Genomic DNA, 72,089 nt, shown 5'->3' with positions numbered 1-72,089 from the left:
AGGTACTTTGAGAACTAGATGTAGCAATGGAATGACACAGAGGGATAAATGCTCAGTGGCAAGACCTTACATGCACTGGGAAACACATGAGGTAGAGATTTTGAATATGGGTAGAAGTTCATGGGCTCCATCTTCTAGATGTTAAAGGGGAGGATATAATAATGAATTCCTTTTTCTTTCAGACTTTACTTTGATGTAATTTACATGCCATCAAATTTACTATTTAGAATGTATAATTCAGTAGGTTTTAGGATATTCAGAGTTTGTGTAACCATCACCATAGTGAATTTTATAACATTTATGGTCAATTTTTATGAAGGATGAGAAAGTGAATACCTTTATTTCACATGACATTTGAAATCAGTTTCCACTTGTTACTAGTTTGACAGTTATTTATTTGAAATGATGTAGGGTGCCTGGGTGGCTCAGTCATTTGAGTGTCAGACTCTTTTTCTACTCAGATCAGGATTCGTGGTTCATGGGACTGAGTTGTAGCATCGAGCCCCACATTGGGCTCAGCACTGCTGGTATGGAGCCTGCTTTGAGTTCTGTTTTCTTCCCTCTCTCTCTGCTCATTCCCCATTGGCCCTCTCTCTCTCTCAAAATAAATAAACATTTTAAAAATGTTAAAAAATAAATAAAATACATTGAAGTTTTTTTTTAAACCAAGACTGTGGGTTAGTAGTACCGTGAAAGTCTAGCTCTTCTACGTCTGGACAGGTAGGAGGGTTAACAGGTTCCACTGTGCTGGCACACACAACTCCCCTTTGGCCAGTGTGGGAGAGCAGATAGCAAATAGTCTTTGCCCTAGGGCCAGGCCTACTTCTGGGCTGCCATTGCTGGTATTGTGTTTTGATCTACCTTCAATACTACCAGGAGTCAGGAGAACTGATGACTTTTTCTATTTGGGTCTCTGTTGGCTGACTCCAGTTGGATCCAGTTTACTCCTGACTCAAGGTAACCCACTGACACTCAGGTGTCTGCTTATTGCCTTAGATTCCCAGTCAGGGCTCTTGGACTTGCTCTTGACCTCTAGCTGCACTGGAGTCCTCCCCCTCCAGGTGCAGATCCCAGCCTCTGACACCTCTTGGCCTGCTGCCCAGTGCCACAGGCCCAGCTGATCAGTCTCATCTGTTGCCACCCACACCTGATTTTGAAATCATGAGTAATTATCTGTACTTCAGCAGGGCTCTCTCTTCAACTGAAGATAAAGAAGTCCATATTTCAAAGGTCATGCTTCTAAATTCAAGACTTGTAAGATATACTAAGAAACTAGATTGAAAAACAAGTCTTAGTGATTTTTTTATTTTTTGATACAGAGATGTTTAGCGTGTGTTATTTATAAAATTGAAATATCCAGCAATGGTGGGTAGCTGAATAAATTAAGCTATATCTCCATGATGAAATATTACTCAGCTATTGATATTGATATTTATTAAATAGCCTTTAATGATGAGGTTAACATTTATAATATTCGGTTGAAAATCAGGATTTAAAATTACATATAAAGAATAATCTCAATTATGTAAAATACACATAAGAAAATAAACAAATGTTATATCTTGATAGATACTGATAATTTTGTATGCTTTTCTGTACTTTGTAAAATGAGCATGCCTTCCTTTTATAATCATAAAAAGGGTACATTAACTTTTTTAAACATTTTACTTAAGTGTATTTTACATATCATAAAATTTACTCATTGCAAGTGTATGATTCAATGATTTTTAGTGATTTTACCAATGATGCATTCATCACCACAAATCAGTTGTAGATCCAATAAGATCCTTCATGCCCATTACAGTTAATATTCATTTCCACCCTCTGCCCTAAGCAACCACTAATCTACTTTTTGTCTCTATAAATTTGCCTTTCCTGGACTTTTCATGTAAACAGAATCATACAATATGTGGTTTCTCACATCTGGCTTCTTTCATTTAGCAGAATGTTTCAGAGGCTCATTGATGTAGCATGTATCAGTTTGTTCCCTTTTATTATTCAGTATTTTATTATTAAATATACTATATTTTGTCTATTTATTCATCAACTGATGGACATTTAGTTTGTTTCCAGTTTGAGGCTGTTATGAATAATGCTGCTATGAGTATTCATGTGCAAGTCTTTATGTGGGCATATGTTTTCATTTCTCCAAGATACCTAGAAGTGAAGTGTTGTATCCCATGGTAGCTTTATGCTTAATCTTTTTTAGAAACAGCCAAAGCATTTAGTGGCTACATTAACTTTTATAAACTCTACCCCAGGATTTAAAGTCCACCTTTCAGCATTGAGATATATATCTGGATTTGGTTCTTCCATCCTCTCCTCAGCAGATCTAGCTGGTGACTTGAGGGAATAGTATTATAAAAGTTATAACCATACTTGTATTGCCCCATGACATCATTTTAGAAATTACTGAGGATTCCCATGCAGCCGCCATATTTCCTTAAGCTTGCAATAAACAATGGACTCTCTACTTGGCTTTTTTCTGAGCTGTGGAAATTTCTAGCATAAACAATTTGTGTATTCAAGATGGAAATATACCTTTTTCCCGGTTGCAAGGCAAATTTGTAAATTTTTTATGGTTATCCAATAGGCAGCCTCACGTTGGAAGACTCTGGCTCACTCTAGATAGAGTCTAATCACCAAGAATGTAGCAAATGTTGATACATGCCCGATACTCTGATAGGTACTGTGGATTATTAAAAAAAAAAAAATCCTAGGTTGTCATTCCCTTCAAAAACCTTACAATGTGGCTGTGAGAAAAAACTAAACACATATTGGAGAAATGGGGAATCCTCTTGCAGTTTTGAGGAATGCAAACTGGTGCAGCCTTTCTGGAAAACAATACAGACGTTCCTGAAAAAGTTAAAGATAGAACTACCATATGATCCAGCAATCGAACTATTAGGCATTTACCGAAAGAAACAAAAATACTAATTTAAAGGGATATATGCACTGCAATGTTTACAGCAGTGCTATCAACAATAGCCAAGTTATGGAAACAGACCAAGTGTCCATTGAGTGATGAATGGATAAAGATGGATATTCATCTGAATATTACTAATTATTACTCAGCCGTAAAAACGAATGAAACTTGCCATTTGCAATGATATGGATGGAGCTACAGAGTATTATGCTAAGTGAAATAAGTCAGAGAAAGACAAATACCATATGATTTCACTCATATGTGGAATTTAAGAAACAAAACAAATGAGCAAATGGATAGAGAGAGAGAGAGTGAAAGAAAGAGAAACCAAGAAACAGACTCTTACCTATAGAGAACAATCTGATGGTTACCAGATGGAAGGGAGGATGGGTAAAATAAGTGATGAGGATTAAAGAATGCACTAGTCATGATGAGCACCGGGAGATGTATGGAAGTGTTGAATCACTGTATTATACACCTGAAACTAGTATTACACTGTATGTTAACTAACTGAAATTTAAATAAAAACTGAAAAAAAAAAACCCACTAAACACATGTTAGAGAATAATTGAGGACTCAACAGATTGGGAATGAGAGTGGTGTGGGTTGGGATAATGAACCAGAAAAAGTAAATCATACAAGAAAAGGAAGGCGGAAGCTTTGGAATTTATTTTTTTGTTGAGGACTCACTATGTGTCAGGCAGTTTTATAGTTCCTGGATATATAGCAATGAAGAAAGTAGACAAAATTCCTACACTCTAGAGAGCTTACATTCTGGAAGGACATGACAATAAATGGGATAGGGAGTTGAGTATATGTGTACAAATTTTGTCAGGGACCAAATGTCTTAGAAGGTGGTATATACAAGTACTTCTGCTTTCTAAAAGTTTGCATCACACCACTTTGCTTTTACAAAAGTCTTATGTTAGTACCCATTTTCACTAACCAAAAGAAACCCGAAGAAAATTTTCACTTTTACAAAAAAAAAAAAAAAAAAAGAAGCCATTACTGTACTAATGGTCTTTCACGAAAGCAAAGTGGCATAACACAAAGTTTTGGAAAGTGGAGATGCTCTTCACATTATGCCATTTCATGCTTGTGGGCAGTTACATAGGAATACTCCACTTTCCGATAGCAGGAGAAATCTATGTGAGAAAACAGCTGAGGAAATGAAGACATCAAGTCATGTGACTATCCAGGCACCAGAAACAGCAAGCATAGTGGTCTGAGGAGGAAAGTGCCTGGTAAGTTTGAGAAACTGCAAAGCGACGAGTGTTGGTCAAGTGAGCAAGGACGTGAATAGCAGGTGATCAGGTCAGAAAGGCAATGGAGACAGGGCCTGATGGACCATTTTATGAACATGTCTTCTGCCCTGAGTGAGCTGGGAACTCAACAGATGGTCTTGAGCAGAGGAATGATAATGGACATGCTTTAACAGAATCACCGCAGCAGTGTGCTAGGAGTCATCTGAGGATAAACTGAAGGGTGAAAGCGTGGAGACCAATTAGGAGGCTGGTGAATAGTCTCTTAGGAGACACTGGGGGGTTGACCTAGGATGGTTGCAGAGGAGGTGGTGAGCTACAGCTGACATGGCGGTTCTTTTTTTAAAAATATACATTTTTGGACCATAAATGGATATTCTCTGGTTTTATTTTATTTTTTAAAAAGTTCGTGTTTAAAGTAAGATCTGTGCCCAACGTGGGGTTTAAACTCATGGCTCTAAGATCAAGAGTCACATGCTCTGCCGACTGAGTCAGCCAGATGCCCCTGGTATGGTGGTATTTTGAAGCAGGGAGTTACCATGAAAAAAAGACAGGGTGTTCAGGGAACATTACAGAACCTTATTTGACTTTGTTCAGAGAATGCTAAACGGGGAGAGGTTGGAGATAAGGCTGAGTAATTATGGTAGGATTGAATTCGGTAGGGTGTGTAAGGAAGACTGGAGTCAGAAAAGTGGCGAGTGAGTGACCCTAGTGAGTTCATCATCTCAGTCTGCCATAACTAAATACCATACACCAGGCAGATTAACCAACAGAAACTTACATTCTCATAGTTCTGGAGGATAGAAGTGCAGTGTCAAGGTGTTGGCCAGTTGGGTTCCTGGTGAGAAAACCCTCTCTGGCTTGTATGCAGCCTTCCCACTAAGGCCTCACATGGCCTTTGCTCTGTGCTGGCTGGAGGGAAAAAGCTCAGGTTTCTCTTTTTCTTTTTATTAGAGCACCAATACTGCTGGATTGGAGCCCCACCCTTATAATTGCATTTTCTTTTAATTACCTCCTTAAAGACCCTATCTCCAATTCAGTCACATTAGGGAGTAGGACTTCAACATGTGAATTTGCAAGGGACACCATTCAGTCTATAGCAATGTGGTTCTCAAGTAGAGAGTTTTAGGGAGATGAAAGTCCAGGGGACTAATCTAGAAGCTGTATTATGAGGATCAAGACAAGGAATGTTGCAAGACCTGACTAAGGAGTAGAGCGGTTAGCTAGCCAGCAGGAGAGAGCCTGAATGAAATTGCCTATCTCTACCACCACATCTCTATAAGAAAAGGAATTTTACATCTTTATTCCCATTTATTATATTATTGAACATATATACTGGAGCATGTATCAGAAAATATAGTAGACATACAGATAGTCCATTTACCCATCCATACACATACACCCAGACACTCAACGGAATGTACTTTCACTCACTCACACCCACTTGTACATATCTATACTCATCTATGAAACAGTAATTCAAGGATACAAATTAAGAAAAGAAAGAATGGGTTCATAATATGAGTTTGTGAGAGAAAAGACAGAGTGGGTAGAAAGGAGAATCAAGAGTGTGACAGTTAAGAGAAAGGTTAACAGTGAGATTTCTGAAGCCCAAAGAGGATTCACGACTATATGTGATGAACTTCTCTTCAACCTTGTGGGAACCAAGTTACATGCAATTTCCACTACTCTGTGGACATAGGTCATCCTAAAAACCAGTGTTTCATAAAGAGGTGTATGTGGCATACAGATTTGAGGTATCATTTATGTTCAGGTTTACATGAAGAAGCCACTTGGCCAAGGGGAATTCCTTGCTTTTACTTTGGTGGACAATGTCTGCTGACCCCTGCTCTATCAGAATAGTCTGGGTTGAACGGGGACAGGACTCTCTAGCAGGGAGATTCAAAAGAAACAAATAAAAGGTAAAACAGGCAATACACTGTTTCACAGATATGCTGACTGGGGTGCACCAGAAGTTCAAAGGCAATGTGTGGGAAGAGAAATGACAGGTTTTATACAGGAGTAGAAGTTAGGTAGGTATAAAGGTTAGCTTAAGGCCTCTGGAGTCAGATTGACATAAGTTCTGATCTCCACTTGGCAGTGACTTTGCACACGTTATTTAGCCTTCATGTGCCTATGTTTTGTTAAGTGAAATTAACCTGGAAAAGAATAGTACTAATCTTCCAGGTTGCTGTGAAGATTAAATGTAATAATGTATATAAAGCATTCAGTATGGCTTGGCACACAATAGGCATGAAAATAAGTGGTGGAAGGTTTTCCTTAATATCCAAGAGAGAAAACCACCACAGTGCTAAAAATAATAAGTCTTAAGCTTTCCATGGAGCATATTTTTTAAAAATCTAACCAGCTTATAGGTCTTTAGAATGCTGGGAGTATTTTGATCAAAAAAATTTTCATCAAACATCCCACTGGTAAAATGAATTTTCTCACAATTCCATTCTTTGTGAGACTTGAATATGGAATGCAGTAAAACTAGACAGGAATCCCGTTCCAACTTTGCTGACCACCAGATGCATGATGACATTTTCCCAAGATATTTATTTGCTGGGGTTTTTTTTTCCTGCAAATAATGAGTTATTATTGTGAGATATTGTTTATTGTGAAACTCCTGTGCTCCTGCCACACATACCAAAACAAAAGGTCACTTTACAGGCACTTTATGTTACAGTCAAGAACAAAAGAAAATAATATAATGCTGTGAAATGTCATACTGTAGCATGTTGGACACTGTCTTGCTGTAGCTTTTTTTTTTCTAAGATTTTTAAGTAATTTCTACACCCATCGTAGGGCTCAAACTCACAGCCCTGAGATCAAGAGCCAACTGACCAGCCGGGGGCTGCTTGTTGCGTCTGTTTGTTTGTTTGTTTTTTTCTTTTTTTTTAATGTGTATTTACTTGTGAGAGAGAGATCAGGGGAGGGGCAGAGAAAGAAAGGGACAGAGGATCCAAAGCAGGCTCTGTGCTGACAGCAGAGAGCCTGATGTGGGGCTCAAACTCACAAACTGTGAGATCATGATCTGAGCCAAAAACAAGAGTTGGGCACTTAACCAACTGAGCCACCCAGGCTCCCAACTGTGCCTTTTGGATATTGGCTTAAAATATACATTTTAGCAACAAAGCAAGTGAAAACATTATTTGGGCCCCACATATGCAAAAATTGTTTGCCTTTATATGCACAGTAATCTCTGGAAGGACAGAACATAATGTGTTCATAGCAATTATATCTAAGATAGGATTCTCTTACTTTTCATCATATACCCCGTACACTTCTGAGTTTAATTTTAATTTTAATTAATTTTTAAGTAGGCTCCACACTGGGTGGAGAACTCATAACTCACAACTCTGAGATCAAGGCCTGAGCTGAGATCGAGAGTCGGTTGTTCAACCAACTGAGCCACCCAAGCGTCCCTTGAGTTTAATTTTTAAATGAACATAATAACATTTGCAGAGTAATTTTCTAAGCCATGGGAAAAATGCATACAGAAAAAAACCTTTACACTGCCAGATTAAGAGTAGGTTTCAATGCTCTACATATAGTTTACAAAGAGATAAAATATTGTCATCTGAAATTATCTTTCAAGATAAAAGACAAACATAAGGATAAATAAATGTGTGTGTGTGCGTGCACGCGTGTGTGTGTGCACGCACATAACTATTATATTACGGCAATTGCTTACAGCCTGAGTCCTGCTGAGAACAAGAAGTTCCCATTAAGAATGACCTCAGGCACTCCCATGATTACTCTGTAAACGTGGGAGGTTGGCCAGCAGCATTTTCACTAAAATGAGGCAACCCAATGGAGTTCAATCCAGAAAAGACTCTCCGGACACAGGTTCCAGCCATACTTCTTGGTGACAGGGATCACCAACTGGTTGTGTCAACCTTGTTGTCCATCTGGATATATCTTTACTGCCTCACTCAGTTCTGCTCAGCACTTTTCCTTCATTGAATCAGAATAATGATTCTAAGAGCTGTAGCTGTATCATAAGGAGAATGGATTCCTATTGCCACAGTGCCTAGATATTTTGCTTTTTATCCTGCACCCACACCCAACCTCTTTGACATCATGATAGAAAAGCCAAACAACCTATAACCAAATTTCCCTGCATTCTTATACAAAGATGGACATTTAATTAACTAATAAGAAATTTAAATTTCTTCATATGGGGGTGGGGGGGGGGAATAGCAACATGTAACCTAAACCAGAGAATGAAGTCATAAGCAGCCTCCTGAAAGTTCCCAAACTGTATGGCAAACAAAGTCCAAATTAAAATCAGAAGAAGCGTTCTAAACCTTAATTCCATTAAAAGTGGAATTCTTGGGGAAGACATGACAAAATGCCAGTTTTTGATAGAGTTCTTCTAAGGTAGGCAGATATATTTGATTTTCTCTGCAAACATCTTTAGTAAATATACAAAATAAAATGATGCAGAAACTTGTAGCTCCTCTACCCACACAGTAATCATTTTTAACTGCTCTATGGATAGGGAGCCTATATATGGGTAGCATGAGAAGAGTTTATGGAGCAGAAACTCACTTTGTTCAGAAGAACAGAAAAATACCACATGGCCAATCCCTGCTTTCACTTTACAGGACAGAGCCTGTTAAACCCTCTCCTATAAGGATGGTTTGGGATGAATGAGGACAAGGCTTTCTGTAAAAGAGATTCAAAAGAAAACAGCAAAAAAAAAAAAACCACACCACCCTCTCTTCTGTCATTGTGAACCTATAGGTATTCATCTGACCCTCTCTGTATTTTACGGGACCATATTCTAGTCTATTCCTCTATGCCTGATTTCCCAGAGAGCACTATAAAAACCAAACCCTTAAATACATTAATTCAAAGTCAACAAAACAGAGGAAACCGGCTAGATTTTGTCCATGGTGCAAGTACGAAGTATACATTATCAGTAAGTACCTAGAGAAAAAAACAAGAGACAAGACTCACAGTAAAGTGATTGAACTGTTTGGGTTAGTTTCCATTTTTGACTATTCTGATAACAGGTGTTCCAGCTTTAGGCTAAGCCAGGTTATCCACTCAGCTTTTTTCTTTTTTCCCCATATTAAAAGCAGACAAGCAAAACTGGTAGTGGGCATGGCAGGCCCCAAGTCTATGCCAACCGGAGAGTCACTGCTACAGAAAAAGGAGTCAGGTGAGGGAATAACCTACTGGGGAAGGGGAGAAACAAAGAGAGGAAAAATGACCTGTCCTTTTACTGGAGTATGGACAGCATGATGTGGAAGGTGCATCACCGTGGGAGCTGTAGGCGTCTGGGACCAGCTGTCTATGAGGAGGCTCAGGTTTTGTCAGTTTGATGAGAATGTTAGACCATTATCTGCAATGACGAGTATTAGAACCCTGTATAGTACTGTCGCTTCAAGTTTGAAGTTATATAAAATCCCTCCTCACACCTGAGTTCCCTAGTAGAAGTTTAAAGCATACATGGATTTAGTTCTAAAGTTGATTCTCACGGTTTGCAGAACCCATATTTGAGAATTCACTTACTCGCTAAAGTTATCTATAGCTTGAAAATTAAGTGCTTTCCTGGTCATTTGTGGACATGCATGTGCACAGAGAGGTGAAAAATTTGAGTCATGAGACACACATTGCCAGCTGAGGTTAAACAAAGTGATATTCTGCCTTCTTGTTTCAGCTTTCATCCTGATCACAAGTGGCTTTTTGAGGTCTATCAGGTGCCATGTTTTTCATATTTTTGTGTTTTTGAATGGTGACTCCCCTATTTAAAATGGTCCCCAAGCACTGTGAAGTACTTTCTTGTGTTCCAAAGAGCAAGAAGGCAGTGATGTGTATTGCAAGGAGATATGTCTTTTAGACAAGCTTTGTTCAGGCATGAATTAGTGTTGTTGGCCATGAGTACAAGGCTAATGAACCAATAATATGAATTAAATAAGGTGTCTTTAAGCAAAACATATATAAAACAAGATTATGTATTGATTAGTTGATTAATTGACTCACAGGAACCTAGCCATATATTTCTTCCAAGTTCTTCTTAGAAAATAACTTGATGGGTTTATTAGTTTCCTAGGACTGATATAAAAAAAATTATCACAAACTTGGTGGTTTACAACAACAATTCTGGAGCCAGAAGTCCAAAATCAAAGTATCAGCAGGGCTAGTTTTTCCAAAGGTTTTATGAGAAAATTCTTACTTGCCTTTCTCCTAGCTTTTGGTGGCTTTTGGCATTCCTTCGTATGTGGCAGCATAATTCCAATGTCTGCCTCGGTCTTCATATTACCTTCTTCTTTGTGTGTCTATGTCCAAATGCTCCTTCCTTTCTCTTATAAACACCCCAGTTATAGGGATGACTGGGTGGCTCAGCTGGCTGAGCATCCGACTTTGGCTCAGGTCATGATCTCATGATTTGTGAGTTTGAGCCCTGGATCAGGCTCTTTGCTGACAGCTCCAAGCCTGAAGCCTCCTTCAGATTCTGTGTCTCCTTGTCTCTCTGCTCTTCCCTGGCTCTCTCTCTCTCTTTCTCTCAAAAATAAATAAAAACATTAAAAAAAAGAAAGTAAAAGAATATATAAACCATATACTCTGCAAACACTTTACGTGTTCCTTTAAGTTCGTTAAGACTTTTTAAGGAACTACCAGAGGTAAAGAAGGATACTTTTTTTTCTGATGATGATAATCAAGTTATTTTATTTCTCTCTAGTTAATATGAAAAACACAAAGTATAGTCTTGATTGCTGTTGGGAGTGACCAGCCTTAAGATAAAGCTAACAATACAGACAGCAACGTGGAAAGAATGTGATTTCATCACAAAGCTACTGGACAAACCAAGCCTCATTCACTCATTATTTTTGGACATCCATTATAAGGAAGCCAAACACTTTTTTGTTTGTTTGTTTGTTTTACATTAATTTATTTTATTATTTTTTTCTTAGTTTATTGTCAAGTTGGTTTCTATATAACACTCAGGGCTCATTCCAACAACTGCCCTCCTCCATGCCCATCACCCCTCTTCCCCTCTCCCCCACTCCCATCAGCCCTCAGTTTGTTCTCAGCATTCAAGAGGCTCTCATGGTTTCCTTTCCTCCCTCTCCCCAGTTTTCCCTTCTTCTTCCCCATGGTCCTCTGTTAAGTTCCTCCTAATCCACCTATACGTGCAAATATATGGTATCTGTCTTTCTCTGTCTAACTTATTTTGCTCAGCATAACACATACAAGTTCCATCCACGTTGCTACAAATGGCCAGATTTCATTCTTTCTCGTTGTCATGTAGTATTCCATTGTATAAAAAAACCACATCTTCTTGATCCCTTCATCAGTTGATGGACACATAGTCTCTTTCCATGTTTTGGCTATTGTTGAGAGTGCTGCTATGCACATTGGGGTACATGTGCCCCTATGCATCAGCACTCCTGTATCCCTTGGGTAAATTCCTAGCAGTGCTATTGCTGGGTCATAGGGGAGTTCTAATGTGAATTTTCTGAGGAACCTCCACACTGTTTTCCAGAGGGGCTACACCAGTTTACATTCCCACCAACAGTGTAGGAGGGTGCCCGTTTCTCCACATCCTCGCCAGCATCTAGAGTTCTCTGGTTGGTTCATTTTAGCCACTCTGACTGGTGTGAGGTGGTATCTCAGTGTGGTTTTGATTTGTATTTCCCTGATGAGGAGGGATGCTGAGCATCATTTCATGTGTCTGTTGGCCATCTGTATGTCCTTTTTGGAGAATTGTCTGTTCATGTCTTCTGCCCATTTCTTCACTGGGTTGTTTTTCAGGTGTGGAGGTTGGTAAGTTCCTTATAGATTTTGGATACTATCCCTTTATCTGATATGTCATTTGCAACTATCTTTTCCTATTCCTTAAGTTGCCTATTAGTTTTATTGATTGTTTCCTTTGCCATGCAGAAGCTTTTTATCTTGATGAGATCCCAATAGTTCATTTTTGCTTTTGATTCTCTTGCCTTTGGGGATGTGTCAAGTAAGAAATTGCTTGGTGGAGGTCGAGGTTGTTTCCTGCTTTCTCCTAGATCTAGGGTTTTGATGGCTTCCGGTCTCACATTCAGGTCCTTGATCCATTTTGAGTTTATTTTTGTGTATGGTGTGAGAAAATGATCTTGTTTCATTCTTCTGCATGTTGCTCTTCAGTTCTCTCAGCACCACCTGTTAAACAGGCTGTCTTTTTTCCATTGGATACTCTTTTCTGCTTTGTCAAAGATTAGTTGGCCATACATTTGTGGGTCCAATTCTGAGTTCTCTATTCTATTCCATTGGTCTCTGTGTCTGTTTTTGTGCCAGGGAAGGATACTTTATTATGATAAAAGATTTAATTCATCAGGAAGATCAATATTCTAAGTTTATACATATCAAAAGCATAGCCTCAAAATAAGTAAGGCAAAAATAGAAACAAAAAGTTAAAAACCTACACCAGGATAAGAAAAATCAATGGTTTAGACAAACATAAGATTGTTTTTTGAAAGAGAGTGTGTGTGAGCACATGCAAGTGGAGGAGGGGCAGAAGGAGAGGGAGGGAGAGAACCTTAATCTATGCTAGGCTTGGAGCCTGATCTTAATCCATGCTAGGCATGGAGCCTGATGAGGGGCTTGATCTCACAACCGTGAGATTATGACCTGAGCAGAAATCAAGAGTTGTACGCTAACTAACTGAGCCACCCAGGTGCTCCGCTGGACCAACATAAGACTTTCAAAGGAGCATGATAAATATTCTCATATTTCAAGTCAAATATCCTAAATCTGGAAGAAGCAGTTATAAGGAAGAAAAAGCATAGATAATGAATATAAAAACATTAACTGAATGGGTTGTATAATAGAATAAAAGTGTCTGAAGAACAGGTGAGTGAAGAAGGACCGTGGGGGAGAAGAAGGGGAAAAATAGTAGGGGAGAGCGAGGGAGGCAAACCATGAGAGATTCTTTCTTTTTTCTTTAATATATTTTTATTTATTTCTAGGAGAGAGAGAGACAGCATGAGCAGGGAAGGGTCAGAGAGATAGGGAGATACAGACTCTGAAATAGGCTCCAGGCTCTGAGCTGGCAGTCAGCACAGAGCCCGACGCGGGGCTCGAACCCATGAACCGCGAGATCATGACCTAAGCGAAAGTCGGATGCTTAACTGACTAAGCCACCCAGGCGCCCAAACCATGAGAGATTCTTGAATGCTGAGAACAAACTGAGGGCAGATGGGGGTGGGGGAGAGGGGGAGGGGGAGTGATGGGCATGGGGGAGGGCACTTGTGGGGATGAGCACTGGGTGTTATATGGAAACCAACTTGACAATAAACTATTTAAAAGAAAGAAAGAAAGAAAGAAAGAAAGAAAGAAAGAAAGAAAGAAAGAACGAACGAACAAGTTAGTGAACTAAAATATTAGGTCATGAAGGCAAATGGATCAGAAAGGGAAAAATAGTTGGAAAAAATGAGAAAAAATGTTTAATACATGAAAGACAAGAGTATAGTGTCAACATGCATTTAATAGGATTCCAAGAATGAAAGAAAAGAGTAAATGTAAGAGAAGAAATCTTTCAAGAAGTAATAACATAATTTATAGAATAAAATACAGATATGTCTTCATATTGAAAGAATTCCAAACAAAATGGATAATAAAAACACCAGGGAAAACCATCTCACCTAAAAATATTAAAATGAAATCATCATGTATATATAAAAATGAGTCAAGTTATCAAGGATGCAGAATAATTACCACACAAGATCTTCTCTGAATGCACTTAGCAAGAAGAGAAATGAATAAAAGACTTGTTGTTGTTGTTATTGTTGTCTAAATAACCAATGATCAACATGTTGAAATGTATTCTGAAATTAAAATTCTAAAGGATTCCAACATCATGGTTGGGAGTAAGGGGATAAACCCAAGAAAGGTGGGGAAAAATGTGAGGGTACTTTGTTTTGTTGACGAAAAGACAATAAAGAAACAGACAGATAATTTTTAAAAAATGATAAATGTACCATGATAATTTAAGGTGTTAATATTAGAAGAAGTTAGGTAAAGAGTACATAGGAACTTCTATATTTGCAACTCTTCTATAAATCTAAAATCATTTCAAAATAAGACTGCTGAAGAAAAAATACAAAAAAATAGATAAGAGAAACAAATCTAAAATAACTATAATTTTAAAACTTTTAAATAAACATCAAAAGATGGAGACTCTGAAATTGAATTTTAAAATATTAAAATCTAGTCATATGTTAATATGTTGTCTACAAACACATCTATCCAAAGGGGGGAGAAAAATATGAAAAGGTTGAAGATAAAAGAGAAAAATACACCAGGCAAATATAAGCAACAACAGCAAAAGCTAAAGGAGTGACTTTTTTAATGTTTATTTTTTGAGACAGAGAGAGACAGACAGAGTGCAAGCTGAGGAGGGGCAGAGAGAGAGGGAGACGCAGAGTCTGAAGCAAGCTCCAGACTCTGAGCTGTCAGCACAGAGTCCAAAGTGGGGCTTAAAGTAACAAACTGTGAAATCATGACCTGAGCTAAAGTCAGACGCTTAACAAATTGGTCTACCCAGGTGCCCCTACACAGGATGTATCAAAATGAAAAATCAATAAAAGGGTAGTTGGAAACATTCCATATTTGGAAACTAAAAACAAATCCCACACTGATGAATGAGGCGTGGCTTAAAATTTCTTGATTTAAAAAGGAATTGAATATCGACTAAAACTTGTATGTTAAATTAATAGCTTTGAGCAAATTTTAACAAATTCTGAAAATGATTCAACTCCATAAGCTAGAAAGACAGTTATAATGGATATTCAAAAAAATGAAAAAAAGGAAATAACATATACCTGGGGCAGAAATCAAAGAACAATAAAAACAATAATAAAGATGAACTAAGAGCTAGAAAGGCTAATAAGAGAGACAACATAAACACATATAGAATTAAAAAGGAGGGAAAAAGCTAAATGAATATTTAGAAAGAAAATTACAAATTATAGTTGACACTTGAACATGCCTGTCCCAATGCAGTAAAAAATTTGAATGTTATCTTTTGACTCCCTAAAAACTTAACTACTCACAGCCTACTCTTGACTAGAAGCCTTATTAATAATATAAACAGTTAATTAACACATATCTTATAGATTATATATATTTGTATTCTTGCAATAAAGTAAGCTAGAGAAAAGAATGTTATTTATTAGGAAAATCATAAGGAAGAAAAGATATATTTACAGTACTATGCTGGATTTATAAATAAAAAATCTGCACATAGGTGGACCCATGCAGTTCACACCCACATTGTTCAAATGGTGTTTATCCTAATAAATGTGAAGATGGAAACAAAATAGATATATTTCTGAAAACAAATAAAATGCTAAAATAGCATAAGATGAAGCAGAACACTTGAATAGATGAAAAATCATATTTGAAAGGATGAATAATCATGAAAGGAATTGAAAAATAATTTAAAAATTTTACTAGTTCTAAAAAGTCTAGTCCAAACAGCATAAAAGTGAGTTCTTCCAAAGAACAGACTGTCCTCATTTTATGCACATTGTTATAAAAAAAAAAAAAAAGAACAGAAATAGTGAAAGGTGCCTATTTATTTTATGATACAAAGTAACCTTGATAACTAAACTGCTTAAAGATCATCTAAGAAGAGAAAATTATAGGCTAATTTCACTTAAAAATATAGATAGAAAACCTCTAAATAATATTTTGGCTAATAAATCCAACATTTTATTGAAAAAGAATACACAATCTACAGTTTGCATCCATCCTAGAACGTAGGGACGAGTTAATGTTGGAAAACCTATGAGTGTACATATGAGGACCTTAAGACACAGAACAGATGAACATAAGGAAAGGGAAGCAAAAATAATGTAAAAACAGGGAAGGGAACAAAACAAAAGAGACTCTTAAATATGGAGAACAAACAAAGGGTTACTGGAGGGGTTGTGGGAAGGGGGATGGGGTAAATGGGTGAGGGCATTAAGGAATCTACTCCTGAAATCCTTGTTGCACTATATGCTAACTAACTTGGATGTAAATTTTTAAAAAAAAGAAAGAAAACCTATGAGTGTTAATTCTTCATGTGAATGGACTAAAAGAAAAATCACATCTTCATCTTACTAGGTACAGAAACATTTAATAAAGCTCAAAACTTATCATGATTAACAAAAAACACACATACCTCTTAGGACACTAGAAATAGAAGGAAATTTTAGTTAATGAAACCTGAGTCCCCAAAAGTGATCATAAATCTCATACTTGATGAAGAAACTCAAGACGGCTTTTCTTTGAGATGAGAACGCTACTTGTCATCCCTTCTGTTTTTTTTAAATGTTTTTATTTTAACTTATTTCCGAGAGAGAGAGAGAGAGAGAGAGACAGAGACAGAGACAGAGACAGAGAGCATGAGCAGGGGAGCGTCAGAGAGAGAGGGAGATACAGAATCTGAAGCAGGCTCCAGGCTCTGAGCTAGCTGTAAGCAGAGCCCAACGCAGGACTCAAACTCACGAACCGTGTGATCATGACCTGAGCTGAAGTCGGACGCTTAACGGACTGAGCCACCCAGGCGCCCCTCATCCCTTCTGTTCTATATGTTTTTGGAGATCCTGAGTAATGGAGTAAGGTAAAGACATAAGAGGTCTAGGGATGGAAGGAAATGCATAAAAATATTATTTTCTTGATAATATAATTACATAAAAAACACAGATGAATCAAAAGACCAACTACTGATAGAATAAAGTTCATTAAGGCTGATAGATTAAAGAAAATCTGTAGGCAAATATCAATATCATTCTTCTACCCCAACGATACCAACTAGAAAATATTTTAGGAAATAAAGTAACATAAACTATAAAGATTCAGAAGTTGATACAGTAAAAATATTCAAGATCTTTATAGGGAAAAACTAAAGACACTCTTAAATGACATAAAAAGAGACCTATTAATTCAAGCAATTCCAATTAAAATTCTACAGGACTTCGAGGGACTTGGCAAAGTTATTCCAAAATTGATATAGAAAAATGAAGGTCTACAAAGACTAATTTCAAAATGAGCAGCAAATACGGTGGAGATTCTCCTGTACTTAAGACATTACTCAGCTCAGTGATAAAAACACAAGGTGACACTGGTTAGCAGAACAGCAGATTGGAAAATCCAGAAATATACCCTTGCATATGTAGAAACTGGAAAGCTGAAAAAGGTGGCATCACAAATTAGTTAGGAATAATGATTTACTAGATGGGACGGGGAAAATTCGCTCATTACACAGAAAAAGCAAAGCTTGATGCCTATCTCAAATAAACTCCAAATAAAGGCCTAAATATAAAGGAGGAAACTATATAAAACTTTATAAAAGAACATTTTTGTGATACTAGTATAAGAAAAGGCTTAAGATCCAAAAAAGTATGTTCGGTGGTGGCGGGGGGGGGGGGGTGGCGGGGAATGTATAGATACAGCATCAAAATGAAAGCCAATGAAAGAAACCAGTGACAATGCTTCAGAATATAGCTGCAAGTCTAAAATAAAAGAGATAAGGAGTTAATATCTAAGAACATAGAATGACTTCCACAATTCATTAAAAAACAGGAAGCCAGGGGCGCCTGGGTGGCTTAGTTGGTTAAGTGTCTGACTTTCGCTTGGGTCATGATCTCACAGTTCGTGGGTTCGAGCCCTGCGTCGGGCTCTGTGCTGACTGCCAGCCCAGAGCCTGGAGCCTATTTCAGAGTCTGTATCTCCCTTTCTCTCTGACCCTCCCCTGCTCACGCTGTCTCTCTCTCTCTCCTAGAAATAAACAAAAATATAAAAAAAAACTTTTATAAAAAAAAACAGGAAGCCAATAACGGTCTATGAAGAGTATAGTCCATAGTGTACAAAGAGATGTTCAATCTTATTAGTAATTACAAAACTGTAAGTTAAAATCAAGAGTAAAATGTCATTTTAGAAAGTCAGGTGTTATTAAGGGCTGTCAAGGAAAGAAAACCAGAACTCTCATACATTGTGGGGTGGAAGATAAATGGTGCAGTCATTTTGATGAATAATCCAGCAGTACATGGCAAAATTAAGTGTATTAAGCCCAAAGACCCAATATTTCCAGAAATACACCCTAGAGTAATTTTTGCACAAGTCCATACAAGATGGTATAAAATGTTCATCATAGAATTATTTATGCAGTAAGGAGTTGGAAGGAATACAGATGTCTGTCACTGGAACAATGAATAGGTAAATTATGGCATATGTAAGAGATAGAAGAGACAAAACAGGACTAATGAACTAGATTTAAAAATAACATGGATAAAAGAGAATGAAATATTATTTATGGAAATTAAAAAGACACAAAAATTATTTTTTCAAAATATATGCATACCTAAATAAACACATGGAAAGTAAACTGAAAAGACATGATAGTATACCATATGCCAAGGATTAGGGTTTTCTCAATTCTGAATACTTGAGGTTAAGAGAATCACTGAACTAAATGCATTGGAAGTTCACAGAGGTTATGTGAGAAGGTCTCAATTCAAGGCCAGTTGAAGAATTCATGCCCCTGTTCTTCAGATCTTTCTACTTTACCATCTATACTCCTCTCCCGTAGGAAGCTGCAAAAGTTATCTATCTTTAAGATAGCAACCTGTCCTAGGGTTCAGGTATTTTGTTTCCAGAAGTACAATCCCACTTGCCAATTTTTTCCTGATTTTTTAAAATTTTTGCTAAAAACTATTTTTATCAGAAAAAAGTTTATTTTTACTTTTTTAAGTAGGCTCCATGCCCAACATGGGGCTTGAACTCAGGACCCTGAGATCAAGAGTCACATGTTCTACCAACTGAACCAGTCAGGAGCCCCACTGATTTTTAATTGTAGAAAATGACTACTATAATTCTGAGGTATGATAATCTGTAAATTTAATTATTCTACTTGCTTTATGAGTATTCAAGTATATAAGCAAATGTGTACTTTCAGATAAAATAATAATTTCTGGATAAGGAAGGCATATTTTTGTTCCACTGTCAATTTGAGATTACTCAAAATACCAACCCTTAACTGTAACAGTATTGTTTATATTTGAACAAGTTTTCCTTGGAGACAAATCCAAACATTTCAAGAACTCATGATTTGGGTGACATTAACATGCAGCTATACTGATATCCCAAGATATAATGAAAGTTGATATGCTGAAAGGGCTTTGTTTACGTATATAATGAATCCATTCTTCATAAATACTAGAAAGGTTTGACAGCTTTTGGAGGGACATAAAGATGTTAAATAAAGCCATGGATTTCGTACAATTTCATAGTTGATAGGTGTGAAAGAGAAAATTTAAATTAAATGTTTATACACAGTGTGGGAAAGGGGAAAATGGGTTTTAAATATAAGGAAGAGACATTTTGTAAGAGGTCAGCTTTTTCTCTTCAAAATTTTCTGTTATCCTGCTTAATTTTCAGAAGATGTAAAAAAGGATAGTTTTTTTCTTTTTAATCTTCAATTCATAAGAAAAAGAGGACAGAGACTGTTTAAAGAAATTCCTCACAATTCCAAAGAGCTGGAACATACCCCTCACTCATTAGCATCTCCAAAGACTATTGTGTTAAGTGTTAAATCCTAAAGCCCTCTCAGCCTTTATCTTATTTAATCTCTCAGCAACATTCACAGTGAATCACAGTTTTAAAATACCTAGCTTGTGGTGAACATGGGTAGCTCAGGTGATTGACCAGGTCATGGTCCCAGGGTTGTGGGGTTGAGCCCCGAGTTGGGTTACATGCTGAGCGTGGAGCCTCCATGGGATTCTCTTCTCTCTCTCAAATAAAACTAAAATTAAACAAAAAATCTAGCTTCTGTGAAACTGCTGTTTATTTCCAAATTCCTAGTCCACACTAGTTTCTTTGACTCACCCTGTCATTTTGCCACACTTAGGCTTTCCCAGTCTTCCCATTTTAATGATGCAACTATCTACCAGTTGCTTGGTAAGAAGCCTAGGAACCTTGTTCTCTTTTCTTTACAACCCTCAATTCCAATTCATAAGCAAGTCTTGTTGTTCTATCCTGATTCAGTGTACTTCTCTCCAAATCTTATTCTAAAAGCCTCTATTACCTATCATAGCCTTCTGCAATGGCTCCTCCGGGTCTCCCTGGTTACACTATTGCCTTATACAATCATTTATTTCTCCACACAACAGCCAGAATTACTTTTTTTTAAAGTTTATTTAGAAAGAGAGCTTGCGTGCCCATGCACGCACGCTCTCACACACATACACACACACACACACGCAGGGAGGGACAAAGAGGAAGAGAGAGAATCCCAAGCAGGCCCTGTGCCACCATCAGCACCGAGTCTGATGCAGGGCTTGAACCTACGGACCATGAGATCATGACCGGAGCCAAAAGAATTGAATGTTCAACTGACTGGCCACCCATGTGCCCCACCAGAATAATCATTTAAAATGCTCTGTGCTCACTTGTTGGGATGAGCACTGGGTGTTGTTGGAAACCGACCTGACAATAAACTATTTATAAAAATTAAAAAAAAATGTTCTGTGCTGACAGCCTAAAGCCTGGAGCCTGCTTCAGAATCTGTCTCCCCCTCCCTCTGCCCCTCCAATGTTCATGCTTTCTCTCAATAATTAATAAACGTTTAAAAAATAAAATGTTATATTGGTATTTAAATTTCCAATGGTTTCCCATTGTCTTTAGAATAAAATCTCAACTCATTATTGCAAAACATAAGACTACCCATAAACTGGTCCCTGACCATCTCTCCCATGGGAACATCATACTCTACCTTGCCTGAATTTGAAATTGATACACCCATTTCACCTCCAATGGACTTAACCTCTGCCCAGACTACTCTTTCCCTAGATCTGTCCAGCTCCTTTGCCTCATTCATATGTGAAGTCAACTTTCACATACTCAGAGATACCTCCCCTAACTTTATGTATTGTTTGATAGAATTTTTCTGTTATCTAAAATTTTGTTTCTCTGCCTCTCCCTATAGCACTAAGCTCTTTTAGCACAGTGTCAATTTGTTCCTTACGGTATTTTTCAACTTTAGGACATAGCACATGGTCCCTAGCACTTAAAATGATGGTGACGGAATTAGAGAAAGCATACGTTTTAGTATTCTAGCATTTTCAGATTTCCTTCCTAACTGCCTCTTGGTGGTGAAGACAACAATAATGAGAAGGGGGAAAAAAACAAGTTTTAAATATCAATCCTACTCTCCCAATAAAGTACATCTGTTTGTGTTCTGTTTACAACACAACTCACTTTTGACAGGTCCAAGATAGGTAACCCTTCTTTGGTTGAAGGCCACTAACCTACAGAGGATCATTCATAATACGATAAAACTTAAAATCAGTTTCTAGAAAGAAAACTATAAGCTTTCATTCATTACTCTAAAAATTGAGCTGAGACCATAAAACTATGAAGTAGAACAAAAACACAACTCAAGATATTCAATGCAGATATTGTTTATGTAGTTCCTTCTTGGGCAAATTCTACCAACATACCAACTACCATTGCTGTTTGAAATGTAGCTGAAATAGGAAGTAGTTGATCTGCCTCACTCCTTTCCTTGTACTCCCACAACGTGGAGTACCAAAGGATCTGCACTGTGCAAAGGGACATTGGTTTTGTACCTTTCCTTTGGTACCTTGGCTACAGGCTTAGCCTAGAAGTTCTTTTGACTTTCAAAAACTATCTGACGGCATTTTCGTATTTTGAGATTAGGGTTGGCCCATTCCACTAAATTGAAGCTTACACTGGAGACCATTATTTTTGGATACATAATTCACAAGTGCTTTCTTAAATGTTGCAGCTCTTAAAGGGTTCATTTTAAAGCACTGTAACAAGGATTTGGAAGAGTACATTTCTTCCTCCACTTCCTTTCTTGGCTTAATTCCTGCTTAGAAATGTTTAATTTTATACTGAAGGAGTAATTCCTGAGACATTTGTTTGCAACATGAATTGTTCCAGGACAGATCATTAAACAGGGTTCAAGAGAGGCCAACTCCTCCATGAATGCTTCAAACCAGAACAAGAAGGTAATCTTTAAAGTGGAAAATATTTAAACCCTGAATTTCAAACCAAATGGACAAGATTTCCAACACTATTTTCTGAGAAATATTCTTAAAACATTCGAAAGTTATTCCACAGAATTATAATTATTGAATTACTCAGCCAAATATAAAGTGTACTGTTTGAAACCACTGTGGTCTAGTACCAAGACTAATATTTACACAGTATTTAAGAGGTAGAATATTTAACTTTTTATTACCAAAAAAGAATGTGTACTTCCAGTCAAAACTCCTTGATACCTAAGTCTTAAAGCATCTTGTGACTCATCCTGCACATGATAGTTGACTCTCAGTGTTAACTTGTGGGACTGACTTCTAATTACAGGTAGACATCTTCTGCCACGTTTGTGGTAGCCTGTTTTCTACCATCAGTTAGTACAATCTCAAGGAATTTATGTCATTTCTAATGCTAGTTTTAAGAAAAAGAACACCGAGAAGACTCCTAATACAACCATGTTAGCACATGGCAAAACCAAATGATTTTGCATTTTCCCTATCATTGCTCTATTTCTTGGTCAACATGTAATTGAAAATTTTTAATTATCCTCAAAGTGTTATTAAAATAGATGCATAAAAATTTAGTAGTGTAGTGGACAGGAGATTGGCAAACATTTTAATAACAATTAGATACTCAACAGTATTAATATACCATTAACACTGTAATTAAGCATGCAAAAACTTCTGACAACCTCCTGGGATGATTAAAACTTGTAATTACTTTTATAATCTCTAAATTCACATAAGATGAATAATGTCCAATAAAACTTTTATCAATTTATTTTAAAATATACAGGATTTTAAAATACCCTATTTCATAAATTAAAAAGCAAAACCTAATTCTCCTAGATCGTTTTCTAACTTTGGACACAAAGTTCTCTTCCCTGAGGAACTTCGTCATGACAAAGAAGTTACTGGTACACTGGAAATTCTTTTCATGGCATGAGTCAAAAATCAGTGATAAAATAATGGAAACTGGAAAAAAATTTACTGCAATGGGTTGGGGAGTGAGACATTGTATTTCCACCTGTATGTACTCTCACGTGTATAAGTGTAAACACTAGTACTGGCCAGCCCCACTAAGGTGGAAATCCTGACCAAAGTTTAAATATCCTACCCAAGAGGAAAGTTGGCCCTAGATAGTAAGATAAGTATCTAAGAAATAATTCTTTTGACTATCACAGGGTTTTAAAGTATAGTTGGCATCTACTTCTGATGGCCTATGATTTGATGACATAGGATTTTCAATTATTCTAGCAGGTTTTAAAATAACATGACACTAAAGAAGCAAAACACACATTGGTTTTTTAGAGAACTACACATTGGTTTCTTTTGGAACATTATCGAAGTTAAATCTTTTCAAGATTCAAAAGCAAACTGATACTGAATATTTCAGAAATATTTAGAGACTAAATCTCAGTGATTTAGTCACTGAGAGCGCTTTTGTATGCTTATCATTATAAAACTTAAAATTCTCCAAATGACAGTATTATTCCAGTTCGCCTCGAAATTCTAAAAGTGAAACCTTTTCAAATTTCACTGAATGATGGAGAGAAGTAAACAAAATTTTAAATCATTGACTAATCCATGTTAAGGGCACACATTAGCTAAAAGATACATAGTAAAATTTAATCATCTTGAATTAATAGAATTTGATATACTTGCATTCAAAATTAAGAATCTATGATGTCCACATTAAAGTGATTCTTACATATGAACCATATTTATAATTCTATCAAAATATAGAATGCTTGTGTGGGGGATGGGAAGAACCTAACACAGACACAACTAAAACCTCTATAAAAAGTTGTTTTGATTTCGGTCACACAAATGAAGACCCAAGTCCTTGAGCTTCAAGTTCTGAAACCTAACACCCAGAATCTTATTCTATGTACCTGGACAGTATTCTTTAACACTATGAAACTAAATAGCTAAAAGTCAATTCCTTCTGTATTTTGTTAAAATATCTCAGTTCATAATCATATTTTGTAAATCCCATATAAAGAATGAATGAATCCCATATTAAGAATGAACTAGCTTTACTAGTTTTTTAAGTGCAAGTTTCACTTTAAAGATTGAACCAAATGAAACCTTCTGGTTTATTTAAAATAATATTAACTAAAATAGTTACCAACAAATTGCTATTTGTAAAACGCAGCCTTGGTAAATAAATGGTTTGAGTATCTCTGAGTCCCCTAAAGGTAAGAGGGAATCTACTAGGCAAATAGGTTTTATCCTACGGACTAAACTAACAAGTGGTCCTTACCAACAACATCTGCTTTGTACGCTGATTAGATACCTTCACCCCCATCCCCACTCCAAAAGAGAAGTTTACATACCTGTGTTTACTGAAGAATTATAAAGATTAGTGATTAAAAAAGAAAATTAAATACTTAGTACATACATAGTCCCCTCCTCTTCAAAACAAAAAAAAAAAGTAATGTTAGGGGTGCCTGGCTGGCTCAGTTGGCAGAGCATGCAAATCCTGATCTCAAAGGTCATGATTTCAACCCCCACGTTAGGCAGAGATTCCTTTAAAAAAATAATTTAAGAGCTAGTGCAGTGGAAACCCAGTTCTTATAGCAGTTATCTATTCTCCTCAAACAGCAGTCAAAAGTTTGCTGTGGAGTAGATTTTTCCAGATATAGGGGTAAAAGAAAGGAGACAAACACATCACCATATGATGTAAACTATTTTGTTACAACAATTTTCACAGAAGGGAAGACTTAATCAGCAGTTTAAAATGCTAAAAATATGCCAATTTAATTTTTACTTCCCTTAAACTTGTTTTGATAAGCAATCTCAAAAAAAGATTTCAACTCTTTAAGATGCATAAGAACACAGAACATGTTTTGTTTTTGTTTTTTTTTTTAAGAACACAGAACATGTTTAATGGGAAAAAATAAAAAGCTTTAAGTTAGACTGTTAAATGTATCCAAAACCTGTGTTCTAAAACAAATGGGGCAAATAACTTTAAAAAAAGAACTAGTATTTCAGGAATATTAAAGCCTATGTGACACATACAATTAAAGATTATGGTATAACTTCAGATGCTGTTTTATGCTTAGCCCAGTTTACCATAAAATAGTAAGTGCATGCTTTCTCTCTAGAAACTGGAAGATGCACCATTGCCATGGGGCAAAGATTATCCCAGGTGAACCGGGCATTGTGAAAGGTGGAATACGCGTTAAGTCATATTCAAATCCTGTAAATTCTAATTCCATCCACTCAGGTAAGCAGGGCCTTTTCCCACAGTTATCACATGCATACATATTTGAATACAGGCACAGAAACTTGTCATTTTTATTTGGGTAACAAAGGGTCTCCAAATTATATTGAAAAATAAGTCCTAATTATTATCACTCCTGTAAAAAAAATTTAGCACATTTTCACAAATGATTTATGTAAAAGAGAAGAAAATACACATAATTTTATAATATCTTAAACTTTTTTATTCCCTACCAGAGACATTTGTCTTTCGTTTTCTTTCAATTTGCTACAATTTCCAAGTTGCACCTGTATTTTAATACTGCTTTTATCTGCTAAAGACATTAACTGATTGCTTTCCTAAATCTAAGGATTATATAGTTTTAGTATAAATATATATCACATATTTTCGTAAAATTTTGACAAAACCGAATAAGCATGCCTTGTTTTAAGTCCATGCTCTTGCCACTGTTTATAAAATCTGATTTAATGATCAAAAATTCTTGTTTGTCATTCCTCAGTTACAACAGTCTTCCTTCTGAACTGCCACTCACTTCTTTTTACATAATAACAAGCAATAGAAAAACCAAAGAAATCATCTTAATCTTAGTTCTTCCTTTTGACACTATAAAATAATGTGGTCTTTTTTTTTTTTTTTTAATGAAACAAATACATCCAAAACTCAATACATTCAAATGAACTGTGTCTCCTCTAAGGTGGTCACCTTAGAAGGCCACAGTTCATTATCCTAACTATGCTACCACTGCTCAAAATACCTTAAAAACTCTTTTGGGATCGCCTTCAAAACCAGTTACATACCTTCTCCTATTTCCTCAAAGACAGATTAACTCTTGGAAACTTTCCAAAGTCATTTGGTGCCGAATGATGGTAACTATAAAAAAAAAAAATACTTCTGTTTTCTTAAACACTATGTTTCATAAAGTGAATAGTGTGTTATGACTTAAATTAGCTCTGAATGCAATTCTAAAAGAGCAAAATCCATGAGGTTTTGAGCAATGGTAGACTGCTGGAATTAGGAAATAATTTTCCAGCATGATCACTATACAGGGTAACATTCATTTAGCTGTCTATGTTCTGGCATATTTGTTTAAAGTGAACATTCTGAGAGTTAGAATTTATTTTTAAAAAGGAATATCATTCTTAGGAAAAAAAAGAATTTTATTCCTTTAAAGCATCACTGTCAAAGTAAGTATTATGCAAGTGTTTTGTTAGAAACTAGTTCTCCTTACTTTATCAATAAAGACTACTTTAAAAAGCTTGAAAGCAAATAACCAACTTATTTGCTCCCAGGCTTTTAAAAATCATTAACTGAAGATAAAATAATTTGAAATTTCTAAGGTACTAAAAAACAAAACAAAAACCCCAAACGTAATAAAAACACGTCAAGAACCAAACTACAATTTCTGAGCTGCACTGTTTATTTTGCTGCTTGAAACCTAAGTGACAGTATGCCACCATAATTACGGGGTTTCATCTAAACCTTTACTACACTGCAGGTACAGAAATATACGGACACATTTGTGGAGAATTGACATTTTGCAAAATGCAGCAAACATTTTAATTTATACATGAGAAAAGGAAGTGTTCAAAAGGGTATGCATTTCAAGTTATTGCAGGTTATTTGTGAGAGAATTTCTGCAGGTAAAACATGTTTAAATTTAACCAACAGTAACATGTCAGTGTATTTAAAATCATGACAAAAATCTTCTCTCTGGTCATGTTGCCCATGACAAATTACTATGATGTTGTATGTTTAGGGCAAGATGTCAATACAGCATAAATCCCATGGCATTTTGGTTTTCTTCTGGAGATTAAAGCTGTTTTTCTTGGGATAAATGCAGCAGCAAAACACAAACCAGTTGATCAAAAAAAGCACTTCTGCCATAACTCCAATAATTTTCAGGACACATCAACCGACAGTAGTTTTGCCATTCCCAGTTCTTTTAAGGATTACATCTCTGCACTGTTGCATTAAGTACGTCTGTAAAAGCTTGTTCTCTGTTAAGCCAGTTTACTGACTACAGCCTGGTTGAGAGAATTTAGCTGGTTGGTCCATTTATCTAGTGCAGTATACCGGGCACCACCCCTCTTCTGATGATCCAATTCAAGGAGTTGGTTGACTTGATCAATTCGGCCATGAATAGTGCTGGAAATAAATAGAAGACATGTCTACAAACCATTTTCACTAAGTGTATCTTTTGGGCTAATGTTTCATAACATATTTATAATATCAATAAATGTAAAAGAGAAAACTGCCTACATTAAATGACTGAATTCAGGATTAGTTATATCATTCTTAGTAAAATTCTAGACAGAAAGTAGATTTCAGCTATCTTTCATCAGATCACTAAAAGAATCAAAAGGCAGAGACTTACTGATTAATAGCAAATGTAACTTGTGAAGCTTTAAATACTATACTGCTTTTAAGAAAAATATGACTTCAGAACTATTACATACCACAGCTTCTACTTTAAAAACATAAAAAAAATACTATTCATCAAAAAATGCGCTAGCTGCATACAGATCATGTGTTGAATGAGAAATTCTTCTTTTTTTTTTTTTTTAAGACGTTTATTTACTTTGAGAGCACGCGCACAAGAGAACGCACATGTGCAGGGGAGGGGCAGAGAGAAAGGGAGAAAGAAACCCAAGCAGGCTCAGTGCTGTCAGTGCAGAGACCTATGCAGGGCCTGAACTCACAAACCATGAGTGTGAGTGTGGCCAAAATCAAGAGTCAGATGCTCAAACAAATGAGCCACCCAGGCACACCTGAGAAATCTTTCTGAAAACATTTATAGCTTATTCAGAGATCAAGGGCTTAATATGCTCATTCATTTACAAAAATATCACCATGCATACATATGTATCTCTTTTAAAAGAAAGTAATACCCAGTGGGTGTTTTTTATGAAAAATCCAGAATTCCACTGAACCTTTGTTCCCATTATTCAAATGTCATGGTCCTAAACATTTTGCAGTAAGAAACAGCCAAGTACTTACTTATCCAATATGCACTGCACCAGCAAGCTCTCCACATCAGCTACATCTATGTTTAACTCCTAAGACAAAAGACTCATTATAATTCTACTAATTAACTTCTGTAAAGACTTCATGATAATTATTATTTTGATTTTAAATTCATTCCCACCACTTAAAAAGAGATTTAGTGAAAGAAAATGTAAAACAAAAATTTCCTTATCACTTCAAAACATTTCTGAGAACATAGGTCTGATAAAATTTAACTTTGTAATATTTAAAGTACATTCCTACAATTTTATTGTGGTTGAGTTAACACTACATCAATTATATACTTTAGCCACTACTCTGTCTTCTACAATGTTCTCTGAGGCTGAAGAAATTTTTAAAAAGAACTGTAATGATTCCTTACTTGTCTTGACTGTTAAGTCAGTGTATGGCAAGAAAATACAGAAAAATTTACATTAAAAGGAAAGCCCTTAAGTTATGCTTTATTTTGAAAATATACTATTATAAAATGTTACCAAGAATCATTTTTTAAATGGAAGATAGGTACACTGCATTTATAAACTAAAAATTATAAATATTAAGATTCATGAATATAAGTACCTTAGAAATAAAAGGAATATGTATTCTTGTGTAAGGCTTAATTAATTTTATGAGCACTTGTGTTCTGATGTTTCGCAAAAGCTCTGAAAGATAAAAATGAAAATAATAGACTTTTATTTAATAGTTTGTATGTGTATCTCCATGAATCATTATGCACTTCTAAATCACATTCATTAACTATATCACTTATCTTCTCAAAATACATCTTTCTGCCTGATAAGAACATAAGGTATTTGGGTTTTTTTGTTTTTAAGTAAGTTCTATGCCTGACATGGGGCTCAAACTCATCACTCTGAGACCAAGAGTAACTTACTCTACCAAATGAGCCAGCCAGGCATCCCAGACATAAGGTATTTGGATCTAAAAATATTTAGGCTCAATAAATGCACAGTAAGATTAAAGGCTGCTTTTCCCCTATTTTTTCTCATTCCCACCTCTCTGATTTTGCTTATGTTATGATGCTATCTAAAATATTCTCCTGCCTTCTCAGTAATACGCCACACTGCTCATCACTTCCTCTACAGTTAAGATTTTTCAAGAAGCTCTGATTCACACCAGCCAAGTCCCTTATGTTATGCTGTCTCAAAATCTACAGTACTATATTTTATAAAATGATCTTGCAAATTTCTCCAGTTTCTTCACAGACAAGTGTCTTTAAAAAAACAAACAAACTAGACTGGAGTTCATGCACAAGGCTTCTAAACTTTTCTATATCCACCAAGTGTAGTATCATTCTAGCTTCATACAAGAACTTTTAAAATGTCTGTTGAATGAAAGAGAAAGGAAGGTGGGGAAAAAAGAACATTACTTCCAAAGTATTCTTCGGATTTTCCTGATGCATCTGGAATTTAAGTATTTGAATGAGTTGTTCCAAATGGTCATTTAAAAACCCTCAAATAGCTCCATAACAGGTGGGAACACTGGAGGTACAAAAGAGGCCCCAGAACAAGGAATGATTTTTGTCTTTGTTAATCCAACAGAATAAAAAATCTCATACACTTACTTGTACAACATTAGCCTACCCTTCAATGTAAATGCATCAAGGGCATCATCTATAGCGAACTATGTTTAAAAGCTTTTGTTACTTGTTGAAAACAAATCCTAAGAATTAACTTTGATACTAAGTATCAGTAATAAACATGCAACAATATCTAAATTAGAATAAAAAGATAAAAGGGACAGCCACCTTAAATGAAATGGACATCATATAAGAACTTGATTATGTTCTTCAATAGCATGAAACTGGTGAATGATTTCTTTCAAAGGGCTTTATAATTTTAAATAACATCCTATTCTATACCATTTAGAAGCATTTCTATACTGGCAATACATAGAAGACAACTGGCTTGATTCCATGTATTTCCATTAAGAAGTACTGTTTGACAGTGGCACAGAAGGAAACTGAATTCACTTAGCAGAAAGAATATACCTTCAATATGTTCCCTAATGAAAGGATCATCCATGATGTTGCTGTGATTTGTTTTCAGAATCTTCTCAAATTCAGTGATGTCATTATTCTGATAGGCACTAACAGAAAAAGAAAGGTATAAATGTTGTCAAACATGAAGAAGTCATGTATTAAATCAGATTATCCAAAGAGCCTGCTTCTTGATTTTTATATGCAAAAATCGAAATTACACTACAGTTTCTGCCATAGAAATCAGAGTTAAAAACACACACATTCTTCTGCAAACAAAATGAATTTCTTTTTTAATGCTTTTGGTTTTATATAAAGGAAAGATTAAATAAATCTTTTAGGATCATATACTGTATTTATATATAGTTCATTAAAATCTCAAAATCTTAGAACTGTTAAAAACTGACAAGTTTAATAACCATTTAATGCTTGATACTTTCATATTAAATGGTGGATTTAGCATTTAATCCCTAAGAAACCAGGTCAGCATACTACTGTATGGAGGAGTCTGGTCTTGTCTTTGAAGTAAGACAGTATATCCTTTCTGAAGATTATTCAGAAATGCAGCTTCCTAATTTTTATCTTCTAGAAAGCTACCAGCAACTGCTAATGCTTTACAAAGGGAACATTTGATTCTTAATTTTCTCTAGCCTTAAAGTTCCACTGAGTCATACAGCAGAAACATCAGTGGCACGTAATTAGTGCCAAATGGGACACACGCACTAAGGAAGAGTCATGGACCCTGCTGCAGAAGGCCAAAGGCTGAGTTATGTTCATAATTCTCTCAAGTGTCCAGGATCTAGTCCTAAAATAATTCTGTAGGGCACTACGAGGATTGCTGAGGGTGCTGAGAAGGAAGGAGCCAACCTTCTGGATATGGCACCACTGTCTGCTTTATATGTAAGACACATCATCAGCCATTCTGCACGCCCTCTGCTCTGCTTCCACCTGTTGGGTCACAATGTAACGTCATGTAAGGGGCAGGTGATTCAAGTGCTTCAACAGGAATTATTTTCCTCTAGTCTGCTGACAACTGACTAGGAAGATAAGATTAGGAAGCATTACTTTCTCACCTGCCCAAAAAACATTATCATAATATGCTATAGGAGGATATATTCAAATTGTGAAACACTTGCACACGTGCATAGTTTAACCAAGAGACATTGTGCCACTATTTAAGTGACTTAAAAAAAAATCTTACACAAAGCATGGGACACATCGCAGGCCCCTTGTTTGGGTCAAAATTTTTGATTAAAATAAGTTTCTGAGTTCCAATGTATAGATCAAATTGTATTAATACAGAGGAGTAAATTATATGATATAGTAAACACAAATATAGCTATTACTTTTTAAAGGTCGGATAAGTCAGTCCTTTAATCCACTGTAATGTATTTAACCAATTTAATTTAGATGAAATATTAATATCTAGAGCAAACTCTCCCTCAATATTTCTTTAAGAGTTTTAAAAGCTTAAACTGTTGCTTAGCAATTTAACTTAAAAACATTTTTCTAAAGTATTATGAAGTGAATCTCTAGCCAAATCATGTTGATGGAATAAACCATGTGAAATAAAGATGGAGAAATCTCCTTTCATAACTAAAATAAACTTAACTCAACAAATGTGTATTAAAATAGACTAAATAAACAATAAAAAAGAAATTGATTTTATTTTGCAATTTAGAGTTCTTATCTAACTATTCCTAGTCCCCTTAAAATAAAAATAAAGTCATCCTTATTTTTTAAAGCTAAAAGTAAAGTTTCCTTAAACAAATAAACCTAGTAATTTGTAAAACTCACAGCCAAACAAAGTAAATGAGGACATTTTACATAGGAACTTAAACAATATCATGTAATAAGCTATTTTCTCTAAGTATATGAAATTTATACATGGGTGACTCATAATTTATAGTCTAACAGTACTTTTAAATCAAAAAAGACTACTGAAAGAAAAGAATGTCTGATCACTTAAATTACCTACATACATATGCAAAAAAGCCCACCCTACCCCATGTCCTAGTCATAATCTTCCTGCTTTGGTAAACTCAGTTGCACAATCTAAAACAAAAGACGTGAAGAAACCTAGGCTCTATGTATTCCCAGCAGAGGAAAATTCTTCTTGCTCACTGATTTCTTTTGTAAAAGTAGGTCTTCTTTCCTAGGCTTTTTGCTTTGTTTGATCTTTATAATTTTATTTAATAATAATTGATCACGGCAGGTTTTTCAGTTGCTAACCACCATAGAAGTCATCAATAAATCCTTGGATTTCTTATCATTATGACCCCTCTGGCTCCTCATCTCAGAAAATTATCTGAGGTAAACATTTCAGATGATGTTTTTTTAATCTTGTCAATTGAGAAAATATGTGAGTAAAGACACGGTCTTGCTGAAAATTTCTGACTTACATGGATCAATTATTAATTCATTTTGGATTAAGGCAGAACGAAACAGCAAACACTGTGAAATCATTTTAAAATAGCTATAATCAGTTTTCTACTGAAAATAGCATTCACACAAGACATATAAACAATAAAGGGAAAAACAGCAGCCTATATTATACTTTATAAAATCTTGTGACTAACAGAAACAGAATAAATAACTTTGAGAGAAAAATTTCGCAAACTTTGGAATATTTCAAATCAAAATACAAATGAGCACATTTGGAATATTAACTGAATTCTCAAAATATCTCTCCCTCTTTCCCCTCTATTCACTGATTTAAGGAAATTTACCTTAACTGAGAGATATAATCTTACCTTACTAAATTTGTCATTGCTAGAATTTCTGGATCATTTTTGTACGGTTTGGCCTAAACACAGTTAAAAAAACAAAACAAAAAAACAATTAACACAAGAAAGAGTAACACTTATTTCCACAAAAGATAGCTGACAGAAATGAATATTTAGAGCACACACATACCTCCTGTGAGTCAAATGGATTTATTCCCGATTTCATTAGCATATTTGCTAACACCAAATATTTTAAGCAAGTGGTTCGTCTTGGACTTCCCGATTCATCATAATTCTTAAAGGCTTCAAAAAAATCAGTGTGTGCCTTTTCAAATTCACCTTCTCTCAAGTGCATTTTACCACCACATTCTGCAAATAAAATAGGATAAAAGGGGGCATTTTCAATTCTGTAATAAGGCTGAATACTTGTAAAAATCACATGAAAACTGTGACAGTGGCTTTCCAGTCTTCTAATTCTATAATATGAATAGTACTGGCTGCAGGATGCTCACTTTCTAAAAAACAAGATCTTCATTAAACACCAAACAAGCATTTGCAAATCTTTTTATTCTCAGTTGAGCCAGAAGGTCATTTTATATACAACATTATAATTCAAGAATAGAACTTCTAATGGTAAATTTTCTATTAGTAATATTTCACTGATGTAAAATTTTAAAGGACAAAAACTCATAATGTCTTTCTAAGACTAGCTCATTTCACTGATTTTTACTACTTCGCCATTTATTTTCACCATAACAGGAATAACCTTCCGAGTCATTCAGTCACATACGATGACAACTTGGTATCTTCCTGTGACACTGCCCACCCTTCTCCAAACAAAACTTGCCTCTGATGACTCCCATGATCAGTGGATGAGGGATGGCAGACTTGATGTGAAGTGACTGTTCATAGAGTGCTTTCAGTTTTTTGTTATTCTTCTGTGCTGTGTACATTTGAATTTCCAAAGCGTATATTTCTAATAACTGTGTACCTTTTTTCAGGTCATCTTCTCCATCATCAGTCTAGGAAAGCAAATAATGAACTATAGTCAAAATAGAATTCAAAGTCAATGTAGACATTTTTATTTAAGTTACTCTGGGATCCTTACATTTATAATATGAATTTTGTGTGAAAATGCACTACAAAGTTTGAGATCCAGAACACCAAGAACACTAACTTTAACAGCCAAAAAGGAATGTACACATCCTTTGGATTTTCTAGTCATTCGATAAGGAGTAAGTAACCACAAGAAGTATTTTTTTAACATAAAAAATGTTACAATGTTTGTTTCTATTTAGGAGGTTCTTTACGGTCTTCCCCAAATCTTCACAACTTTATATTCACTGATTTTTATCACAAAGCACTTTTAAGTGCCTTCGTGGTGCCAGGCACTGGGTCTGCCTTGGAGAAATGTGACGTTACATAAGCCAGTGTTCCTAGTCCCCTTGAGTTTACAGGCTAAACGATTAGTCTGTCAACAGATAAATTATAATATAAATGATGATTCTAGTTGAAGCATGAGCGAATTGGCCAGATGAATGGAAGAGAAAGGAACTAACTCTGCTGAGGGATGTCAGAAGAATAACAAGGGTTCAACTTTGAAAAATGACCAAAGGCCCACAAAATGCAGGCCATGAAAAACAGCATATGGACAACAGTCAGATAATCATGAATTCAAGTACTGACATACACAAAGTCAAAATTTATTATTGGGTCTTCCAACTTAATTCTGTTTATTCAGTAATGAATCACAGCAAAAGTAAAATATATGATATGTTAAGACACAATTAATATATCTAGGTTATCATAGGGGCACCTGTGTGGCTCAGTTGGTTAAGTGTACGACTCTTGATTTTGGCTCAGGTCTCACATTTGTGGGATCAAGCCCCACATAGTGCTGTCAGCATACAGCCTGCGTGGGATTCTCCCTGTCTCTGTGCCCCTGCCCTGCTTGTATGCTCTCTCTCTCAAAATAAGTAAACAAAACAAAACAACCCAATAAAACAACCCCCACAGATTATCATACATCTCTGCTACACTATAATGTTATTTACAATCAGACAGAAGACGCTTTTCCATTCAGAAATGGCTTCTCTATCATTTCCACTTCACATAGAATTGAACTCACAGTTGTTTATGCATCAAACCAAACTTTCTTAAGAATGTGTACATAAGAAACCAATCATAAATAATTTGTTTTATGAAGCAAAACTATTATAAAATAAAAATACTTTCTTTTTTCACTTGATCAAGATGAAAAAGAAAACAAATTATAGCTATAGTTAAAAATTAAATTAAGCAAAATAAAAAACTCAGCTACATTTAACTGCCTGACGACATGTAGCTGATGCTATCATATTGGACAGTATAGAAACAGAATGTTTCTAGCATCACATGAAGTTCAAATGGACAGTTGTTACAAAAGATTCATATATTATAAACTTGAATATAAAATATTTATGTCTTTAATACTTTTTTCTAATTTTCACAGGGTCTATCTTATTCTCAGTAAGTACTAGACTATTCATTTATTGATACCTGTGTCTCATTCCACAAAAATAACTTCTGAAATTAGGATTAAATCAGGAAGAAATTCCATACTCAGAAAAAAATGAGCTTTTAAGGGGTATCTGGCTAGCTCAGTCAATTAGCATCCAGTTCTTTAATTTGGCCCAGGTGATGATCTCACAGCTATGAGACTGAGCCCCACGATGGGCTCCTTACTGAGTGTAGAGCCAGCATGGGATTTATGCTCGCTCGGTAGCTCTCGCTTGCTCTCTCTCCCTTACTCCCTCCCTCCCTCTCTCTCTCTCTCTACTTCTGCCCCTCCCCAGCTCATGCACACATGCTCACTCTCTCTCAAAATAAATAAATAAATATATTTTTAATGAGCTTTTTGGTATCTTATTTACCAAATTTTATTTTTGGGATGATGCTTGAACAAAAACATCTCTAAACCAATGTTTCAAATACAATTTTTTAATGCTTTTTTATTACGGAGAAATATTAAGATAAAGTTAAGAGAATGCTACCTGGCAGGACTGATGTAACTGGCGTAAAATTTTTTGAAGCTTTCCATATTCTTCTCGTTCTAAATATAATTTCCCAAGCTGTAAAAGAACATACTTATTGAAATTAAGAGATTTCAATAGGAAAAGGTATGAATCTTTAGGAGAGTTTATTAAGGATACCCTCCCACTCTTCAAAAAAGAAAAAAAAAGTGAAAGTAATTGTAATTGTTACCTTTGTATTTGTCTTAAACCACAGTCTATCATTCTTAGCATCTTTCAAAGCTTCCAGTGTTGTTTCATAGAATTCCTGCAGTAAATCCATCTGACATAAAAAATCAGAATTCTATAATTGTAAACAGCAAATTTGTACCTGTTAATAAAGTTAATTTGAGCAAACTAAAAGTGCATCTTCGAACTTTAATAATACATAAGATACACTATCTGTTTCCTAATGTCTGTGACCGTCTACTATTTAACAAAACCTTAGCAAAACAGAGACCAAATTTATAAAAAGTGCCAAGATCTGCTTTTAATGTGAGTTTTAAAAAATAAAACCCAGAAAATATCTAATGCTCTAATAGTATAGGGTTTGTCCTTTCCAATCTAATAACTCATTTTATATTGAAGTAAATGGCATGCATACTGAACTAGTTGTACTATTGTTAATAGTGTGTATCTTATTCACTAAACTCATTTGGTTACCTACCACATGGCAAACACTAGGCAAGCAGCTAAAGAAACAAAGAAAAATAAGATTCCCTCAAAAATTCTTCTGTAAATGTAACTAATCAACTAACTGAACTACATAGCTCTTAAGTTACTGGTAAACTGCTGAGGTTGGGTAGAGTGAAAAGTCTAGCACAATTTTAGCCATGTCTAAACACCATTAATTCATGAGTCTGAGTGTAATATATTTTCATAGAACTCACTCTTTGTTTTGCATCACGATAAGCTCCCCTACCCACCCTCCGCTCCCCACACTGGGCTCTGCCTTTGAATACCTGATTCTCCAGATCTCTACTTAACAGGATCAAGAGGGAAGAGGGCCATGAGGATGGGAAAAGGCTGCCTATTTATTCATGACTGCTGATGGCATACTGAATAAGCAGAGTATCTCCCACCCAATACTTATTCTTACTTTTGAAAGACATAAAGCTTACATATAATAGCATCAAGCAACAGGCAATCTTGAAGTTTTCAAATTAATCCCCCCCAACATGTGGCATAACATTTATAAACTGTACCAAAAATGTTTTGAGGAGACTTGTTTTTAAAACCCAGAAAATATTTGCTCACTTAAGAAAATCCTTTGATATGTAACTACTCTAGAATTAGTGCCATTAAGTGCTAATGTTTTAATAAAACATACACAGTTGACCCCTGAACAACAATAGTTTGAACGGGTCCACTTATATGTGGATTTCTTTTGATATAGTACCCATAAATGTACAGGACCATAAATGTATTTTCTTATAATTTTCTCCATAAAATTTTTTTCCTCTAGTCTATTTCATTGTGAGAATACACTATATAGATAACATACAAAATATGTTAACCAACTGACTATTAGTTAAGTTTTTGAGGAGTACGTTATATACAGATTTAAACTCTAAGGTGAGGGGGACAAGGGGTTGGCACCCTTAACCGCTGTGTTGTTTAAGGGTCAATTTTATTTTTTCTCTATTTCCATTACATATATTTTAGATACAAAGCATAAAGTAATAAACTACGTCAAAAAATAAAAATGACACTGAATAGAAAAGAATGAAATTCTAAGATGAACATTTTTTATTATGAACACAAAAAGTATCAAATGTTTTAAGAAATCCTAAATAATAGAGAATACTTCTTGTGCTAAATACCATGTGCTAAATATCATGGTTTAAGAAAGCTGAAACTTAGGACATGTTGCTTAAAAGAATACGAACAAACAATCCAATTAAAAATTCCCTTAGCAATACAATAAAATCATCACTGCTTTTCTTAATAAGCAAAATCTAGAAAAACAAAAGCACTATCATTTCCAAGGTCCACTGTATTTCTTCATCATTAACTGTTCCTTTCATCATCCATCATCCACCCATTCTTTATAAAAGCATTTACTACTAAACACCTAATGGTAATGCCAAGTACTAATATGAGTACAGGGTCTTCTCTCAAGGATCTGTAGTTAATCAAATCTACACAAATCTAACTGAAGTGGTGATGGATGAAAGAAACTATGATAGTAACTATATGGGAGATTAAGCCTGCAAAAGTTATGTGCAGATTATGTTAGTATCTCAAGATATTATTTAAAGAGATTAAGCTAGTTATTACCTTTTAATATAATATAATTAGTACTATAAGAAAATGGTATAGAGTACCCACTTTAATGACTGGCATAATGCTTAACTAGAACCTCTAGGCCTTATTAAAAAAAAAAAAAAAGAACAAAGACTTTAGTATAAATAACAACACATTGATAATACCAAAAGGAACAACCAGAATCTAACCTGTTTAGAAGTAGATATATAATCAAGAATAGAATTAATGGATTTTTCAGAATAATTTCTTGTGACTGCACTCCGAATATAGGTCAATAGTTGTTTATATCTGTTCATCATTTCTGGAAAGTTTGTCTATGAGGGAAGAAAAATGCATTATTAGATATCTACGTACAAAAATGTCTATGCAATTAAGATTATAGTACATATTACTACATAATTGAAAAATAAGGTTTTATGATAGAGAAAGTATGTCAGAAACACTATAAATATTTTAGCTTAAATTTGAAATTTCTAGATCACTCAGACACATGAACCAAATTTATGAAGTTAGTCTATGAAAGAGTATTATTTACAAATTTTCAAAATTTCAGATATGTTCTCACTGCACATTTATTGAAATATTAAGAACTACTACAATGTTCAGAAACCAAAAAATATAAATAAATCCAACTTTTCAAATGCTTTGGGTCCCAACTATGCAGATATCAGCTATATCCTCTTCTGCAAATTTACCCCTTGATGAGAAAGCTCTCCAACAACAGTGATATGTTTCTTGTCTCAATTCATTATTGCTTTCCTCAATGATAAAATGTGAGGTAAGGAAACTTTTCAGGCCCAGGTACTCACCCCACTATCAAGAAAAGTCCTCCCTCCCACCCAAGGCTCTACTCAACAGTAAATATAGCTAATGTTGCTATTCCTTACACGACTATTTGTACTGTGTGGTTATTCCAGGAAACGTGAGAGGTCAGAGGAAATAAGGAACTACCAGTGAAATTTCAAGCACTTAAATATTTTGGTGGATGGCCTATCATCCCTCAAAGTATACCATGGAAGTCAATTTATGAGTCTAATCTGATACCCTGAATCCACAGTCCCAACAATCTCCAATAGCTGTTAATCCCTCTTTTTTACTGGCTTCTACTCTACTTCTAATCAGGGAGATAGAACACTGGCAGATACAGTGTTTTTCTTGATTAATGACCATATGTGTTTAATAGGATAAAAAATGATAATGTAATTTTCCTGCTTATGACTATGTCCCGCCCTGGGATACAGCATGAGGAACAAGAAAATATGAGAAGACTCCCTGAAACCTAAGCAAGAACTGAATTACAAAAAACAGTAGTTGGGGTGGGGAAAAATGCACAGAATAAGGGAAAAAACCTTACTAATATATATAAATATATATATTTCAAAACTACTTGTATTTCCAAATATGTCAGTACCATGTGAGGGTAAATAGTAGGTAATATCCTAGTAGTGAGCTATTAAAACCCAAGTTACAGAACATATCTTACGGCCAAAGGCGAATCAGAAATAGGATGTTGGCAGAAAGTTAGTTTTTAATTCATTTCTTTATATCCTAATAACTTTAAAGCTCATTTTTCAATAATTGTTACTGTAACTGAAGACTATAGAAGATTAGGTAAATTGCAGAGGTTAACAGAGAGCAGTTGATAACAAACCCTTCTAACTTTTTATTGCTCAAAACCTCCACATGGCAACATGGGTCCTATTCTGAATCCAATTAGAAAATGAAGGGTGGAAGCTCAAACTACTCTTATAAAACACAACTTATTCACAGATGCTGTTTAAGCAAATAAAAGGTAAAGAAGGAAAGTAGGCAAAATAACACAAAATACAAATAATCCTTTCCCTTACTTGCTTCCTGTCTTGGCTAAAGGTAAAATGGTAAGATCAAGTCTTATGGGTAGCATGTATTTAAATGGGCTCAAAAACTAAACCACTGCAGGTATGCTAAGAAAGCCAATTTCTATAGGGTCTTTTGTGTTATTTCAAATCACAGAATCTTTAAAAAAAATTTTTTTAATGTTTATTTATTTTTGATTGAGAGAGAGAGTGCGCAAAAGCAGGGCAGGGGCAGAGAAAGAGGAAGACACAGAATCTGAAGCAGGCTCCAGGATCTGAGCTGTCAGCACAGAGCCCAGTGCAGGGCTCGGCCTCATGAGCCCTGAGATCATGCCCTGAGCCAAAGGAGGACACTTAATTGGATGAGTGAGCCATCCAGGGGCTCCTCATATTGTAGAATCTTAAGAGTTAAACAATTAGGTTCTAAAGTCACTATAATTATTTAATTGAAATCTCTATCCATTGAGACACCTGTTGCTTCTCCCATATCTTTCTAAGGTCTTTAATTTAAATATAGTATGTATTTGTGGTTAATATTTTCATAAATAATAAATAGAAAGCACAAGGACTTTGTGCAACATATTCTTTTTGAGAATATAAGAGAAGAACTTTCTTGAAAGGGTAAATGGCCAAGACAGACATTTTCCTTTTTTAATGATATTTAAAAGCAATTTACAATATACTTAATACTGTTTAAGATGTTTTAAATAGTCTTCATATTTTGGGGGTGAAGAATGAGCTAAAATATTTTGTGCACAGTTTTTGTAAATGTCATGGAGGGCTTCTATGACTGACGGTATGTGAGGATGCCAGAGTGAGAGTATGGGAAGAAAAACAGGAAGCAGGAGTAGCAGAAGTTAACTGGACAAAGGTAATAGTCAATTCAGGGAGTTCAATTTCAAACAGATGGGACAGATAAGTTAATGGTGAGAGGGAGGAGACATATGAGAAATACAGAGATAGGAGGAAAAGAAAGTGGTAGCAGATTACGAGCTATCCTTCTATCTGCCACAGAAGCAAGTGTTTACCTCTGCTCTCTAAGCTCCACTTTATCTTTTTCTCAAAAGTTCCTCTATCCTTAGTGATTTTAAGGTTTACACCTGTCACTAGTACTCTCGTCTATTTATTTTCCCTCCAACTCTACCCTGCATTCCTGAAGACTAGCAATTCTATGAGGGTACAATGTCATATAGTTCCAGTTTATTTACGGCTTCATTCAATAACATATTTGAGTACCTACTGAATGCCAGCCACTACTACAGGTGGTAGGAATATAACAGTGAATGAGAGAAAGTCCTGCTCTCGTGAATCTTACCACGTATGGGGATGAGGACAGCAGAATGGCAATTAAGTGGGGATATATTCAAAGAAGAAAAACAGCAGGGTAAGATGAATATAAGATGAGAAGGATGCTATTTTATATAAGGTGGTCAGAGGAAGGCCATCCTGATATATGGTGACACTGAACAGAGATATGATCAAATGAGGAAAAGAGCCATACAACTATTAGAGAGGAGCATTTGGGGCAGAGGAAATAGCAAATACAAGTGTTTACAAGTAGGCGAATCCTTAGGATGACATGAGGAACAGCAAGGAAGCCAGTAAAGAGAAAATAAGATCAGAAAGGTAGCAAAGGGTAAGATGACATAGGGTATAACAGGTCATGATAAGGATTTGGATTTTATTTTATTATTAGTTTTTTAAAAATTTTTTTAAAGTTTTATTTATTTATTTTGAAAGAGTACATGAGTAGGTGAGGGGCACAGAGAGAGAGAGAAAGGGGGAGGGGAGGGAGAATCTGAAGCAGGCTCCATGTCAGTGCAGTACATGATGTGGAGCCTGAACTCACAAACCGAAGTCACCAACTATGAGATCAGGACATGAGCTAAAATCAGGAGTCTCACACTTAACTGACTGAGCCAGCCAGAGACACCAGGATTTGGATTATACTAAGGAGAGTGGGGACCATTAGAAGATTTAGAGCAAAGGAATGGCATAGTCTCACTGACATTTTAAAACAATCACCCTAAAAACAAACACAAACAAACAAAAAGGAACACTGCTGCCTGTGGAGAGCAAACTATTAATAAGGGAAGGATAGAAGCAAGAAGTAACTGAAATAATCCAGGTGAGAGATGATGTTGGCTTGGAGTCATAGAGGTAAAAATGGTTGAGCAGCAGTCAGATACTAGATATATTTTTAAAAGATAGACACCTAAATTTACCAACTGATTATCTGAGGGACAAAGAGAGGAATCAAGAATAGTGCTATAGTTTTGGTCCTTATCAGTAGAAGAGGAACTCCTTATAAAACAAAGTAGAGTTTTAAAACTCCAAAATAAACAGTAGTTTGTGGAAAAGTCCTTTTAATAAGGAAGCCAAACACTGTCTGTGTATCTGATAAGCTTTCTTAAACAAAAAAGTTTGATTTCTTTCCAGAATTTTCTTACTTAGTGTTGTGGTAGTCACAAATGAAAGCTAGGCTAAATACGGAAATGTATCAACAGAATTATTTTAAAGAGGTATATATAATGGCATTTTGTTGCCACTGTAGGAGGTTTCTACCTACAGAATTAATTTCATTATTAGTTTAATTCCCCTCAAAACAAATCTTACCAACTTGAAGTTAATCTTAATCATTTGCTTCAGTGCTTTAAATCCCCATTCTCCTTTTTCACCTTCAAGTTCCAAAACCTAAAACATAGAAGACATTTTCAGTCTAACAAAAATGCTGTGTTATTTTCTAATGATAAAGTCTGTTTTGAATTAATTTTACATCATATCCATTAAGAACGTTTCCCCAAGAATTCTCCCATTTCTCAATGCCATTTTTAAAAGGCTTTAAAAAGGAAACAAGTTTTAAAATGCTTAAGTGAGCTTATTTTGAAATTTCTTTATCAAAAGTTTAAATAAGAACTACTGCTTATTATATAGTCCCAGAAATCCTTTTTTCCCCTCTGAATAATCCATTGATAAGAATAACCCAAAAGTGTATCAGTAGTCAAGAAATCACCTTACTTAATATTGAAACCTTGTCTGTGTGATCCGTCCCCCAGGAAGGAACAAACTTGCAGGGATAATACCTATTGATCATCATGCTGATTTCCTTAGTCCAAACCACACTAGCTTTTCAGGACAATGGCCCTGCTCTATAGACAGCTTGATTAGGAAAAAACAGGAGATCCCTTTTGAAATACTTGCTTGTGCTGCATAATGCAAACTTATTTATAGAATTATCACTCAGTATCCAAAACACATTTCTGAGATAAAATCACTTAGAACTTACTTGATCTAAGACATCATTTAAAAAAATAAACTCTAAGACAGAATCAATCAGGAAAAATATGAACCTTTTGAAAACTGCTTAATGCTGCTTTTGGATCATCTTCTTTTAATGCTTTGGAATTATAGTACTGATTTTCCAAATCCACATTTGGCTCGGAGTTACTATCTTCAGAGTATTCCTGTTTGTTAGAAAGAGATACTACAATGAAAAAGAAACCCACACACTGCCCTGTAAAAAGTAAATACTGTTAAGCCGGAAAACCATACGTCTGTACAAAACAAACTTGCATACATAGGTAAAATGTAACTGATACTTAATCATTATTTTAAAAAAGTAAAAAAGCCAAAATCAAGTGGAGAGAATAGAATCATTTACTTTCAGATCAAAACTACAATTTCCACAGAAATAACAGAAAAGTGAAATGCAAAGAAATAATGGGTTAATAAGCCCCAATTCTGTAGTGGTTAACCTTTTGTTGGTCATGAAACCCAAGAAAAATCACTGTAAATGCCAATTATTATATAAATGTTAATTATTCATCTTAAATTCAGTAATCTTAATTTTCTCTACTTCTTAAGTCTAAATTTCATTATTCTAATGTGGCCTGACTACCTGGGATGATAATCTGTATATGGCAGAGTAGTTTATTGTTAAATATTAAATGTATGTTAAAATGAATATTTGCTTTATGTACATTCCACTACTCAATAGCTATTTAGTTATATTAATGTATTTTAACTGGCCTTATAACAAATCAAAAGAAAATGAATTTATATAATTTTATGGGAGTTTTAGCACATAAATTCACTTCTTAGTACTGAAACAATAATTGGAATAAAACAGCTGTTTTGTGGAGCTGTGTAAACAGAGTTTAAAATAGTTGCAAGATATTCAATTTAATGATGAGGATTATAAAATAAACAAAGATTAGTATAATGAAAATCATTGTTTTAAGAAGACACAAAAGTTTTTTCATCAGTTGCAAGTTATTACAAAAGGCAAGTTTATTGTTAAATTAAGAATAGCACCTGGAAGTAAACACAAAAAGACAAACAGCATTATTTCTAAATCCAAATACTGAGTAAATTTTGGGGGGATACTCACAAAAAATCTGTAATATTTCATAAAGGCCAAAGAAGGAAAAAATTATAGTGAGTGTAGTGCCAGAAAGGTCAAAGATATATGAACACAAGAGGAAATTTTTCTGCGACCAGCAGATGGAGGGGGATGTCTGAAGTTGTACAAAACCAGGTTCATCTGACCACAGAGGCTTTGTAATGTGCACCCTCTAGAGGACAATTACTTCCTTGTGTAATGACATGAAGCAGGGACGCAGTCTCACAGACTAGACTGAGAATTCAGATATGTTTAACATGAAAATCCTTTGCAACTTTTCAATTTCATAATCAATCATTCACTTTGTAAAACTGTAATCTAGGTTTAATTACAACTGATCAAACTAGAAAAGCAATTGATAAAGACTTAACAAATAAATAAGCCCAAATAATGCTATGATAGCGAAGGCTTCTGAGATCGGTTTTTAAAGATAAATGGGAGTTTGCCTGCTAGACGAAACAGGAGAGGGGAAAGAAAACAGTAAACACAAAAGGGCTTTGTGGGAGGTAACTAAAGAACCAAAGGCAGTCACATTGTTGGAACATAAAAAAAGTCTTTATTAATTCTACCTTCAACATGAGTCTCAAATTCAAATTCATCCACTTTCCTCTATCTCCCTTGCCACCAGCCTAGCCTAGTAAGTCACTTTCATCTCCCCACAGCCCCTCCTATTTTGTTATACATTCAAATTCCAACCTTTTCATGGTAAGCAGAATAACCTTCATAAAAGGTAAATCAGCGCATTCCTCTTCTCAAAATGGTTTCATATTGCTCTTAAAATTAATTTCAAAAGTCATCAAAATCTTATACCTGACTACACATCCAATCATATCTATTAATTAAGCTCCCCCTGATTCATTTTGCTGCAGCCACCGTGGCCTCACCACACAGTGGCCAACAAGTCTTTCCCCCACTCTTCATCTGGTTACCTACTGCATAGTGTCACCTACTAAAGGAAGACTTGGGAGTAAAAATCATAGCTATAAAACTTACTCTACACTTTTGGAAATCAGTTCTTTTCTAGATAACTGTTCAATAACAAAAAGAAATAGCTAGCTAAACCACCAGAAAATTATTTTTCTGCAACCCAAATCTTCAGAATATATCCCTCAACTTGGAAATAATTTTTTTTATTTGTATCTATGATAAAGTTGAAGAATTTGGAGTCTCAAAGTCCATTTATTTTTGTTTTCTCAGCCTACAATAGATTAGAACTAGGTCAGGATATGAGTGCAAAAAGGGGAGAGAGAGTACGGTTTCAAAATAATAAAAATTTAAAACTTCAATTACTTGGAAATTACTGATTATAACACTGTTGAAGACAAGAACCTTTTTAGAGAGAGAGAGAGAAAGCGTGCATATGGAGGAGGGGCGGGGGGGGGGGAGACAGAGGATCTGAAGTAGGCTTTGTACTGACAGCAGAGAGCCCAATGTGGGGCTTGACCTCACAAACTGAACTGTGACATCATGACACGAGCCAAAGCTGGACACTCAACTGACTGAGCCACCTAGGTGTACCTGACTGGCATTCTTATAATCAGGCAGTCCCTTGTTATGATCTGCAACAGCATGTTCAAATGCGTTTGAACCAGTCTCTGTGATATTACTAACTTGTCAGAGGCAGCTTAATGAATCCGTACAACCTATGTACTACATAAACTATTCTTTAGTTATTACATTGATATTTTGATGTCTTTAGAATAATTCTGTTTTTGGATATCTTTTGTTAAATATCTATTTAGATAATTGATAATGATCTTTAGCATAGACCAGTAGTTAAGTGTTGCTTACACAAATGCAAACCAAGTCTTTTCCCTCAAGCGATTCATGGTCAGAGACAGATATTCAAACAGCAACCCTAAAACATGATAAAAGCAATTAACAGAGACATATACTAGGTACAGTAACAGTTCAAAAAAAAAAAAAAAAGAGTTAGAGGAAGGAAAAGTAACTTGAACCACGTCTAAAAGTATGAATAGGAGTTGCCTGGGGATAAGGAAGGGCATCTGAAACAAAGCAGTTAACATATGCAAAAGTAAGGAAGCTTGAGACGTTTCTTTTCACACATTTGAAAGAAGCATGAATAGTCAAGATTGGGCTGAAGCACAGGATGTGTATAAAGAACTGATGAGACATAAACCCCTATCAGACAGAGGAACAGGACAACAGAAGTCTAGCAAGGAGTTTATATCACGTGGAACCAGTCACTAAAAGATTTTACAGGGAATAATCCACTTGTGTTTTAGGAAGAGTACTCTGGTACTAATGAAGTACCCAATAGATACTCTTAACAACAGTCTGGTTAAAAGATGATGGAGGTCTGATTCCAAGTAGGAGGAAAAGGAGGAAATAGCGTAAGTATAGAAAACGTCAAGTGATACTAAGAACGTAAGATAAAAAGGACCCACCACAGGAGTACAGGATAAAGGGAAATAAAGTTATCTTTAATGACTATTAATGGCTTGGTTACACACAGTGTTATTAATCAGAATAGAGACTATATGAAAAGTATTAAACAAATATTGCTAAACAGGATTCTCTTGTTAGATGAGAAAGGTATAACTATAATTTGTAAAAATTTAAAGAATATCCTTTTTAAAAGAGAAACTGATTTTTCAAACAATGTATTAAGAATGCTTTAAAAACAAAAAATTAAAAAAAAAAATTTAAGCAATATATAAAAACACTTGAATATTGTTAAAGGGATTGAAAAACTCACGAAATTTCTTAAGTACCACCTACTTATATAATACCTCATATCCTGACATCTCCCCAAAGCAATCTGTGATCCATGCACACCACCCAATCTATTATTCCTTCTCCAAATGTGCCACACAATTAAAAACCTCTGCTTTGACATAGACTGTTCTCTCTGCTAGGAATTCTAAACTACCTCCCCTATTAATAGACTTCCCACTTTAATCCTGTGATGCTTTCTAGCCCTAACTAACACTGCTGGGAAATGTGTTCATCAAGGTTTACCTTGTGGTTCTTTCTCCAACCCTACTTTGGAAAATAAATTTTCTCCTTAGTCATGCTTCTACATGACCTGAATCTCTCTAACGTGGAGACTTGTGAGTGTGTTTTGTTCTTACCTCACTACCATGAGTTTTTCAAAAAGCAGGAACTTCCTCTTCCTCACCCTGGTATCCCCAGGGTCGGGTATAATACAAAATGCTCAATAAGTTTTGCTTAACTGAAATGAGAAGTGGATGAATGTTTGAAAACATACAAAACTATATACATAGCCAGGGGCAATTTTGACTCCATGCCGGAATGTACCTACTGCTGAACAGGGTCAGTTCTATAGTCCCTACTTATTCCTAAGTGCCTTGTCAATAAAGGTCTTTGAAATGTGCTCTAGGAAAACAAGACTCACTATTAACCATGCTCTCCAAGCTCCAACCACGTCTTGACAGCTATACTAAATGTCAGGCACAGAGAGGCAAAGGGCAAGCAAGGTCTCATTATCTTTAAGGATTAGATATAATACAAGCCCTAAGTAGCCATTTGTGGTTTAAGCCATTCATTAAATTGACCAAAGGTTTCAAAATTTTACTTAATAGGTCCTAATTTATCTACAGTATAAATCAAAAAATTATTTTATTTATCCCAAACTTTTAATCGTCAAATTAAACTTTACAAAGAAAGAAATCATAAATGTCATTAGACTTGGTCTACAGTTTTGACTCTCCCACTATTTGTCCTGTAAATGTAAGTCACTCAAACATGCTGCTTTAGTTTCTCTTATCAAATGTGGGAGTTGAGCCCTAGGAACTTTCTAATTCTCACTGAGTTCCATGTGTTTATTCTGAGATATAATACACAATTACAAATTCATGCTGTTGAATAGTCACAGTTAACAGATTTCAGTTAGGGGTAAAAAGCCTTAAATTCATCTCATTCATAGCATGTAAGAGCTGTCTTCTGTTAACTTATCATTTTAGCTATTCTTGTTTGAATCTCTCCAATTTCATTATACAGAGTATACCGAGGAGGTAATGCAACAGGATTTTTCGGAAATGCATCAAAACTCACACAGCAAACCAATACTTATCCTCGAAGTTACAATTTTTTTAAAGAAGTGTTTTATTTTATTTTTTTATTTTAGAGAAAGTGCGTGAGTGAGGGACAGCACCAGAGGGAGAGAGAGAATCCATGCTGAGCATGGAGTCCAATGGAGGCCTATGAGGCTCAATCCCATGACTTGAGCTGAAATCAAGAGTCAGTTGCTTAAGTGAATGAGCCACCCAGGTGCCCCAAAGTAATAATTTTTAGAGGTAGTAAAATTATTCCAATTGTGATACTAATGCATATTATTAAGTAACGCTTCTGAAATTCTGAAGAAACACTTCACTAAATGTTCCTCACCTAAAACAGTATCATCCGGTTTGATGGCCCAATTATTTATTAAATATGACTCAGAATACAATTTTTGACACCTATGAAAAAGGATAAGCCTATCACTGAAGTTTAAAAAAGAAAAAAAGCTACACATTGTAACAGCAAAGAAAATAGGCCAAATGCTTATTAAGAGAGAACTGGTTATATAAAGTATGGCATATCCATAAAATCAAAGCAGCTGTAAAAAGAATAAACTTTTGCATCCTTCTATGGAATAGTCTCTAAGATAAATTAAAAAACAAAGTGTAGAACAATATATAATATAATAGGCCATACTCCATTTAAAAACAAAGAGGGGGGAAAATGTGTATTTGGTTGCCTATGGGGAAGAATGGGAACTGGACAAACTGAGAACAAAAATGGAAAGGAAAGTTTTTTATAGTTTATATTTTTAATGATATGCATATATTGCTATTTTAAAAAGCTACATGGTTCAGGCTCTGAAGTCAGTTTTTAAGAAGAACTCAAAAATGTTTTGAGTAATGACACAATTGCTGTGTGACCTCTCATGATCCAAGTAAGATTTCTGTTCATAATTCGTACCCTGGAACCTGTCCCCTTCTCACTTCAGCAATAAAAGTAATACATGTTCACTGTGAAAGGTTTGTAAGGAATAAACAAATTTTAGTTTTCCTGACGCTTTTCAGGTCTTGTAGAAATTTTTTCTCTATTTTTCTACTCAATACAGATTATACATTTATAGTAGATATATGTTCATGTGTGTAGAGAATTGGTGATCAACCCTTTCTCTCCCAGGTAAGGGCTCTTAATTACAGCACCTCATCCACAGAGGAGGGCAAGCAACCTGTTTCCCTCTCTCCAGTAAGCTAGTGGTTCAGACAGCTAGAGATCTCAGCTGGTTTACTAGAAGTCCTTCCTAGGACTTGCTGTTAGTTCTAGAGAGGAACACCCTTTTGACTTGGGGGTTATAATACTAGGAAGATGCTGCACTATGTCTTGTGAAGGCAGTTATACCAGTTCAGTGAGAAAAGCAGACCAGGAAGAGAGAGAAACAGAAAAAGACCCACCACCGTCATCTGAGCCATGAATCCAGCCATACTTCTACTTCTTGGTGATGTAAGCCCAATACATGCCCTTTTCAGCTTAAGCTACTTTGACATATATTCCTCTTATGCCCAAGAGTCCTGAAAAATACAACTAATCAAAAGTTTTTCAAGGTACCTGGGTGGCTCAGTCAGTAAGGGTCCGACTTCAGATTCTGTGTCTACCTCTCTCTCCGCCCCTCCCCTCCCCTTGCTCTCAAAAATGAATATTTGTTAAAAAAAAAAAAAGTTTTTCATATGGAATATTGTTTAGTAGCATAGTTTGAAATGTCAACACAGCATTCCATCCCATGGATATAAAATAATTTATCTATAATCTTATTAATATCAATAGTATTAGTACTCTCCTATTGATAACTTAGAGCTGTTTCCAATTATTTACAATTAAACATATTAAGTTTCTTTTAATTTTTTTAATGTTTTTTTATTTATTTCTAGGAGAGAGAGAGAGACAGCGTGAGCAGGGGAGGGTCAGAGAGAGAGGGAGTCACAGGCTGAAACAGGCTCCAGGCTCTGAGCTGGCAGTCAGCACAGAGCCCGACGCGGGGCTCGAACCCACGAACCTCGAGATCATGACCCAAGCGAAAGTCGGACGCTTAACCGACTAAGCCACCCAGGCGCCTCTAAACATATTAAGTTTCTTTTAAAAGCCTCAGCTGTACAATCAGATTTCATCTTCATGAAGTCCACATGCAGAATTCCAAATGTGTGTGCAGCACAGAAAACACTGGCCCAGACCATAAACAGTATATTGTCTGAAAATCTGTACAACATTTTGGCAAATATTACGTTACTGGGACAAGAGTCTCGGAGTGAAATAACCTTTAACATCCATGCTCCTTATATTGCACAATGACAAGTGATAGTCCTTATACCAAATACACAAATTCCTAGAGCTGTTCTTTTGCCCTTGTTCCTATATTACCACTTCTTTTTCAAAGGAGATTATATATTCTTTTTGTAGTAGTTCAAAAATATTTTAAAAAATAGAAGTTATTGTTATTTTTTGATTTGTTAAACTACGTTCTAGGGCTTTTTATAACGTGAAAATAAAAGTTCACACCATCATTTGCTGATCTTGTTAAGAAGGTAAAAAATAAGAGATTCTATAAAGACATCCTATAGTTAAGACTGATATCTCTCCTTCCCAAAAAGCAAACAAAGAATAAGTAAATACTCAGGGCATTAAAGCTGCTATATATGAAGACCAAAAAACCACAATACTACTAAACATTCATCACTAATCACAACTATGAGTTTGACTAGGGTACTATAAGACTCACAGCTTGGTAATTTCTTAAACCAAGTGGAATTACTCTACCTTTTGACAATTTTTTTTCTTGCAATACATTAAACTCAAATATACACTGTTCTATCACAGGATCTACTCAAGAATAATTTTTGGTATGAAGTCAGTTTGTTCTAACTCCTTTCTAAAATGATTACTAAAAGTACAAAGCAACTTCATGCAAGAATGGTTGGACTGTGGAATTACAATACAGTTAACTTACCAATAGCCTTATTAACTTAATGAATGGCAGTAGAGTTATTATTTAGTATATTAGACCAGCAAATAATCAAGACATTTACTAGTACCATCTCCTACTTCTCCATTTAATGCTACATAAATTCCTATGCTTAGAAAATGCCTGCTTCTGCCTCTAATAAAAAAATAAAATAGGTCTTAGAAGTAAAAGCACAAGGAAATTAATTTATTTCACGCTTGCTTCTTTTTTTTAAATAAGTTGGTTTTCTTTTCTTCTGGATCTTGAGCATAAACCACTATTCACTTTCTTAGATAAAAACAGTATAGTTTTAGAAACAGATATTTACTTTTCCTGGTGGTATCCTAACTACCTACTGCCACTAGATTGGACAAGTAAAAAAGTGATTTAGGGTATTAAAATTTATCAACAGACAACCTATAAAAGATATGCTGTATGTATCTGTGGTCATAAATACTCATGGCTTAATTAACATTTTGACTAAAATAAACTGATGGCAAATTTTCCCACAAACCATACATTTCTTTTAATAAAGAAGAAATTTCCCTAAAACAGCAAGTCAATTCTTTGGACTCTTTAAATCCCAAGAAATAACAAGACCCAGGCAAATAACTATGGAAAAAAAAACCACCCAACAACTTCTCGTTTGACAACATGAAAGCATGAAATGGCAACCAGCTCCCTTTAATCTTTTTTTAAAAGATTTTATTTTTAAGTAATCTCTATAACCAAAGTAGGGCTTGAATTTACAACCCGAGATCGAGAGTCCCATGCCCTACTGAGCCAGCCAGGCACCCCCCACCTTAATCTTTCTTTTATTAAGTAGGTACCATGCCCAGCACTTGAACTGACAACCCTGAGATCAAAACCTGAGTTGAGATCAAGAGTACATGTTTAACTGACTGAGCCACCCAAGCACCCCTAATTTTTTTAACATATTGTGGTTTAAGAAAATTAAGAAAGCATAAAATAAATTACTAAATAAATTTTATGCCATCAAAAGACTTTAATTCATAGTAAACAGAGCATAAAAGTTTTCACTACTTGATAACGGAATGGGAATCCAGAATGGTATCTACCCAAGAGAAATATGGGGCTATTTAACAGAAGGCTGGGGGGAAGAATTCATTCAATTAACAACTATTTATTTGGCTTTATACCGCACTACATTATAGTGTAGGCTCTAAAAGGCTGGAAAAACCTAGCCAAGTTAAACAATGTATGTTTAATTACAATTCTCGTGAAAACTAATTGAGTACTTCCTGGGACAGTAAAATTCTCATTTTATGCCTCAGTGTAGGCCATTCCTACACTGCATTCTCAATGATGACCTTTAAGTTTATCACAGTGCTAATAAGTCATGTACTCAATCAACTATTGTTTAGGAAAGATAACCAGAAACATTTAAAAACAAAAACCATAACCAGACATATTTAAAAGAGATACTTCTACAGTTATGAAAATACCTGTAATAGAAATAAACATGCAATAAATAAAAATGCACGCGTATCACAAATAATACATTCTTAATGGACCTAATGCATTGCCTACAATTGACTTGGTTTGCACAAACTAAAATGTAAGGCATAAATAAAAACTATTAGCAAAACTCTCCATTCAACTTTAAGAATGATTAACACCTCTACTATGATTTTCAGTAACAGCAGGCATTTCCCTCTACCTTTTGCAAATGTGCCTTCATTTAAAATAGAAAAATTAATTGTAAACGGCTATACAAAGAAGTTTTACACGAATTCAAAACAATATATTACTGTTTGCTCAAGAATATCTGTCACTTAAAATGAGTCAGATTTCCCCTAAACATCTACTTCATAACTTTACGATAATGCAGCATCACTACCATATGCAGGAACCATGCACCAAAACAAAAAACAAAGTTGGTGCTAATTCTTGGTCCGGATAATTTTTCTTAGTTCGCACACAGATACTGTTTCTGAATAGCAATCTGTAATGGTAGTGAATTATTTTTGAAAACCTGTAAACCCGTTTAGAAGCTAAACCCTGAATCTTTAAAGATCACCGGTCGGCTACACAAATTCGTTTATTGTTATACTGTTGGTATTTTTAACTTTGAATACTGGGAAACCTCTAGTCAAGAAAAAAACCCATTGGATCAATCCCCTTATCCCCCCCCCCACACACATAACACCAAAACAAACAAACAAACCCCAAAACCTCCTCCCCAGCATTTTTCTTTAAACAAAACAATAAGTTTAACTACTTCTTTTTCAGCTATCCTTGCTCTGAATTCTCCGGTGCACCTTTACCTTAAACCAAAACGGACCCCGGACAAGACTTATTAAGCTCTGTTTCCAAGAGACTCACAAGTGGCGTTTCCCGGTCAGGCCTGGGAGCAGTAAGGCCCCCCAGTTTTCAGACCCTTGTCTCAGCATTTCATACTCTCTCAGTTCTCGGGTTAAGAAGAGGAGCCCAGAAAGCTGGGCCCGAGAGAGCAGAGCCAGGGCCTAGACCGCTGCACGATCCCCAAGGCGGCTCCGGAGGTGGGGAGGAGGTAGGAGGCACCGAAAACCGGACGCCGGAGGCCGGGGGTGTCCATGTAAACGAGGAGGCACTCGGACTTGGAGCGCAAAGCTCGGGACCCCCTTTGCTGCTTCCTTTGCCCTCCCCTCCCCCATGCTGGAGAAGCAGGGCCCGGGCCCGGTGCGGGAAGGGGGAGGAGGTAAACCCGTCCTGTCACTGCACCGGGAGACTGGAAGAAGCACATGTTTTACGACGAGAGGCCCGGTAGCCCCCGCCCCAACCGCTAAAGCCAGACGCCACCCCTAACCCCAGAGTTCCGTCCTCTCCGCCTCACCAGGTCGTAGTCCTCCTCATCATCGCACATGAAATCATCCTCCATGTCAGACATCTTGGCCGGGAGGGGGGGGAGAGGGAGGAGAAATTGGAGACAACCTCCTCCCACAATCCTCCACGGCTCAGAGGCGTCACTCGCAGCTTCTCGCCTTCCCGTCGCTCTTAGAGGAGCTGAATGTTTCCTCCCGGAACAAATGCGCTCGGCATCGGGAGGATTCACTACGACGCCAAAAGGGAGTGCACTGCCCCCTCTTCCTGCGAGACGGTTGGTGCCTTAGCAACTAAACCTAGCAACTAGGGAATCGTTTAGTGCTGAGGATCTCCGCTGAAGGGCCTTGGAAACCTTGAGCTCACAGTGAGCAGTTTCCAGCCTCCTGGGCAAGGGAACAGTCTCTTCCCTTGCCTGGGACTCTGGAACCATTTCATTATGGTGAAAGTAAGAGGCACCATAGGGCCAGAAGTCTTTCGCAGAGAAAAGGCTGACATGCCCGTCCTATTTGACAGGTAGTATTGTTTCTGCCTTATCTATTTGCATTTTGCCCACATATTGTGGTGGGTGTTCCCGTGATGTTTGGAGACCTTTTTAGCAGCACGGTTTACACATAATGTTTGTTGTATTTGTAGCTGGCAAAAGATGCTGTGGCTGTCCCACCACCGTTAAGCATCAATCAATTGAGGCTCCTAAAGTCTTATTCAGTTGTTCAACAAGTTATAAACAGACCTTTACTGCCCTTACCCTAAATTAAGATAACAGTAAACGAATGTTTTTTTAAATACGCGTTATCGTTACACAGAATTATTAGCAGAATTCAAAATGAAAAAATAACCATGAAATACAGGGGGGAAAACTATGTTTCAAACAGCACTTTCCATATAAACTTCCAATTCTGTTCACTTGAATCTATAAATTTTATATAGTTATAGCACAGATATAATTTCGGATTATTTTACATGTAGTTATGTAACAGCATGGGACAATATATGCAATAAATTCTTGGCAATGATCATCTTAATGGTTGCATAATAATCCCTCCGTTGAATGTAGCAACGCACCATGATTTACTTAAGCATGTCATTATTGTTACACATTTAGAATATTGCAAAAACACTACTATTTTAAACAATTTTGCAGCTAATATCTTTGTCACTTTATGTTTTTCTTAGGAAAAACCCAAGAGGAGGAATTACAGTCTGGATTTCTTAGTAATCTATTGAATTGCCACCTTTTTGGTTATAGTTCTTAAAAGTTATATTTATAACAATAATACTACCTACCTATAAACAAAGTTTTACCCTAAGTCTTTTCCTCCCAACCTTTTATTGTGAGAATGTCAAACATACAGAAATATTAAAATAGTCCAGTGAGCATGTGTATACTCACTATCAACTTTGTGTTTGTGTATATATTCCCTGAAACAATGGAAAGTAAAATGCAGGTATTATGATACATCACTCTTAAGTGCAGCTATATGTATTTCCTAAAACCAAGACATTTTCTTCTGCTTTCAGAAAATTATTACATCAGGAAAATTAATAATTCCCTGATGTTCTCTAATACCAAGTCCATATTCAAAATTCCCCTGTAAGGCATAGGATTTTAGAATTGGAAGAGCCTTTAATGATATCACTTTAGGGTCTAAGGCTTTCCAAGCATGGCAGTTCATTAGAGTATAACTTCCCAAAATCTCATACCAGAGATTCTGATTCAGTAGGTCTGGGGTAGAGCTCAGGAATCTGTACTTAAACCTTAAAACAAACCTTAAACCTTAAAACATATACTTAAACCCTGAAACAAACCAAAATCTCCCTATAACTGGGATAACTTTAACAGCCCTGATTTAGTATTATTGTCCCAGAATGATAATTAGCATCCATCACTCTCAGAAGTTTGGACAGTAAATCACATGATTACTTTACCTGAAATCCTTAATTCTTCAAAAGAGAAAATAGAATTCCAAGCTGGTTAAAAGGCTTATTTGCTCAGAGTAATCAGAACTACATAGCTGTGCTTTCTAGTCGTGTAGCAATTTTGCAATGATCTATTAGCCATGTACATAGTGATCACATGAATAAAACTGCATGTTGATTTACATTGAATTTACTGATGTAATTTTCTGCTTTTTAATGTAGTTCTTCACTCTTGCAGTGGAGAAAGAATTATTTAAGTTAAGTTAGTGACTAAGAACACTAGAAAAGCTGCAGCTAAAATTTGAGCATAATATTCTTAGTCTTAGTCTTACAAATGTAATCAACCCAGTCTGGAAATTTTCTAAAGTAGGGAAAAAGGTCTCCACAGTGCTTGGGTACACAAATACTAAAAAGTGTTTGTTGAATGAATAAATGCTAATTTTTCTTTGCATTTTTAAAATATTTATTTTAACATTTATTTATTTTTTGAGAGACAGAGAGAAACAGAGCACCAGCGGGGGGAGAGGCAGAGAGAGGAGACACAGAATCTGAAGCAGGCTCCAGGCTCTGAGCTGTCAGCACAGAGCCCCATGCAAGGCTAGAACCCACAAACCATGAGATCATGACCTGACCTGAAGTTGGAAGCTCAACTGACTGAGCCACTCAGGTGCCCATAAATGTTAATTCTTCTGTGCAGGGAGTGTGCTTATATCTATCTCTATGCATCAAAATTCTTTTCTGTCCTTAAAAATCCATTTAAATGTCACCTCACTCACATAACGGATCCTGAATACTTTGTGCAATTATGATATTCTGTTTTCTCGACATCAGTTGTATTCAATGGTAAATAATAATACATGTTTTTTTATTAACAGGGACCATTGATATGATGTGATGCACTCATAGAAAGTGGATCCTGTGTTTTAAATATATATATTAAAAAATTTTTAATGTTTTATTTCTGAGAGAGAGAGAGAGAGAGAGAGAGAGCGTGCGCATGAGTAGGGGAGGGTCAGAGAGAGAGGGCGACACAGAATCTGAAACAGGCTCCAGGCTCTGAACTGGCTGTCAGCACAGAGCCCAACGCAGGGTTCGAACCCACGAACCGTGAGATCATGACCTGAACTGAAGTCAGACACTTAACCAACTGAGCCACTCAGGGGCCCCTTAAATATATATATTAAAGGCACCTGGGTAGCTCAGTCAGTTGAGCATCCAGTTCTTGGTGTTAGCTTAGGTCACGATCCCAGGGTTGTGGGATTGAGCCCTGCATTGGGCTCCATGCCATGCATGGATCCTGCTTAAGATTCTTTCTCTTTCCCTCTGCCCCTCTCCTCTGCTCGCACTCTCTCTCTCTAATAAAAATAAAATATAAAAATGTATATTAAAAAACTTTATTGAGGTATAATCTATCAGCTTTACTGAGGTACAATAGCTGCACATCCTTAAAGTGTACAATTTGATGAATTTTGACATATGCACACACCTGTGGAACCATTACCACACCCAAAGTAGTGAGATTACTAATCATTGCAGAAGTTTCATTACCTCTTGGTTATCCTTCTTTTTCAACCCTCTTCACTTTTCTCAGGAAGCCACTGATCTACTTTTTCTCATATAGATTATTTTTCATTTTGTGAAATTTTATATAAATGAATCAAACAGTATGTACTCTCTTTTGCCTGGCTTCTTTCACTTAATATAATTACTTTGAGAGTCATTCATATGGTTTCAATTGGTTTCAATTTATTGTTTCTTTTTATTGCTGAGTGTTCCATTGTAGGGATATCTTACAAGTTCTCTGTTATCCTGTTGGATATTTGAGTTTTTTCAGTATTTGGCTTATACAAATAAAGCAGCTAGGAACATGTATGTACAAGTTTTTGTGAGGACATATGTTTCATTTCTCATGAATAATGTGGTAGACAGACTGAAGGTGGTCTCCTTATTACCTGTGCTCTTGGATAATCCTTTTCCATTGAATGTGGGTGGGATCTGTGACTTACTTCTAACCAATAAGATACAGCAAAGGTGATATATGTGATAATGTGTACATAATTACATTACACAAGATTGTAAACTCATCTTGCTGGAGAGACTCTATCCCCCTTGTTGCTTTGAGAAAGAAAGTGGTCATGTTACGAAGGATGGCAACGAGCTGAAGTTAACACCTGACTAACAGCTAGGAAGAAACTGTGGCTTTCACTCTGGCCACGCACGAGGAACCAAATACAGTAAAACCTTGGTGTGGGAGCATAATTTGTTCCAGAAACATGCTTGTGATCCAAAGCACTCGTATATCAAAGCAAATTTCCAAATAATGGAAACTCAGACGATTCCATAAATGAAAAATATGCATATAAAAATGATTATAATAGTGTAACATAATATAAAATAATAAAGAAAAGACAAAATATAAAGAAAAATAAATTAACCTGCACGTACCTTTGAAAACCTTTGTGACCAGTGTGAGGGAGACAGGAGAGGAGAGTTATTGTGTAGAATGACTTTCACTATCACTAGCACAGTAACAGAATCACTGCTATCTATTGGCTCAATGGAATCTTCTTCTTTTCATACAACTTTCACAGAGAACCTATCCAATAGCACTTGCTTTTGCCTTCTTTTGAGGATTTTACAGAAATGTGACATTGCATTGATGAAAACAGATTAATTCCTTGCACTGCTACAGCCTTATTCAGGTGGTGCTTTTCCACAAAATTTTGCACTGTTCCCACATTTTACACATCTCCCTAATCTCATTTGAAGTGAGGGGTTCCTCTGCCTTTTTCTCCTTCTCCTCTGTAGATGAGATGCAGACACAGACTTCTTATAAAATCTTGCAGTTTTAGCCACTCACATACTTCATTCGTACTTCTCCATGATTTCCTTAACTTCCATAGTAGTCATCTCCTTCTTACTGCCTTTTTTTTTTCCAATCTTTTTCTTCACAGGGGCCATTGTATACACTCACACGGATTAATAAACTCTTGTCATATACTGTATTTAATATAACTGGCAATAGGCATCCAAGGAAAGGGTCTATACCTGCATGTAGCCTGACCTAGAATGAAGCAAAGCATTCCTAAGCTTACTCTTGTATGGAAAAGCAAAAGACTGTCCATAGGCATTTTGAAGTGACAAAAATACACTAGTACCACTTGTGGGCACCTTTCAACATTCTGAAAAATCACTGATTTCTGCCAAACACCATGGCCTGAGACAGCATCTGAGCATGGGAGATAATCACCCACAATCCCTCAGAGACACCAAGACAGAGAAAGAAAGAGAAGAACCATTAGCTCAGTTGTGATCATGTGACATCTGGCATCATGTACTACTTGTGTTGCAAGACATTGCTCATTTATCAAGTTAAAATTTATTAGAAATGTTTGCTTGTCTTCTGGAACACTCACAGAAAAAGTTATTCACAATCTAAGGTTTTACTGTATTGCTAACAGGTGATTTTGGAAATGAATCTGTCCACACTTGAATCTCAGATAAAACTTTGTGAGGCCCTAAAGCAGGGGACCCAGCTAAGCCATACCCTGACTCCTGAACCATAAAAATTATGAGGTAATTACATGGCTAGGTTTGTGGCAATCTTGTTATATAGTAATAGATGTGAATATGGATAAATACCTAACAATGGAATGGTTGGATTATATGGTAGATGTATGCTTATCTTTAGAACTCTTAAATTTTTTAAAAGTGATTTTGCCATTTTGTATAACTACCAGCAGTATAGAAGAGTTCGACTTGCACAACATCCTAGTTAATACACAGTGTGGTCAGTTGTTTTGATGTTAGCCACTCTAGCAGGAGTGTAGTGGTATATCATTGCGGTTTTACCTTGCACACTTTAATGACTAATTTTGAGCATCTTCCCATGTGCTTATTTGTCATTCCATGTATCTTCTTTGGAGAAGTATCTCTTCAATTCTTTTCCTCATTTTTAAATTGGGTTATTCATCTTATTACCATTGAAATGTAAGGGCTTTTTATGCTTTTTATGTTGTGTTAAGGAATATTTGCCAAAACCAAGCACTCAGATGTTTTTTATGTTTTCTTATGGAAATTTTATATAGTTTCAACTCTTACATTAGGACTATGACCTATGTCAAGTTTAATTTGTGTATATACTATGAGGTAAATATGGAGGCTTATTTTTTTTCTACAAATGGATATCAAATTGTGCCAGCATTATTTGTTGAAGAGATGATCTGTTCTGTATTGAATTGTCTTGGCACCTTTGTCGAAAATCATTGACATTTAATTGCCAAAAGAATTTGACCCCCTTAAAGTATATTTTTGACAACTTTATGTTACTCTGTATTATTATTCCTATTTTATATTATTTATTTAGCTGAAAACTCCTTGAGGACACAACTATCTTAGTTACCTCGGAATCCCCTGAAACTAAGCATGTGCCTTGCCTGTAGAAAATGCTCAATAGAGGCAGTTAAGCGTCCAACTCTTGGTTTTGTCTTAAGTCAGGATCTCATGGTCATGAGCCACATTGGGCTCTGTGCTGACAGCGTGGAGCCTACTTGGGATTCTCTCTCTCTCCCTCTTTCACTGTGCCTCCCCCACACATGCTCTTTCTCTCTCAAAATAAGTAAACATTAAAAAAAGAAAAATGTTCAATAAAAATGTGATATGTTTAAGTAAATTCTAGCATTCATGATCCCTCACCTCTCTAGGTTGAGACATTTGGTTACCCCAAATAGGCACATAATTTGGCATCCTTTCAGACTGATCATCCTAAAATTTTTTTTGATACATTTATTTACAGGGGCTGAACATTATGTCCTAAAAGGCAAAAGAGGAGGACTCCTTTTGTATTAGTTAAGACCTGGACAGAAACTCATAGTATACTCAGGGGGGTTAATTAAAAATTTAATGACGGGATTGGGGCACCTGCCTGGCTCAGTTGATAGAGTGTCAGACTCTTGATCTCAGAGTCATGAGTTCAGGCCCCACAATAGGCATAGAGCTTACTTAAAAAAGATCAACTGGATTTTAAAAAACTTAAAAACCATTGATGTTATTTCTTAAAAATAATTAATGAAGGGACTACTTACAGAGTTGGGGACAGAGTTGGGGTCAGGGTTAAGGGAATCAACAATGATGGTGAAACACCCATGGACTAGCATCGGGCTGGAAATCTTTGGCACTTCTTGAATGCTTGAAGGGGCAAAAGGAAGAAATGGTTCTGCTAGAGCCCAGCAAGAAAGAGCAGGAGCCCTGTAAGATGGACCTCCAGCAGCAGCTGTGGTCGTAGAGAAACACAGCTACTGCCATAGCTATAGCAAAGGTGTGGTTTAGGGGTGTGGGGGTAGAGGGTGATGATAAATACCTCACTTTGGTTATAACAGAAATTATATACTTCACTTGGGGAAGGAATTTTCTCTCTTTCAAAGGCATTTAAATTGATGACTATCTGTTGTTCTTGGGGCATATCCCTTGATTTTTTTTTTAAGTAGGCCTTCACACCCAGCATTAAGGCCCAATGTGGGGCTTGAATTCAGGACGCTGAGATCAATATTCTGATGTTTAAACAACTGAGCCACCAAGGTGCCCCTCCCTTGATCTTACCAACCAACCTAAGTAGTTTATCAAAATGTTATTTCCACCTACATTTAATCCCAACATCTTCCTGAGAGGAGTTCTGATAAATAGTTTGCATGATCTCATTCCATCTCCATCTTATAGACTGATAGCCTTCCTTAGTTAGTGTTCCTTTTAATCTACCTCAGTCTCTTCAGGTGGAAAAAAATGATGTATGTAAATGCATGGTGTTTACAGAGTAGTTAATAAATGTTTTATGTTTAACTCAATCAACTACTCATTTTAACCCTTCAGAATGATTTATACTGCAGTTATGTCTTTTATCTCTAAAATTGCCATAGGAAGAATGTGCAAAAAGAGGGTGTGAGTCATATTCGTTTTCATTCTGTACACTGACATTAACCTTGAAAAAAATGTCTCTTGCAAAAATACAATTACACACTTTGTTTTTCTGGCCATTTTGGTATCTCTAATGCCATTTGTTTTTATTCCCACCCAAAATGGTGACCATACCTCCAAACTAGGTTTATGAAATGAACTACCTACTTTTCAGAATGGTATGTGGAGTGGCGGCAAAGCACGGAGCAGACACAATTATACTGTAATTCCAAAATTATCTTTGTTTTTTTCCTTTACAGAAATCTAAGTTCCTTATGTTTTGCATCAATCCTCCCATGATTCCCCTGTGAACTAAAGCAGCAATGACAGTGCTCAATTGACAATTCACATTTTGCTCCCAGTTAACAGTGTGGCCTTAGGAAGTCACTTCACCCCTGAGTTGTTCATTCAGTCCATCTTGCCAGGTGCTGCCTAGATACACAGTTCCTACCCTCAACTTGCTTACGTTGTTGTAGTGGCAGTGATGGTGGAGATGGTGATGCTAATAATAGTATGGAAGAAAATAAATATGCAGAACTTATGAGAAGTCTGAAGGAAAGAAAAATACAGTAAAATGATGGGGTGGGAATGGTATGCTTTTTGAGTAGGGCATTTGGGATTTCTTTGGGTAAGTGAAAAAAACGAAGGGGTTGCACTGGATGCAAAGTCTTGCAGTTTAAAAGACATGTCTTGGGACCCTGGGTGGCTTAGTCGGTTAAGCGTCTGACTTTCACTTAGGTCATGATCTCGTGGTTCGTGGGTTCGAGCCCTGCGTCGGGCTCTGTGCTGACTGCCAGCTCAGAGCCTGGAGCCTGTTTCAGTCTGTGACTCCCTCTCTCTCTGACCCTCCCCTGCTCACGCTGTCTCTCTCTCTCTCTCCTAGAAATAAATAAAAATAAAAATAAATAAAAGACATGTCTTTTCTTTCTTTTTAAAAAAAGTTTATTTTGAGAGAGAGGAAGAAAAAAGAGCCTATGCAAGTGGGGGAGGGGCAGAGAGAGAGAGAGGGAGAGATAATCCCAAGTAGGCTCTGCACTGAAAGCACAGAGGACCCAGGGCTCCGTTTCACCTACGGTGAGATCATGACCTGAGCCTAAAGTCAAGAGCCAGACGCTTGGCCTACTGAGCCACCCAGGCTCCCCAAAAGACATGCATTTTCGTCTTTTCACTATCAATTGTGTTCTGGGAAGGTCCACTAATGCCACCATTCTGGAAATAAGCAAAAATATTTAAATCAAATACATCAATTTTATACTATCTGATTTTGAAATAATCCACACAAAAGGTAATAGCAACAATTCAGTGTTATTTAGGGGTCATGAAAGAAAAAAAAAACCCTAAAAAAGAAGAGAAAAAAAAAAAAAGAAAGGAAAAAGCAACCCGAGGCGCTAGGTTATGACTGTGTTCTCAGACTTCGGCCCCAGGGCACAGAAAATAAACCTCCTTAGCTTCTTCCTACGCGCTGGGCACAGGGTCGCCGCGAGTCCCGGGTGCCCGGGAGCTGAGCAGCCCGGTGGCGGTCCCTGACAGCGGCTGCGACGGCACGGAGCCCGGGACCCCCGGGAGGAGGAGCCGTAGGCGGGGCCGACTGGAGCCGGCCACCTCAGCAGAGCTGCAGGATTTCCGCAGGGTGAGGGCCGCTGTCGCCCGGAAGGAAAGCCTCCTGCAGCCGATGTCTTGTGATTACCTCGGGAGCTCTGCTTCGCCAGTGGAAAGTGGAAGAAGGAAGGATCTAGCGAAATATGGCTACGGAGGGCCCTGCCACGCGTCGAGTCCAAGTGGCAGAACATCCCAGGTGGGGGAGAGGAGACGACGCGCTTTGAGATCGCCTGGGTAGGCGAGGTGCAAACAGTGTCCGGGACTTCTGGCTCCTCGCTGGGGGCTTCTTTTGCTCTCGGGAGTGGACAGAATCCTTGGGATTTTATAAGGCCGCGCGGTTGGGCTTGCCAGAGAGGCCACGCCGCAAACACTGTCCACCTTTATTCCTAAGAAGGGTTGAATGTTTTTCTTCATCTGTGCAGATCCTTCTTTTCTCTTTCCTGCTGAAGGTGGTACACTCTTTGTGCCGGGCTTTAGCCGACGTGCCCAAATTAACTTTGAACCCCCCTTTCTTTTTCTTGCCTGTCAGCCGATAGTGCTTTTTAAAAATCCCCCTTTCTAAAATACGCATTGAAAACAAACAAGCAAAAAGCCCCAAAGCAAACCCAACACCCCTTCCCCCCTTGGTCTCTGCATCCTTTTAAATAAACCATGAAATCTATGAACCTTCACTTAAGGACTTAATCTGCTGCCACTACCTAACTACAGAATAACTTTGCTTAGTGATACCTGGTGGAGGAGGTTTTCATTTGAGGGGATCATGCAGATACTTTGTAGAAATACTTATTAGTTCCGACCCAGGGCAAGAATCTCAGAGTGAAGTCGATAACCTGCTACATATTAGCCTATAGTCTTTTCTAAGTTTGGTTTCTCTCTCCCATTGCTGTGTCTTATTTTTACATTTTTCCCTGTTAACTTTTTTTTCTAACATTGTCCTCAAGCTCTCCCAACTTCCTGGTTTCTCACTGTCATGTGACAGTTGATAGTACGATAACTTACTAAAACTTGCAGTTGCTTTTTTCACCCTTAAGAAAGCAAACATCTGGTCTTTAGTTAGCTAAAGAGAAACATAATTTTCGGATATGCAGGGCTTTAGATTTCTTGTGTATGTCTCTGGCCTTACGAGGTACTATTGCCCTTACATACATGAGTGAATTAGGACACATCGTGAAGTAAGATTCATGAGGAATTTGATATATGAAAACAACCTGGCCCCTTGTAGTTTAGTTTTTTACATAAAGCATATCCATGTATAAATTTCTTTTGTGTTTCCATTTGATATGATTTAATCATAATGCTTGCTATTTCCATAGTTACCCCTTCCATAGTGGGGTAAGGGAATGGTGGTAACATGTACTAAAAGTGAAGAATTGTTTCCTAGCTTTCCTTAGAGTTGTCTCTTGCCTTTTATGACTTCCATAATATTCAGGCAACAGATATATATTGTTAATATTTATCATTCTGTGCTAGCTGCTGAAGAGATCATAGTAGCAGTCAGATAATTTTCTTCCATTTTCTTTTCACTTGTGCATGAAATACAGTTATAAGCTTCAAGCAGTGTTTCAGCCATCTACTTATTTTAGCAAGGATGACTTCAGTTAAATCTAGATAGTATATCTACAAACCCGTGTAACTGGTCATATGTTGTAATATGCTGAACAGGGGAAAATGCATAAGGCCCCCACAGCCCAGATTGTCTTCTTTGGAATTCCTGCTGTTAGAATGCCTCTTGAGTTTCACAGGGTACATGATCATCTGAGTAAAGGCACTTGTCAACCACATTAAACACTTCAGGAATCTTAATTTCTTTTTTATTCTTTTTATATAAATATCAAATAGAAGCTCTATTCTTTTCCCTGCCTTCTAATCTTTTTTAAAAAAATTTTTTAATGTTATTTATTTCTGAGAGAGAGAGACAGCGTGAGCAGGGGAGGGTCAGAGAGAGAGAGAGATACACAGGATCTGAAACAGGCTCCAGATTCTGAGCTACCTGTCAGCACAGAGTCTGATGCAGGGCTTGAACCCATGAACCGTGAGATCATGCCCTGAGCCGAAGTTGGATGCTTAACAACTGAGCCACCCAGGCGCCCCTCTCTGCCTTCTAATTTTGCATGTTCCCTGTAACATAAGACTACTTCACATTCTAGCTTTCTTTGCATTCTTAGCAGTGGTGTGTCTTCTCTTTAGAATTAGCTTTTAAATTGTTGGATTATTATTATCTTTTTGTAACAGCTTTGGTATATATTGATATATAATTCACATATCATACAGTTCACCTGCATAGAGTTTATAATTAAATGGTTTTTAGTATATTCACAGGATTGTATACCCCTTCTGTAATCAAAGTTAGAACATTTTCATCATCCCCCAAAGAACTCTGTATCTCTTAGACTATCACCTCTAGTCCCCTGCCCTAAGCAACCACTAATGTACTTTCTGTCTCTATAGATATGTTTATTCTGAGCATTTCAAATAAATGGAATCACATAATATGTGGGTTTTTGTGAACTGGCTTCTTTCACTTAATATAATGTTTCAAGTTTCATTCATATTGTAACATGTTATCAGTATGTTAATCTTTTTTATGATCGAATTGTATTCCATTGTATGACATACCACATTTTGTTTATTCATCGGTTGATGGACATTTGGGTTGTTGTTTGCACCTTTTGGCTCCATGAATAATGGTGCTGCATGAATGCATTCTTTTTTTTTTATATATAGTTTACTTATTTTTTGAGAGAGACAGAGCATGAGCAGGGGAGGGTCAGGGAGAGAGGGAGACACAGAATCTGAAACAGGCTCCAGGCTCTGAGCTGTCAGCACAGAGCCCAATGCGGGGCTTGAACCCACGAACCATGAGATCATGACCTGAGCCGAAGTCGGACGCTTAACCGACTGAACTACCCAGGCGCCCCTGAATGCATTCTTAATATGAAAGATTTGTATTATTTAAAAATATATTCATTAAAGCTTGGGGCACCTGGGTCACTCAGTCAGTTGAGCATCTGACTCTTGATTGTGGCTCAGGTCATGATCCCTAGCTTGTGGGATTGAGTCGCCCCCCCCCCCCCCGCCCGTCCCCGCCAATCAGGTTCTGCTCTGAGCATGGATTCTCTCTTTTTCTCAAACACATATACATACATATGTGTGAGCCAGCCAGGCACCCTGTTTCTCTCCTGAAATTTTAATTCCTTCATGTCTGCATATGGTCTAGCCCTATGGTCACCCTAGTGTCCTCTGAGAATCAATCCATAGAGTAAAATACTTCATTTACTGCAGTCATAATTTTTTTTCTGAAGTTCTGTTACTAAAACTGCTATTACACAAACAAACAAACAAGGATCTTAAATCAAAAGCATTCAGGGCACCAGAGTCAGCAATTTGTGTAGTGATGTTTTGGCCAATTCTGCCTTCAACAGTGTAAACTTTGTCGGAGCTGTTGTTTTCATATTGAAAATGTTCCTTGTACTCTTACGGGTGTGTGTGCATACTTTAAGTGATTACATTTTGAAAGGTGGAGTCTCATTGGTGACTAACATAGTGGAAAGTCCAGCTACTGCCCCCAATTACAGCCATACTGCTTCATTATTAGAGGATTAAGTATGAAGTTCAGAAAATCCTGTAGACTTCAGTTCTTTCTATTCTTAGATATACTTTCCTTGTTTCCTTTTATAGCCTCCATACATTTGAATTTCAAAGGGAGGAATGTTGAATGGTAAGCCTCCAGGGCTGAGCAGGTACAAGAAGGCGTGGACAGGCTGCAGGCTGAGGTAGTCTGGGAAAATGACACATGTGATAACTCAAAATCATTTTACTACAACACATTTTAGCAGACTTATTCTAACTCTGCTGTTTGCACTCAACCTTGTTTGTGTTTGCATTGCTTATAAAAGCAAATTGATAAGGATTCAAGCTCAGCAGAACTTGAAGTTTGTCTGCTTATGATTTTCACAAGGAGAAACAACATCAACCTCTATTGAGGCCAGTGGAGTAGTGGAAGCCAGAAAACTAGGAGTTATCATATGCTTCTCCCTATTTCTCACTTTTTCTCACTTCTAATTGGTCACCAATTTCTGTGGATTTGACTTTCCTAATATCACCTTAATTTCACCCTTCTCTATCCCAATCAGCCTTTTCTTTTGGTTTACTACAAATGGGTACCTAATGGATTTGTTTTTGCTTTGTCCTCTTATAACCCATCTTTCAAATACTTGAAAAAGTGAGCTTTTCAAGAGTGAAATTGATTAATAATATCACTCCATCCTTAAATGTGTACTCACATCCATTGCCTGTGGGTTAAAAGCCAGGTTCTTGCATATGGCATACTAAGCTCTTTAAGATTTGGGGCTTGATTACCACCAGCCTCCCCCTCTGATGTATTAAAAACTTTAATTATAATTTTCTAAATGTAGCATGCTGGACCTTTTCATTTACCTAGAATGCATCACCCCTTCCCACTTGTCTGACATCATCTTTCAGTTTAGCTATTATCACTTTGAAGAGCTTTCTCTATGCTCCTTCTTCTAGATTTATTTTACTGTTCACATTTCCCCACAGTAGGGACAAAATATCTTTTCTCTGTCCTCCCAAAGGATTGTATTTGTCTGGCTTATCACTCTATTGTCTCTCTGTATAGTACTTTTCAGCTTCACTACCTTTCTTTTCTGCCAGATTTTTATATTCCTAGAGGGCAATTATTAATTTCCTTTCTAAATAGAATACTTAGTAAAGCCTCAGTAAATGCTTCTTTTTAAAAACTTCCTTTTGAAATAATTTCACACTTCCATAAAAGTCAAATATAGTACAAAAATTACTATCTACTCTTATTCCAGATTCCTCAAATGGTAACATTTTACCATATTTGCTTTATTAGTTTTTCTGTGTTACATATTTTTTCCCTGAACAGTTTGAGATTAGGTTGAAGACATGATGCCTCTTTGATCTTAAATATTTGAGCGTGTTTCCTAGATACAAGGACGTTTTCCGACATAACCAGAATATAATGATCTAAATCAGGAAATTAACATTGATGCAGCATTATCTAATTGACAGGCCTCAAAGTACCACCGATAATCCCACTAGTGTCCTTTATAGAAAAACAAACTAACCTTTTTTTCTTGGTCAGAATCCAATCTAGGATGCACGTCGCATTTAGTTCTTGTCTTTTAAATCTTTTTAATTGTGGAACAGTTGTTGTGTCTTTTGTATTTCATGACTGGTTATTTTATAGAATATCTCTCAATTTGGGTCGTAGGAAAAATTGTAAAAACCTTTGTAAAGACCAGAAGATTACTGGGTACATCCAAGAAGAACCAGAAGTTGCCTGAAATACCCTTCCAGGTTATCTGATTTCTATGTGGCTCTGAGCCTTTTGTTATATTCAAGCTCCTTCACAGCTCTGTAGGTCATAGAAACTGATAGCAGTGCAAATGATTCTTGTCCATAGAAATTGCAAATTGTGCCCGTGGAATGTGGTTCACTGTTGTTCCTAGCTCATTTCAGCATTTCTTAGTTGACTGCATATGAGTGGTACTTTGGATTCTACTTCAACTGGTTACAATATCATACGGATTTTGTCATTAATGAGAGAAGTAAAATCTTTAACATTTTCATTTAAAATCTGTGTAAGAGTCATGATTATACTTTAAAAAATGTCTCCTTTAACAGAGTTTATCTAATATTTATGATTAGATTTGCTCCATTCCTTTTTAGTATGAATACTTAAAAAAGTGATTTTGTTTTCTTAGTACATCAATATCAGGAGGCACATGAGGCTTATTTTGTCCCATTATCAATGCTGTTTATTTGGATCACTTGGTTAAGGAGACACCTGCCTGATTTTTCGACTGCAGATTTACGATTTTTTTCTTCCATAATTACTAAGAATATTTTGGTGAAATACTATAAGAATATGTTAATATTCTGTTCTTAGCAAACTTTCATTTACTGATTTTAGCATCCATATATGACCCTTGCCTGTATCAATTATTACTATGATAGTCACCAAATGGTGATTTTCTAGTTTTTCATATTTTTAACATTTATTATTTGACATTCCAGTGCAATGAAGTGTTTTCCTTTTTCTTCCATTTATATCAGTGTGGACTCATTTGTTTCTTTTTTTAAATTTTTAAAATATTTTTATTTATTTCTAGGAGAGAGAGAGAGAGAGACAGCGTGAGCAGGGGAGGGTCAGAGAGACAGGGAGACACAGACTCTGAAATAGGCTCCAGGCTCTGAGCCGGCAGTCAGCACAGAGCCCGACGCGGGGCTCGAACCCATGAACCCCAAGATCATGACCTAAGCGAAAGTCGGACGCTTAACCGACTAAGCCACCCAGGCGCCCCTGGACTCATTGGTTTCTATTTCATTCTGTGGGTTATAATACATTACCCTTATTGCTATTTTGATGCTTAAATTTTTCCAGATTTGGATAGTGGGAGTTTCCTTATGTGAGCTCTTGTGACCTGACATGTCACTATCATTGTTTGAACACTTCCCAACTTTCTAGCACAGCAAGATGTTTCAGGTTTCTATGGTACTTTTTCTGCCCCAGTGCTGGAATCATTTCTTTAATGAGCTCTGGTTCCTTTTGAAACCAAGATCTGAACACTGGGAATGCTCATTGCTGATCCTAGGCTATCTCAGCATATCATTTGCTTTTTTCTTTTTCTTTTAATGTTTATTTATTTTTTAGAGAAAGAGAGTGCAAGCAGGGGAGGGACAGAGAGAGCAAAACAAGATCTGAGGTAGGTTCTGTGCTGACATCATAGAGCCCCACACGGGGCTTAAACTCACAAACCAGCGGATCATGACCTGAGCTAAAGTCAGACGCTTAACTGACTGAGCCACCCTTCATTTGCTTTTTTCTTTTAACAAATTATTCTGGAAATCACTTGATAAAATTTTCTAGAAAATGTATTCTTTTCTTATAGTTTCAATACTTAATTTTGTAAATAGGCTATACTTTATTCAAAACTCTTCTATTTACGAGTATTTAGATTTCCAGTTTAATTCTGCAATTATAAACAATTCTTTAATAAATAATCTCATGCATATGTTTTTTCATATTGTTGGAGGTGTACCTTAGGGTAAATTCTCAGACGTAGGGCTGCTGGGTAGAAATGAATGCCAATATTGTTTTTGTTAGGTACTGTCCAATTTTCTTCTGCTTACTATTATTTCCCCATTGTCATTTCTTATTTTGTGTATTTGTACTTTATCATCTGCCATTTTCTTAATTAATTACCTAGTGATTTGTCTATTTTGTTAAAGTTTTTTTCAAAAAAGTAAGGATTTTAATTTAACTAGGTCTACTATTTTTTGTATTCCCTACAACATTGCTTTCTACTTTTTTCTTTCTTGTGTCCTTTCTTATGATTTCTTTTTGTTCATTTTGTTCTTCTTTTTCTAGCTTCTTGAGCTGAGAATTTAGTTCATTTATTATCATTCTTTCATTTGTATTGACAAAAGTGTTAGGGCTATAGGCTTTCTTGATTGTTTAAATGTATCCCATAGATATAATATTAATAGAAATTCTATACTTTCTGTTCATTCTTCCTTCTCTGAGCTGTTTTTTTTATTCATTTTGAACTGATTTTTCAGTTCCTCTTTCACCCAAGAGTTAAAAGGCACTTTAAAAAAAATTAGTAGGTTACAAAAGTATAGAAAGAGCCCAAAGTATAAAGTATAAAGAAGATGTGGCATATATATATGTATTTTATATATATATATATATATATGTGGCATATATATATATATATATATATAATACAATGGAGTATTACTAAGCAATCAAAAAGAATGAAATCTTACCATTTCCAACTATGTGACTGGAACTAGACGGTATCATGCTAAGCAAAATTAGTCAGAGAAAGACAAATATCATATGACTTCACTCATATGAGGACTTTAAGATACAAAACAGATGAACATAAGAGAAGGGAAGCAAAAATAATATAAAAACAGGGAGGGGACAAAAACATGAGACTCGTAAAAATGAGAGCAAACAGAGGGTTACTAGAGGAGTTTTGGGAGGGGAATGGGCTAAATGGGCAAGGGGCATTAAGGAATCTACTGTTGAA

At 36.2% G+C, this 72,089-nt stretch overlaps 2 protein-coding genes across 4 annotated transcripts in view; one reads left to right on the top strand and one right to left on the bottom strand.

Annotated features, from left to right (window-relative positions):
- Positions 1–25,658: 25,658 nt before the first annotated feature.
- Positions 25,659–54,804, bottom strand: COPS2 (COP9 signalosome subunit 2). 2 transcript variants are annotated; one of them, XM_039237128.1, is made up of 13 exons: positions 54,548–54,804; positions 43,687–43,800; positions 42,953–43,030; positions 38,690–38,815; positions 36,427–36,537; positions 36,216–36,293; positions 34,031–34,205; positions 33,374–33,552; positions 33,211–33,263; positions 30,470–30,567; positions 29,041–29,123; positions 28,456–28,514; positions 25,659–27,603 (listed from the first exon to the last, which is right to left on the bottom strand). In XM_039237128.1, the coding sequence occupies exons 1-13, from the start codon at positions 54,599–54,601 to the stop codon at positions 27,459–27,461; spliced, it is 1,353 nt and encodes a 450-aa protein (XP_039093059.1). In that variant the 5' UTR covers positions 54,602–54,804; the 3' UTR covers positions 25,659–27,458. The 2 variants fall into 2 exon arrangements, with proteins under 2 accessions (XP_039093059.1, XP_039093060.1); XM_039237129.1 differs by having other exon boundaries at positions 36,427–36,516.
- Positions 54,805–64,056: 9,252 nt separating this feature from the next.
- Positions 64,057–72,089, top strand: part of GALK2 (galactokinase 2) — a 133,645-nt gene continuing 125,612 nt past the window's right edge. Inside the window, exon 1 of one of the 2 annotated variants that reach the window (XM_039237155.1) lies at positions 64,057–64,236. In XM_039237155.1, coding sequence (XP_039093086.1) covers positions 64,076–64,236 — 161 coding nt within the window. In that variant the 5' untranslated portion in view covers positions 64,057–64,075. The remainder of the gene's footprint in view (positions 64,237–72,089) is intronic. The other variant, XM_039237156.1, reaches the window with a different exon arrangement.

This window comes from Hyaena hyaena, unplaced genomic scaffold, assembly GCF_003009895.1.
Source record: "Hyaena hyaena isolate Hyena2069 unplaced genomic scaffold, ASM300989v1 scaffold_120, whole genome shotgun sequence".
Taxonomy (NCBI): Eukaryota; Metazoa; Chordata; class Mammalia; order Carnivora; family Hyaenidae; genus Hyaena; species Hyaena hyaena.
The sequence above is the reverse complement of the archived record's forward strand: the minus strand, read 5'-3'. Positions and strand labels throughout refer to the sequence as shown.

Excerpts from the sequence above, each read along its gene's own strand:
- COPS2 (XM_039237128.1), bottom strand. The coding sequence starts at position 54,601 with ATGTCTGACATGGAGGATGATTTCATGTGCGATGATGAGGAGGACTAC. Across the intron at positions 29,124-30,469 it reads CATTAGGGAACATATTGAAG|AGCTTTTGCGAAACATCAGA; the intron begins GTATATTCTTTC and ends TTTATCTTTCAG. Across the intron at positions 28,515-29,040 it reads ATATTCCTTTTATTTCTAAG|GAGTTAAACATAGATGTAGC; the intron begins GTACTTATATTC and ends CTTTTGTCTTAG.